Genomic DNA, 60,429 nt, shown 5'->3' on the forward strand with positions numbered 1-60,429 from the left:
TTTCCTTTCCTGTATTTCTTTAGTCAGTCTGGTCAATGGTTTATCAATTTTGTTAATGTTTTCAAAGAACCGGCTTTTGGCTTTGTTAATTCTTTCAATTGTTTTTCTGTTCTCTAATTCATTTAGTTCAGCTCTAATTTTTATTATCTGTTTTCTTCTGGTGCCTGATGGATTCTTTTGTTGCTCACTTTCTATTTGTTCAAGTTGTAGGGACAGTTCTCTGATTTTGGCTCTTTCTTCTTTTTGTATGTGTGCATTTATCGATATAAATTGACTTCTGAGCACTGCTTTTGCTGTGTCCCAGAGGTTTTGATAGGAAGTATTTTCATTCTCGTTGCGTTCTATGAATTTCCTTATTCCCTCCTTAAAGTCTTCTATAACCCAGTCTTTTTTGAGCAGGGTATTGTTCAGTTTCCAAGTATTTGATTTCTTTTCCTAATTTTTCTGCTATTGATTTCCACTTTTATGGCCTTGTGGTTTGAGAAGATGCTTTGTAATATTTCGATATTTTGGATTCTGCAAAAGTTTGTTTTATGACCTAATATGTGGTCTATTCTAGAGAATGTTCCATGTGTGCTAGAAAAAAAAGTATACTTTGCAGCAGTTGGGTGGAGAGTTTTGTATAAGTCAATGAGGTCAAGTTGGTTGATTGTTGTGATTAGGCCTTCCGTGTCTCTATTGAGCTTCTTACTGGAAGTCCTGTCCTTCTCCGAAAGTGGTGTGTTGAAGTCTCCTACTATAATTGTGGAGGTGTCTATCTCACTTTTCAGTTCTGTTAAAATTTGATTTATGTGTCTTGCAGCCCTGTCATTGGGTGCATAAATATTTAATATGGTTATATTTCCTGGTCAATTATCCCTTTTATCATTGTGTAGTGTCCTTCTTTATCCTTTGTGGTGGATTTAAGTTTAAAGTCTATTTTGTCAGAAATTAATATTGCTACTCCTCTTCTTTTTTGCTTATTGTTTGCTTGATATATTTTTTCCATCCTTTGAGTTTTAGTTTGTGTCTCTAAGTCTAAGGTGTGTCTTTTGTAGGCAGCATATAGATGGATCGTGTTTCTTTATCCAGTCTGAGACTCTCTGTCTCTTTTTTGGTGAATTTAGTCCATTTACATTCAGCGTAATTATAGATAAGTATGTGGGTTTTTTTTTATGTGTTATATGTTGTCATTTTGATGCCTTTTTGTGTGTGTTTTTGACAATTTCAATTTTGCACTTACTTTTTTGTGCTGAGACGTTTTCTTTGTAAATTGTGTGATCCTCATTTTCATAGTAGTTGACTTTATGTTTGCTGAGTCATTACGTTTTTCTTGGTTTTTATTTTGAGTTAAGGAATTATTATACCTCTTTGTGGTTACCTTAATATTGACCCCTATTTTTCTAAGTAAAAACCTAACTTGTATTGTCCTGTATCGCCTTGTATCCCTCTCCATATGGCTGTTCTATGCCACCTGTATTTAGTCCCTCTTTTTGATTATTGTGATCTTTTACATATTGACTTCAATGATTCCCTGTTTTGAGCAGTTTTTTTAATTGATCTTAATTTGTTTTTGTGATTTCCCTATTTGAGTTGATATCAGGATGTTCTGTTCTGTGACCTTGTGTTGTGCTGGTATCTGATATTATTGGTTTTCTGACCAAACAATTTCCTTTAGTATTTCTTGTAGCTTTGGTTTGATTTTTGCAAATTCTCTAAGCTTGTGTTTATCTGTAAATATCTTAATTTCGCTTTCATATTTCAGAGAGAGTTTTGCTGGATATATGATCCTTGGCTGGCAGTTTTTCTCCTTCAGTGCTCTGTAGATGAAATCCCATTGCCTTCTTGCCTGCATGGTTTCTGCTGAGTAGTCTGAATTTATTCTTATTGATTCTTCTTTGTAGGAGACCTTTCTTTTATCCCTGGTTGCTTTTAAAATTTTCTCTTTATCTTTGGTTTTGGCAAGTTTGATGAGAATATGTCTTGGTGTTTTCCTTTTTGGATCAATCTTAAATGGGGTTCGATGAGCATCTTGGATAGACATCCTTTTGTCTTTCATGATGTCAGGAAAGTTTTCTGTCAGCCGATCTTCAACTATTCTTTCTGTGTTTTCTGTCCTCCATCCCTGTTCTGGGACTCCAATCACACACAAGTTATCCTTCTTGATAGAGTCCCACATGATTCTTAGGGTTTTTTCATTTTTTAAAATTCTTTATGTGATTTTTTTTCAGCTATGTTGGTGTTAATTCCCTGGTCCTCCAGATTTCCCACTCTGCATTCCAGTTGCTCGGTTCTGCTCCTCTGACTTCCTATTGTGTTGTCTAATTCTGTAATTTTATTGTTAATCTTTTGGATTTCTGAATGCTGTCTCTCTATGGATTCTTGGAACTTATTAATTTTTCCACTATGTTCTTGAATAATCTTTTTGAGTTCTTCAACTGTTTTATCAGTGTGTTCCTTGGCTTTTTCTGCAGATTGCCTTATTTCATTTCTGAAGTCATCCCTGATGTCTTGAAGCATTCTGTAAATTAGTTTTTTTATATTCTGTATCTGATAATTCCAGGATTGTATCTTCATTTGGGAAAGATTTTGATTCTTTAGTTTGGGGGGTTGTAGAAGCAGTCATGGTCTGTTTCTTTATGTAGTTTGATATCCACTGCTGTCTCCGAGCCATCACTAAGATATTGTAGTGATTTGTTGTATATTTGGTCGCTGAGTCTCATCTTGTTTTGTTTTCTTTCAATATACATGGATTGGCTACTAGATTGTGCTGTCTTGATTGTTGTAGCCCTTGACTTACTTATGACCTATTACCAGCTGGTTTGGGCTGTTAACAGATATATATGCCTGAGTCCATTCACTATTCTTGAGTAGAATCTGATTTTGGGTCATCAAGTGTGTGATGCACCCTATCACCTATCCACCTTGATAAGTAGTGGTGATAGTTGTGTGCACCAGATTGTAGTAGCAGCAGGGGCTCACACTCCAGGGGGGTCAGGAAGCTGACAGGCTTCCCCCAAGTGTCAGTGAGGTAGGTGTGTCTCTATTCCTAAAGCACCTTGTGGGTGGGCTCTGCAGCTATACCTTAGGCCTCCAATGCAAGTACCTGTACAGATTGGTAGGTGTCACCCTCCTTAGACCCCTAAGGCAGGCGGCTAGGTGGTCTGGCGGGAGCTTCAGCCCTCAGTTCCCTGTTGTGGGTCAGTGAGTGCTCTGTTGAATACGCAGAGATAACAGACCTGGGAAACTTCTCTTTCCAGTAAATCCGCTAAAAAAAAATGCAGTCAGATCCTTATCAGGAATACCTTTGCATTATAATAGCCACCTTGTTCCCTGTAGGATTGAAAGCTGGAGACTGTGGATCACATATGCTTGGCTTGAGCTGGTTCTGTGTTTTTAGTCCCATTAGGGAAGGATTTTTGGTTTCTGGATTTTTTGTGGTTGCTTCTCTCAGGCCAGAAGAATGGGTTAGGAAAAGATCAAAAAAAAAAAAAAGGGGGAAAAAAAAACTGCGGAGCAGTTCTCCCTCTGGCTCAGGAAATTCCAATGTTAATGAAGCCGCCTGGGAAGGGGAGGGGAGGGTTCAGAAAAACAGGAGAGAGTAGCACCCCGGAATATAGACAAAGTTACTTATCTTGCTTGGGATGACTATTTTATCTGAGATTCCCGAGGGGCGTGGGATGACTGTTTTATCTGAGATTCCCAAGGGGTGCGTCAACTGTGTGCGCTGGCTGGGTAGAGATAGTCCCCGAGTGTCAGGCCTTTGTCCCGTGCTTGTGCTGTCTCGGAAGCCGTGGTCAGTTCCTCTGTTCCCAGTCCAAAGCCCAGCGCCAAGGTTCCCTGGCTGGGATGCCGCACTCCAGGCTCCAAAACCAGTCGCTGCCTCCCGGTGACTTCTCCTGTCAGCTGCATCGCTGCACTGCCTCTGTGCACTGGCTGGCTTCCCCCGAGGCCACTTCTGGGGGCTAGGGCTGCATCCCGTGTTTGCACCGTCTCAGGATGCCGTGCTCAGCTCCCCTGTGCCCAATCAAAGCCCAGTGCCAAGGTTTCCTGACTGGGATACTGACTCTAGGCTCCGAAAACAGTTGCAGCTTCCCCGTGGTTGTTCGTTCTTGGCCTCTGTCACTCAGGTCAACTCTTTAGATCTGTGTTTGATGGTCAGGGTTTGTAGATTGTCATGTATGTGATCGAGTCACTAGTTTTTCTGAGTCTTTGTTGCAAGAGGGATCCGAGGTAGCTTCTACCTAGTCAGCTATCTTGGCCCCCGATCTTATTTCTAGCTTTTTAAGGAAGCGCCAAATCGATTTCCGAAGTGGTTGTACCATTTGACATTCCCACCAGCAGAGGATAGGTGTTCCAATCTTTCCACAGCCTCTCCAACATTTATTGTTTTGTGTTTTTTGGATTAATGCCAACCTTGTTGGAGTGAGATGAAATCTCATTGTAGTTTTGATCTGCATTTCTCTAATGGCTAATGATCGTGAGCATTTCCTCATGTATCTGTTAGCTACTTAAATGTCTTTTTTAGTGAAGTGTCTATTCATATCTTTTGCCCATTTTTTAATAGGGTTGTTTGTCTTTTTGTAGTTGAGTTTTTGCAGTATCATGTAGATTTTAGAGATCAGACGCTGATTGGAAATATCATAGGTAAAAACTTTTTCCCAGTCTGTAGGTATTCTTTTTACTCTTTTGGTGAAGTCTTTGGATGACCATAGGTGTTTGATTTTTAGGAGATCCCAGTTATCTAATTTTTCTTCTGCGTTCTTAATAATGTTTTTATATCGTTTATGCCATGTATTACAGCTCCTAACATTGTCCCTATTTTTAGTTCCATGATCTTTATAATTTTAGATTTTATATTTGGGTCTTTGACCCATTTTGAGTTAGTTTTTGTGCATGGAGTGAGGTATGAGTCTTGTTTCATGTTTTTGCAGATGGATATCCAGTTATGGCAGCACCACTTGTTAAAAAGACTGTCTTTTTCCCCATTTAACTGTTTTGGGGCCTTTGTCAAATATCAACTGCTCATATGTGGATGGATTTATATAAGTCTGGATTCTCAATTCTGTTTCATTGGTCTATATGTATGTTGTTGTACCAGTACCAGGCTGTTTTGACTACTGTGGCAGTAGATAGAGTAAGGCCTTCCACTTTGTTCTTTTTCAGTAATTCTTTGTTTATCCTGGGCCTCTTTTCCTTCCATATGAAGTTGGTGATTTGTTTCTCCATCTCATTAAAGAATGTTGTTGGGATTTGGATCAGAATTGCATTAAACGTATAGATCGCTTTTGGTAGAATAGAGAGTTTTATAATGTGAAGTCTTCCTATCCATGAGTGAGGTACGTTTTTCCACTTATGTAAGTCTCTTTTGGTTTCTTGCTGAAGTGTACTGTAGTTTCCTTTGTATAAGTCTTTTACATCTCTGGTAAGATTTATTCTTAAGTATTTTATCTTCTTGGGGGCTACTGTAAATGGTATTGATTTGGTGATTTCCTCTTCGATGTTCTTTTTCTTGGTGTAGAGGAATCCAACTGATTTTTGTATGTTTATCTTGTATCCGCATACTCTGCTCAACGCTTCTATTAGTTTCAGTAGTTTTCTGGAGGATTCCTTAGGGTTTTCTGTGTATAAGATCATGGCATCTGCAAATAGAGACACTTTTACTTCTTCCTTGCCAGTCTGGATTCCCCTTATTTCTTTATGTAGCCTAATTGCTCTGGCTAGGGCCTCCTCCAAGACAATGTTGAATAAGAGCAGTAATAAAGGGAATCTTTGTCTGGTTCCCCATCTCATTGGGAATGCTTTCAGGCTTTCTCCATTTAGAGTGATGTTGGCTGTTGGCTTTGTATAAATGCCCTTTATTATGTTGAGGAATTTTCCTTGTATTCCTATTTTGCTGAGAGTTTTTATCATGAATGGGTGTTGAACTTTTGCAAATGCCTTTTCTGCATCAATTGATAAGATCATGTGATTCTTTTATTTATGTGGTGGATTACATGAATTGTTTTTCTAATGTTGAACCTTCCCTGCATACCTGGTATGAATCCCACTTGGCCATGGTGATTTATCTTTTTGATATGTTGTTGAATTCTGTTGGCTAGAATTTTGTTGAGGATTTTTGCATCTACTTTCATGAGGGATATAGGTCTATAATTTTCTTTTCTTGTGGTGTCTTTACCTGGTTTTGGTATGGTATCAGGGATATGGTGGTTTCATAGAATGAGTTTGGTAGTGTTCCATCCTTTTCTATGCTCTGAAATACCTTTAGTAGTAGTGGTGGTAATTCTTCTCTGAAAGTTTGGTAGAATTCTGCAGTGAAGCCGTCCGGACCGGGACTTTTTTTTGTTGGGAATTTTTTGATTACCTTTTCAATCTCTTCTTTTGTTATGGGTCTATTTAGTTGTTCTTCATCAGTTTGTGTTAGTTTAGGTAGGTAGTGTGTTTCTAGGAATTCATCCATTTCTTCTAGTTTTTCAAATTTGTTAAAGTATAATTTTTCTTAGTAATCTGATATGATTCTTTTAATTTCAGTTGGGTCTCTTGTAATATCGCCCATCTCATTTCTTATTTGGGTTATTTGCTTACTCTCCTGTTTTTCATTTGTCAGTTTGGACAATGGTTTATCAATTTTGTTGATTTTTTCAAAAAGCCAGCTTTTGGTCTTATTAATTCTTTCAATTGTTTTTCTATTTTCTATTTCATTTAGTTCAGCTCTAATTTTCATTATTTGTTGTCTTCTGATGCCTGAGGGTTTCTTTCGTTGCTCTCTTTCAATTTGTTCAAGTTGTAGGCATAATTCTTTGATTTTGACCCTTTCTTCTTCTTGGATGTGTGCGTTTATTGATTTAAATTGATCTCTGAGCACTGCTTTTGCTGTGTCCCAAAGTTTCTGATAGGAAGTGTTTTCATTCTCATTGGTTTCTATGGATTTCTTTATTCCATGCTTAATGTCTTCTATAATCCAGTCGTTTTTGAGCAGGGTATTGTTCAGTTTCCAAGTGTTTGATTTCTTTTCCCTGCTTTTCCTGTTATTGATTTCTACTTCTATGGCCTTACAGTCAGAGAAGATGGTTTATAATATTTCAATGTTTTGGATTCTGCTACGGCTTGCTTTATGACCTCATATGTGTCTATTCTAGAGAATGTTCCATGTCTACTACAAAAGAAAGCATATTTGGTTGCTGTTGGGTGGAATGTTCTGTATATGTCTATGAGGTCAAGCTGGTTGATTGTGGCATTTAGATCTTCCTTGTCTTTTTTTGTCTTTATTGAGCTTCTTTCTGGATGTCCTGTCCTTCACCAAAAGTGGTGTTTTGAATTTTCCTACTATTATTGTGGAGTTGTCTATCTTACTTTTCAATGCTGATAGAGTTTGTTTTATGTATCTTGCAGCCCTGTCATTGGGTGGAAAAATATTTAATCTAGTTATATCTTCTTGATGTATTTTCCTTTAATCATTACATAGTGTCCTTCCTTATTCTTTCTGATGGATTTAACTTTAAAGTCTATTTTTTTAGAAATTAATATTGCCACTGCTGCTCTTTTTTGATTGTTATTTGCTTGATATATTTTTTTCCATCCTTTGAGTTTTAGTTTGTTTGTGTCTGTAAGCCTAAGGTGTGTCTCTTGTAGGCAGCATATAGATGGATCTTGTTTTTTAATCCATTCTGCCACTCTCTGTCTCTTTATTGGTGCTTTTAGTCCATTTACATTCAGGGTAATTATGGGTAGGTATGTTTTTTTTTTATGAATTTGGTGCTATCATTTTGATGTCTTTTTTTGTCTGTTGTTGACAGTTTCTTTTTCCAACTTGATTTTATATGCCAAGTAGATTTTCTTCATATATTGTCCTTTCCTCATATTTGTTGTTGTGAATTTTGTTTCTGCTGAGTCCATATTTTTCCCTCGTATTTTATTTTGTTGAGTAGGATAGTTTTTCTCCTTTGTGTTTACCTTATTATTTTCCCCTATTTTTCTAAAATTGAAACTAACTTATTTCTTTGTGTCACCGTATCATCCTCTTCATATGGAAGGTGTATGATTACATTTCTTAGTCCCTCTTTACTATTTCAGTGTTGTCTTCTTTTATATAACAACATTGCTGTTACCCTGTTTTGGGCTTTTTTTTTTTTTATATAATGTTGCTTTGTTTTTTTTGATTTCCCTGTCTGGGTTGACTTCTGGTTGCTCTGCCCAGTGTTCTAGTCTTGGGGTGATACCTGATATTATTGATTTTCTAACCAAAGAACTCCCTTTAGTATTTCTTGTAGTTTTGTTTTGGTTTTTATGAATTCCCTAAACTTCTGTTTATCTGGAAATGACTTAATTTCACCTTCATATTTAAGGGACAGTTTTGCTGGGTATATGATTCTTGGCAGGCAATTTTTTTCCTTGAATTTTTTAAATATGTCATCCCACTGCCTTCTTGCCTGCATGGTTTCTGCTGAGTAGTCCAAGTTTATTCTCATTGGCTCTCCTTTGTAGGTGACTTTTCATTTATCCCTCACTGCTCTTATAATTCTCTATTTATCTTTCATTTTGGCAAGTTTGATTATAATATGTCTTGGTGACTTTCTTTTAACATCTGTCTTATGTGGAGTTCAATGAGCATCTTGGATAGGTATCTTCTCATCTTTCATGATATCAGTGAAGTTTTCTGCCAACAAATCTTCAACAATTCTCCCTGTGTTTTCTGTTATCCCTCCCTGTTCTGGTACTCCAATCACTCATAGGTTATTTCTCTTGATAGAGTCCCACATGATTCTTAAGGTTTCTTCATTTTTTAAAATTCTTTCATCTGATTTTTCTTCAAATATAGTAGTGCCAAGTGATTTATGTTCGAGTTCCAAAATTCTAGCTTCTACTTGCTCAAGTCTGCTCCTCTGACTTTCTATTGAGTTGCCGTCTTTTGTAATTTTATTGTTAATCTTCTGAATTTCTGATTGCTGTCTGTCTATGGGTTTTTCCAGCTTATTAAACTTTTCATTATGTTCCTGAATAATCTTTCTAATTTCTTCAATTGCTTTATCTGTGTGTTCCTTGGCTTTTCCTGTGGCTTTTCTCATTTCCTTCCTGATGTCTTGAAGGGTTCTGTATATTAAACTTTTGTATTCTGCATCTGGTAATTCCAGGAATGCACTTTCATCTAGAAGATCCCTGGATTCTTTGTTTTGAGAGCCTGTTGAGGTGATTATGGTCTGTTTCTTTATGTGACTTGAGATTGACTGCTGTCTCTGAGCCATCTATAAGTTATTGTATTAGTTTTTGCTTGCTGACTGTGTCATAGCTTCTTGCTTTGTTTTGTTTTGGTATACCCCTATGGGTTGCTTGAGTGAGCTAGCTTGATTATTTTTGCCTTTGGCTCTCTCATGTCCTGTCCCCAGATGGCTAGAGCTGTTATCATTTATATCAGTCTAGGAGCCCAGTCAGTTTTCTTGTATGTATTCGACTCAGGTTTCCAGGTAGCTGATCAACAAGTGTGTGGTACAGGCTCTGTCCTACAGTCTTAGAGGAGCAGGGGTGATTGGTGTATATACTGGTATCTGATTGCAGCAGGGGGTCACTCTCTGAACAAGGCAGGGGGCTAAGAACTGACCCCTGAGTGTCTCTGAGGAAAATGCATCCCTGTTCCCTAGTCCATGCAGGTGGGTGGGTTTTGCAGATGGACCATGGGGACCCAAAGTTTTTGTTGTAAGGACTGGGAGGTATCAGTTATCTTTGGACCCCTGTTGCAGGTGGCTGGGTGACCTGAGTTAAGCTTGAGTCCTTAGGTCCATGATGTGGGTAGGTGGGGACCTTGTTTAATAAGCAAAGCAGTGTCAAACATCAAACACCCACCTCTCCACTGCACAGCTGAAATGGTTCGTCTGCCAACAATGGCCTGTTCTCCTGAAATAAGCCCACACAGGTCCATGCAGAAGTGAAAGGTGCTCAAATTCCACGGATGGTTCATGCCTGGACAGGAGCTGCTTCTGTCCTGAGCTTCCCCGGTTAGTCAAGCTAGAAAATTATCTTTTCCCCCAAGTGCAAATTTTTCCTTCTCCAAGGCCGGGAGGATGGCTCTAGGTGCTCAACAGGTCCTATCTCAGGACCAGGGAATTCAGTTGCTGAAGCTGGTTTGTGGGTGGGGGGGGGAGTGAGTTAAAATATATGTAAGTACTTAGCTTTTGCCGAGAGCACTGTTCTCCTCAGGTTATGGAGGTGTGAGTGGGCTGTGTGGCTGGCTGCTTCTCCCTGAGGAAACTGTGGCTGAACGCTAGCACCAGCCCGCCGCTGCCGCCACCACTCTGGGAATGGCGCCTGAGGGTTCCATGCGATTCAGTTCCGGTAACTCCTCTCTGCTTCTGAACTGTCTCTTCCACCCCCTGCCCCTCAGTTTGGTTTCTAAGCTCCCAGCTTGTCACAAATATACTCATTTCACTTATTTTTTTGGGTCTTTGTTGTAAAGAGGGCTCGCCGGAAGAGTCTGTCTATTCCGCCATCTTGGCTCCGCCCATGTAATTGGTTTATGTGTCCATTCTCGGCTTCCACCAGAAGGTAACTTCCAGAGGGTGTGGTGAGGCTCCTGTTCCAGTGCTGGAGTTGGAGCGGTGTCAAGGCAAAGGCTGTGTGTGCCCGGGCAAGGAGGCTAGAATGCGCTCCTGAATATGAACTTCTTGAAGGCATGGATTTTATATTAACTACAACCTTGTCTGCCCAGTTCCTTGTACAGTAACTGGCATGAAACAGGTCAAATGTTTGTCTTATGAATGACCTTGCCTATGATTAGACAGCAGTAAGTGAGGAAGCTGCTTCCTGATGCTAATGTTTGTTGTGCAAAACAACTTGCCATCCATCATCAGGTCCAGAATCTGGCTATCTGGCCCAATTCTCTGAGGAGACAGTCCCAATAACCTTCAGAGTTTGAAGAGATTCCAAATTAAAGTCATCTTTCTCTGTGAATGTCAACTTCATCTACCTAGTAGCCAAGCCATACACTTGGGAGTCATCTTCACCACTCTTTTTCTAATCATACCTGTCACTAACTCCTGTAGATTTACTGACTTAAAGTTTCTCAGTCACATCCCTTCTTTATTTCCATGGCTTTACTCTTTCTTCTTTGGATTGGTGCAAGAACTTCAAGTCTAGGTGTTCCCAGTCCATTCTTCTTCTGCTGCCAGGCTGACCCAAATTAAATTAGATAATATGTGAAACATTTAGAACAGTGTCTGGCATATGGTGAGCACTATTGAAATGTTGATTATCATTTTCACTAACATCATCCTCTTTCTAAAACTTGAATCTCGTCAGATGATATCCTAGAGTATAAATCCTTCAACAGATCCTAACAGATTTGAAAGTAAATTTTAACTCAGTAAGTTAAAATTTCTTGCCAAAAGTACTTTCTGTTCCAAATCGTGACACATTGTTTCATGTCTCCTTACCTTTATATTTATTATTTCATATTTTCTTGCAAATTACTTAGAGGCTTTCCTGATATAACACATTTCATGACAGAAACTAGGAACTAAAATAGATGTTTTTGGAATGAATCAATACATAAATGTTGTCTCTGGTTCTTGCACATGTATGCTCCCACACTATTTTCCATCCCCCAGATATTCTCTTTGCTGCTGTCACTGCTGGATCTACAAGAACCTGCAAGTCTGTTGGTCTACCATTTCTCAAAGCTTACTCCTCCCCTTGAAATGGAGGCTAGCACTGGAAGAGCATAAAACCAAAACCCTGATGCCATAGAGTCTATTCCAACTCCCAGCGACTCTATAGGACAGAGTAGAACTATCCCACAAGGTTTCCAGGGGGAGGCTAGCGGATTCAAACTGTTGAACTTTTTGTTAGTAGCCAAGCTCTTAACCACTGCACCACCAAGTGCCTTCAACCAAAGTGTGAATAAACAAGGACTGTAGGAAGGGACTTTTGGGAGGAAGGGGTGCTACTGGATATTTTCTGCTGAGAGTGACCCATAGCCTCCAGATTTCTAATGTGTCACTTCTTTAGGGATTCTAAAATAGGAAACCAAATAATTCTTTGAGTCTATCTCATGGGTTCATCTCTTTGGCAAGAGAGCCTTGAGGTCCATTTTCCCCTTGGATCACAATTATTCATTGAGGGGGGTGGGGGCAGGATCTGTGTTAGGAGCAATGTGATAATGGCTCCCTAGGGTGCTGGGTAGCAAAATTACCAAGCAGGGTATTGAAATTGTAATGCTAACGACCAGAATATAGCCTATTATTATCACTCAAAAGGGTCATAGCTGTGTCAGGCTATGCAGAAGAGCCATAATGGACACTGTTCTAGGAAGTGAGGTGGTGAGTCTTGTGCTGCTGGTTTAAAAAAAAATAGGAGAATGGAAGGAAGGCTTTAACACATACTGGGAGTGGTGATAATTATGGAGAATCACTTGGACATTTATGTAAGACCTTGGATTGTGTGTCCATGGGCAAATAGTGTAGCTCATTTGAACTTCACTGCTGTGATTCAGAGACAGGACAACTGCATTCAACTCTTCCCTACACTCAAATTTTGAGCAACTTGAAATTCTTTTGCATTGGGAACTTGTTCTTATTTCATAAATGGCTTAAAAATTACTCCTTAAATTATCTCAAATCTAAAGCGCATCTGTGTCATCTCAAAAATCAGAACTAGTCATGCCTTTTACGTTGTGTTCAATTCAGAAATTGTGGAGATTTTAGTACTGTGGTCTATGTATCCATGATAAGGAAGGATTGGGAGAGACAATAGGAAAGGTAGTTGGATGGAGAGACAAGATAGTAGTGCTCAGAGTGGGGTCTTAATGTTAGGAAAAAAATATTAGAGATATCATAGAATGGCCATAGGCTATATCTATAGCACCAATTCAAGGACAGAATAAAGGAAATGTTTCTTTAGGGCTTATTATGTGTGATTCTGGCTTACATTTTTTCCTCACACTGTCCATTAATCCCCATAATTTTCCAATTTCAGAGGAGAAAACTAAGATTCAAGACGACTAAATGATTTACTCAAAGAAAATACTGAAATAAAGAATGTGGACTCAGACTTTTTTACACTTTATCTTGTGCTTTTTTTTCACAACACATCTTTCTCTAGCTTTTTTGCTCATTGGATGTACCTTCAGCATCTACATGACAAATACCTACAAATAGTTTTCATGATTTATGTATATGTTAATTTGTTTCATAAATGATTTGCTCGCATAGATTTTGAAGATTTGTTCTTTGTTAGGAACGTTGATGCTGAGTTACAGATATGCATGAGAAGGCATGGTGCCTGGCACAGAACTTTTGTTAAATGATCTCTGCCTTGAGATCTCAGAGCTCAAATTGTCCTGGCAAGAAGGAAATGATAATAGATTGTTGTCTAGAATGTGAGAAGTTCTAAAATGTAAGTTTCATAAGGTCAGGGTCTTTGTTTTGTTTGCTGATGTATCCCAGGAACCAAATAGAGTAACTGGGACTTAGTATGTGCTCAGTAAGTTTGTGTTGATTTGAAAGAAGAGCTAACAGAACCTGACTTGGGAGTGAATTGTTTGTTTTTGTTCTTTTTCCTGAGATATCAGAGGATCTGCTCAAACACAGGCAAAGGCATAAAATTTGGTATAAAATTTTGGAACTGGAAGAGATGAATTTGTAGTAAGAAATCAGGTTATCCATAGCATTTTCATCTTTTTCTTGAAGAGCTTAGAATTTTATAGAGTTTTGAGTAAGAAGATATTTTTAAGTTGTAAATTTTGATATCCCTGGGTCTTGAAATGTACCACTTTTTCCCATTTGAACTGTTCATTTTCCAACAAGGTTGCTGCTGAGTCAGGTGGTCAGTCCATGTAAAAATGGCGTGGGGGTGGTGTCTGACCTCCTCTAACTTCACAATTGGGGAAGGAGGCCATGGCAAGAAAGGCCACACGGAAGTGGGCTATCACACTACAGGCCATCGTGTTATATATTCTTTATTCATAGCTCCTCCGGCAAGACAGAGTAAGAAATATATTTTACATACTTAGCATGCACAGATACAAACACAAAATGAAAGAAAACATTCACTTTAAATAAAAGTTACACTAATACTCTGTGTAATTTTCCTTTATCTATCTGCTATTTGACTTTTAAAGCTGCTGATTGTTGACCGTAAAATTGATTCTATAACCCTGTGAATAAGCATATAATTTTAAAATCACTGTCTTAGAATGGCAGATTTGTTTAGGGAGGGCAGAGCCGGGTTAGAAAAATAAGAGTAAAAGAAAATCATAGCACTAAGAGAATGCTCAGGTTTTAGGTTTTCTATGTAGCAGGCACAGTTTTAAGAAATTTGCATATGCTAATATATTTAATTCTCCCAACAGCCCATTTTTCAAGTGAGAAAACTAACACAGAGAGGTTAAGTAACTTGTTGAAGGTCACTCAATCACCAAATGGAAGAAGTGGGACCCAAACCCAAGTTATTGGGCCCCAGATTCTGTAGTCTCAGCCACTACTCATTATTGGCTTTCTTACATCTAATACTATGACTTCCAGATTTTCCTTGTTATAAGTACGTATTTATACATAAACCTTTTATAGTAGGGTAGACTTTCAGAAATGGAACTACTGGAACAAATTGAATGACTGTATTTAAGAGTCTTGATATATTTTGGTGCGTTTCTTTGTATAAATTTATAACCAATTTAGAATCCCATTAAAAAATATTTTTGTTGCTTATCATATAAACCAGATCTCCAGTAATTTCATAAGTGTAAAGGGTTTTTCAGTTCAATTTTAATTTTCAGTACATTTAAATAAAGCAAAACTAATTTTTAAATGTTTGATGCATTTTATTTCTTATTTTATGAATTGTATGCTTATATTCTTTTTATCCATTATCTACTTTAGAATTTTTGTTATTCTCTCAATTGGTTTGTAATATTTATTAGTATTAACATTTGACAGATATATTTTTCAATTTGTTTTTTGTTTTCTAATATTTCTGATTAGGTTTTTGATATACACAAACATTTCATGTAGTCAAATTTTTGGTTATTTACTATTTTCTGATTACTCTTCATTATCCTTAAGCTTAGCTTTTCAAATTTTCCATTCAGAGATACATTTTTTTCTGATCCTTTAAATTTTTTTTGCATTTTATAACATATTCGTAAGAATTTATTTTTGGATTTTATGTGAGTTATAGTTTGAAACTGATTTTGTCTATGTATTAAAGAAGCATTTATTCAGTAACTAATATGTATCAGGAACAGTTTATATGGCTTTGGCATCATCTTGTGGATAAAGGTTTATTGAACTTCTTTATGAAACAATATGGGTGTGGTGTCTTTTTTGAGGGATTGCTCTTTGATAATATTCTGTACTTTTTCTACGGAAGTTAGTCTATGTAACTATTTTTATTTCTATTGAGGTCATGTCTATGAATTATCTTCTACAAAACTATTGATTGCATCTAGCTTTTTAAATTTCTTTCAAAAATTTGTGTGAAAGATTCTATTATGATGTTTGAACATGTCTTTGAAATGTTTATTCCCTTTGTTATTTTGTACAATGTATATTTGTGCTTTCTCTTAATTTTTTTAGAATAAAATAGTAGTAGATTGTTTCCTTTGTCTACATTTTTCAAAGATCAATGTAGGTGCATATAAACGTATGAGTGTATGTATGTATCTGTGTTTGCATGTATATATTCTAGTGTTTTCTGTATTATCATTTTAATTGTATTGTTTAATTCATTTTAATTTTTAAATTTGTTATTTTGTAACTTTCTGATGTTTTATTTGTTATTATTTTTTTTCATTTTTATTGGTAAAAATATTTAAGGATAGGAACTTTCCTCTGATCTCTGCTTTAATTTTAGCTTATACATATATTCTAATATATAGCGTATAACTGATATTATTTTCTAAACTTATTTCATTTTACTTTGTATTTATACTTTGACCTAGTAATTGCTTATGAAAATGAAATTGTTCATGAAAATGAAAGAGCATTTTTACTTTATTGGTCATTGGTAATTTTAATAAATTGGGATCAGTGAGGGTTGTTTATATCATTTCCACATTGTGACATTGTTTGAAGTTTTCTTTGTGGCATAATCCACAGTCAACATTCATGAATACTTCATGTACCTTGAAAAAAAAGTATATATACTTCTTTGTTAGGATGCAAAGTTCAATACATACCCATAAAATATACTTCACTGATTTTGAACTCTTCAAGTCTCCCAAATCCTTACTTATATATATATTTTTTACTCTTCTGAACAGAGTGCTGTGTTTGTTTCCCATTATTAGTGTGTCTGCCTGGTTCTCCTTGTAAATATTTTATAATCTCTGTCTTACGAAGGTTGCACCTGTGTTTTTTAGGACATGAACTCATGTTTATTATAATTTTATTGTGAATTGTAGCTGTTAGCATTAAAAACATATATATATATTTTCATATAATGCTACTGAATTTTAAATTTACAGATATAAATATCATAACCCTTACTTTTAAGGTTTCTGTTATATTGGTATAATTTGCTCATGTCTTTATTTTTGCCTTTCTGAATCAATTGGTAATAAATGTGTCTCTTATCTAATGCATATAGTTAAGGTTTGCCTTTCAGAATCTATCCCATGGCTTTTTTTCTTTAGTCCCTTTTTCTAAACAAACAAACAAAACCCATTACATTCAAGTAGATTCCAACTTACAGCGACCCCATAGGATAGAGTAGAACTGCCTCACAAGATTTCTAAGGCCTGTAATCTTTATGGATCGATGGCACTGTTTTTTTTTTTTTTTAATCTTTATGGAAGCAGAATGCCACATCTTTCTGCCTTGGAGCAGCAGTGGGTTTGATCACTGACCTTTCAGTTAGCAGCCGAGCACTTAACCACTGCACCATCAGGGCTCCTTTGCTTTTTCTAAGGTATTCATTATTTGGTTTATCAGTGTTAAATGACAGCCATTGAGTCTCATCTATTTTATTCAGCAATAAGTAAGCTTTCTCTACTTCACCATTTCTCTTTTCCATTTCTTATTTTTTAAAATGTGCTATTTTTAATTTTTTAGGCATATAACTTTTATATGCTATGCTTCTACCCTTATTCTCACACGTTTGGGTCTTGGATTTACGGTTAGATATCTTTACTCAGTGTCCACAAGTAGTCCTTCCGTGCAAGGACCCATGAATTCCTGTGAATGGAGCTCTTCATGTAGTGACTTCACCAAGAAAAGCTAGTCATTTTGAATATTCCTGGAGTGTAAGCAGGTTTAAAATTATTTTTATATAGCTCTGCCAGTGAAAATTCTTGGTCAAACTTGAATTTCTTGAGAACATCAACATTCTTTCATTGTGCATTTTATATTTCTGTGAAGAAATTTGATTCCAATATGATTTTTTTATTGCTAGTGACCTATTTGTTCAAAGGCATTGACACTTTTTCCTTATATTTAAATGTTAACAATTTTACTAGGATATGTCTCAGAGTTGACTGTTTGATCCATTTTCCCAAATAAATGATGTATCTTTCAATATATAGATGTAGGTCTTCTTTTATTTCAGGAAAACTTTCTTTAATAATAGTTTTAAATAATCAGTTTGCTTTACTGGGACTGCAATAATATTTATGTTGCATCTGCTTTGTCTTTCCTTGTCTATACTTTCTCTCTAATCCTTTTAAAGTATTTCTCTATTTCATTTAATTTCTTAATATCTGTAGTTTTGCTAGTTTTCTTCTGTTGTTCTTTTTGTTTTTGTTCATTTGTTTTGTTTTTGAGTTGTCATTTACTGAACTGTATTAGATATTTTCATGATTTGCTTCTTTTCCTACCCTTTATGTTTATTCTCCCTTTTTTATGTTCCAGAATGTTTTATCTCATATTGTGTTAGGGTTTTTCTTTTTGCTAATCCTTGATTACAGGTAAATTTGTAATCCTTGATTAAAGATAAATTTGTCCCAGACTAGTATTTAAGAAGTTAAGTAAATAAATAATTAAAATTAAAAAAAAAATTTCTACTTGTTAGAAATCAGGTAGTAAATAGAATAAATTTGAACTAAAATATACACCACTAAAAAGTATTCTTCTTTTCCGAATTATCAAGTTTTAAGACTCTCACTAAAAACACAAAACTAAACCCACTGCTGTCAAGTCAATTCCAACTCCTAGCAATCTTGCAGGACAGAGCGGAACAGTCCCACAGGGTTTCTAAGGCTGTGATCTTTACGAAGGAACCCTCATGGCACAGTGGTTAAGAGCTCAGACTGCTAACCAAAAAGTTGGCAGTTTGAATCCACCAGTCGAAACCCTATGGGGAAGTTCTATAGGGTCATTATGAGTCAGAGTCTACTTGATGGCAACATGTTTGGTTAATCTTTACCAACGCAGACTGCCACAATCGCCCTGGAGCAGCTGGTGGGTTTGAACTACCAACCTTGTGGGCAGCAGAGCCCTTAACCACGGTGCCACTAGGCTCCATAAAAACTCACACTGGGGAATTAAAAGTAGTGTATGTTTCTTTACTTTTATTCTATAGAGAAGATTACTGAAAAATCCTGACCCCAAAATACTTATAAGTCTCTTCATGCCTCCATAACCCACGTACCCATTACCCACTGCCGTTGAGTCGATTCCGACTCATAGCGACCCTATAGGACAGAGTAGAACCGCCCCGTAGAGTTTCCAAGGAGTGCCTGGCGGATTCAAACTGCCGACCTCTTGGTTAGGAGCTGTAGTACTTAACCTCTAGCCACCAGGGTTTCCATAACCCACATACAATGTTTTTTTTTTAAAGTAGTTTATCTCTGAAAATTCAATGACTCTACAGCAGACCATGTTGTGTTCTAGGCTGGTGAATTCCAAAGGGAGCTATGAAAAACACAGGTGGCGATGAGTAAGGGAAGTGGAGGAGAAAGGTGGTAAGGATAACCCTGATCACTTAGGAAATAGTCTACATTTAGATAGAGACAATGTATCAAAATCAGTTTGCTTAATTTTTTTTTAATGTTTATATGGTAGTCCAAAGAGGAACATAAGTGAATTATCATCACTCTTAAACTAACTCTGTCTGTATTGAATTCCATAGACCCCAACCCCAATCTGTTGTTCATGGGCATAATCTTCTCTTCTGTTTGTGTATATTTATGTCATGGCTCTGTTTATTGGCTGTTGGAGATAAAATTGAGCACTAATAGCATGATAAACTCTAGCTTCACAGACTTAAAATGCAAACAATTTATAATTATTTTATAACAATTTTTGATGATCTGTGATGTGTTCCAAAAACACGTAGAGATCCTAAAGGACATCTAAGTTGATGAATATTAAATGAGTCTTAATGCCTCAATGGCCTCTATATAGTGATTAAAACAGACACATATACAAAAAGTTAAATCACTAAAACGATACCTATGGATGCCATCGAGTCAACTCCGACTGCTGTCGGGTCAATTCTAACTCACAGCAACCCACTAGGACAGAGTAGAACAATCCCACTGGGTTTCCAAGGCTGTAATCCTTACAGAAGCGGCCTGCCACATCTTCTCCAGGTGGGTTTGAACCACCAACCTTTCAGTTAGCAGCTGAGCGCTTAACTACTGCACCACCAGGGCTCTTTATGGATGCGCTATCCCCCTCTAAATAGCTCAATGGTTTTATTTTTAAAACAGCTTTGTTGAGGTAAACATTGCATGCCATAAAAATCATCCATTTTGAATGTACAATTCAGGGATATTTAGAAAATTCATAGAGTTGTGCAACCGTCACCACCATCCAGTGTTAGAAGTGTCCACACAGAGAGTAGAAGTGTGGAGGAGGCTAGCCCAGCTGCTCTCTCCATGGCTTTAGTTCCACTTTCTTTCTCAGATACAAGACTACAGTGGGTATGACACCGATTCTATTTTTTAGTCCTTAGCTCTGGGAACAATCATTTCTAGTAGTCTTAGAAACACCAAGTCAGGAAAACACAGGAAGAAACAGGAGTTAATTGAGTGCAGTAGTGATCTTAGTAGCCAGATAAAATTAAATGCATGGTAAATCTGAAAGACTGCCAAAACCAACAGAGAAAGCCAAAGTATCCAAAAAAATCATGCAGAGTTGAAAAGAGAGAAATAATCCTGTTCAGCCGAACTAAGATCCTACTACTCTGTGTTCCACCTCTATTCTCCTTTTCAGTTTAGGAGGAGAAATATCCTAACCTCTTATATCTGTGTACCTGAATATGGTTTATTTTATCTCTCCTCTCTGTAGGTCATGGCAGAAAACCTCACAATGGTCACTGAGTTCCTGTTAATAGGTTTTTCAAGCCTTGGTGAAATTCAGCTTGCCCTCTTTGTGGTTTTTCTCTTTCTGTATCTAGTCATTCTGAGTGGCAACGTCACCATCATCAGTATCATCCGCCTGGATCGAAACCTCCATACACCAATGTACTTCTTCCTTGGCATTCTCTCCACCTCTGAGACTTTCTACACCTTTGTGATTTTACCTAAGATGCTCATCAATCTACTTTCTGTGGCCAGGACAATGTCCTACACCTGCTGTGTCATTCAAATGTTCTTTTTCCTTGGCTTTGCTATTACCAACTGCCTGCTATTAGGTGTGATGGGTTATGATCGCTATGCTGCCATTTGTCACCCTCTGCATTACCCAATCCTTATGAGTTGGCAGATGTGTGGAAAACTGGCAGCTGCCTGTGGGTTTGGAGGTTTCTTGGCCTCCCTTATGGTAGTAAATTTAGTTTTTAGCCTTCCTTTCTGTAATGCAAACAAGGTCAACCATTACTTCTGTGACATCTCACCAGTCATTCGTCTGGCTTGCACCAATACCGATGTTCACGAATTTGTCATCTTCATCTGTGGAGTTCTCGTACTTGTGGTGCCTTTCTTCTTTGTGTGTACTTCTTATCTCTGCATCTTGAGGACTATCCTGAAGATTCCCTCAGTTGAGGGGCGGAAGAAATCCTTTTCCACATGTTCCTCTCACCTCACTGTTGTCATTATTCACTATGGTTGTGCTTCCTTCATCTACCTAAGGCCTACAGCAAGCTATGTGTCCAATAAGGACAGGCTAGTGACAGTGATATACACCATTGTCACTCCATTACTAAATCCCATGGTATACAGCCTCAGAAACAAGGATGTCCAGTTTGCTCTCAGAAGAGTGTTAGGAAAGAAAGTAACTTTAAAATCATGTAAATGAAATATTATTTTAGATGCTATAATAAGTAATGCCTTTTTTATCACATGTGCACTATAACTGTAACTAATTCTTGAAAAACATAACTATATAAGATGCACACCATAAAATGTATTTTGTTCTCACTCTCCTTTTAAATTCAATCTATGGGCTAATACTTTTCAGCTTTTTGAGTGGAATCTCAGGGAGGTTGAGGCATAATTTCCCAACTCACTGTAAAAACTAAAAGTCTAAATTTCATTTCATGTTAAACTTTTTTCCCTTCTTCTGTAAGTCAGGAAGTCTACAGTGGAACCAAGTTGGCGGGGGTGGGGAAAAGATTCCATTTTCTATATTAGCTATATCAGCTCTGTAAACAACCACTTCTCTGTTTACTAACTTCAGTGACTGACCCTTCATAAATTATAGTTAGGGAGGGAGAAGAATTAGGTGGAGAACTTTTCTTAGTTGACTGTCACTCTCATGCTCTGGTAATGGTGCTCTCAGGTCTTAGCTGATGTTGCACACTGAGTCTTTCTTGTGTGAGGAGATTTCATGGGCTTCTGGAAGACTGCCTTACTGGGAACTTTTACCACATTTCTTGTGACATGGGTGAGGCCAGCTGCAGTTGGGAGCTTGTGAATTTGTCTTTTAATTCTGAGAGTCCACCACTTATCTGGATCCTGTCTCTTCTGGAGATCTTCTTGCGAAAAACCCCTTTAAACTATTTCAGAATGTTTTTTTCTCCCAACGGGCACATACCAGCCCAAAACGAAAACTCATGCAGCTTGCCTCCACAGTGAATTGCCGTGCAGACATCTTTCTCTCTGCTCTGGCACTTCAGGTCAATGGCCACAGAATCCTACAGTTAGAAATCTTAGGATGAATCAGATACATATCCACTGTGTTTCTTTGTCTCCAAGGCACACAAAGCAAAGTCTGAAAATGGTTCCCTCCTTCTGAAGGAGGTAAAATATCAAGAACTCCAGTAGTTTCTCCTGAGAAAATATTCTTCTCCTTTTTTACTCCACACTTTTATTCTATGAGAGTAGTTGACACATTTTCTTACCTCAGCTTTTGTGCTTCAACTGAAACTAAGAAAAGCTTCCTTTTTTTTTTAAACAGGATATTACACTACTGCCTGTTTTTCCTCTAGAATAAGATATTATGGTAGTATTTATTGGTGCATGTTGAGTACAGAAAGTTATTATTTGCATAAAGAATGAAGTAGTTGGCTAACCGGTAGTGTTCTCCTGGATGATCTAATCACTTTGGGCTGTGTATACAGGACACGGTTCTTTGAGAATCTTTTGAAAACTATGCATCCAATAAATTAAATTGTCCTCATGCACATAAAAAAAAAAAAAAATTATGGGGGGGAAAAAAGAACTTGTTTACAATTTAAGGAGTTCACAGGTTTTCTAAAGCTCGCCTGTGGACCTGATTTGTGAAGGTCTTTGCTCCTGGCCAAACTCATCGGAACCATTTAGTGCTATTCTTATCATTTTATATTATCATTTTACTTTTAACATTTTTTTGTAACAAATTTTTCTTTTTTCTTGCTTGAGAGATAACTTATATCCTCATGTCACAGTACGTACATATTTTATAATTTAATTATAATGTCAGGAGAAATTAATTAGTATTCATGCAGCTACCTTATAGATCTCCTTAATAAATTTAATTTGCCTTTCAATGTTCAATTTTAGAAAAAAAGTCTCACTATGGGGTAAATGGGAAAGATATCCTTGTGAAGATAGAGAATACAATTTCTTAGACTAATGTTTATTATGTCATATTTGTTGCGAAAAAAATAGAAATACTGTGTAGCCTAGAATTTAAGATTTTTGAATATAGAGTATGTAGACATTAAAAACTAAAATTTATACTAGAGGAAGAAGGGGTAATTAATGGGAAGCTCCAGATATAGACTTTATATTTAATACTTTGATTAACTTTCATAACCTGTTGTCGAGTTAGGAATAATTTTTACAGCAATGAAATAATTTTGAAAACAACAAAATAATTTCTACAACAGTGTGATTTTTAAATTTTTATCTACCTCATGGGTTAATTCTCTCTCTCCTTTTTTGGCGTGTGTGTCTCTTGAGTCTTTTTTTGTTAGTATAAATATGCTGAAGTTGAAGTTATTCTTTAAAACTGATGAAAATGATAATCACGTGTTTCCACAGAAAAATACCTTGCAGTGATAGAATGACCACATGGGTCCCACCTCATCATACTACAGCCATCGTTACATAAGAGGATGGTAAAAGATGAGCCTGAATTCACCTCACTGGATAGCTGACTCCTCCAATTAATGCTTGTAAGTGAGATCCTTATGTGTTGGCCTAGAAAACAGAGTTTCTCAACTGAGAAGACCATTGCCTCCTTTCATCGAATGTATAATCCTATCCCTCATCAAAGTGTTCCTCCATTTTCACTTCTTTCATGATATATTTCCATATTTCCATTCTTCAGATCATCATTGCAGTTAAGGTCTCACTTATGCCTCTTACTGACTCTGATTTTTTCAGGCAATTGTGCCCATATCTTATCTCCTCTATGAAACTGTCAGTAATGTAAAAGGAAGTACTTTGTCATACTTACTAATTTGCCCCTCCTGTTGTAATCTATATGCCTGACACAGTAAGTAGCATGCAGTGGGCGACTAATAAATATCTCTTAACTTTAACTGAATAAAGGACTGCTCTGCTTAGCTAAAGAGAGCAAATAAGAGTACACATGAAAGTATAGCAATATTGATGCTCCCCAAGTGGTTTAAAGCCACAACAATCATTTATTTTGCTCATACATCTGCAGTTTGGGAGAGGGCTTTATGAGGATGGTTTGTCTTTGCTCCGTGCAATGTCCTCTGGGCAACTTGACTGGTGCTGAAGGATCAGCTTCCAAAATGGAAACGTGTTTCTGGAGGATAGCCAGGAGCTGAGGCAGGGCTGTGGACTGGGAGCTTCAGGTCTCCATGTAAGCCTCTCCATGGAGTGGTCTGGACTTCTACACAGCATGGTGGCTGAGTGCAAATCCTGAATATTCTAAGATGCAGGTAGCAGAGGCTGCTGTTCTTTTAAGGCATAGCACCACTACATTCTATTCTTTTGGTCAAAGTAGTCATATGGTCCCACACAGATTCAAGGGGAGGGGACATAGACCCTAAATCTCAATGAAAAGTGCTCAAAGTATTTGTGATTATCTCTAATTTTATATAATCTGCCCTTTGGCTGGAAACCCTGGTCCCTGGTGGTGTAGTGGTTAAGAGCTAAGGCTGCTAACCAAAAGGTCGGCAGTTTGAATCTACCAGGTGCTCCTTGGAAACTCTATGGGGCAGTTCTATTCTGTCTTATAGGATCACTATGTGTCAGAATTGACTCTATGGCAATGGGACAGATGGACTGCCCTTTGGCTGGAAGTTATTTACATTCTTGCCAAGTGCAATACATAAGAATCGTCCCCCATGACATTCCAAAGTCACGTTCAATTATATCATCCAGTTGCCTTAGACCCAAGGTCCACAATCTGTCATCTAAATCAAGTCCAGGTAGTGATGAGCCTCTTTAAATGTAGTTCTTTTAATCCGAAATCTTGTAAACTAAAGATGCTGGTTATCTGTCCCTGACACAGTTAACATAGGCATAGGATAACTGCTATAGACACTCCTTTTCAAAAAAATGGGAAAGTAGGTATAAAGCATTGATTGATCTATAAACAGATCTGAAACCCATCTGGGCACTTGTTTCCAGCCCTTTGATTAGAGCCTGTTCCTACTTCCAGGAAGGATTCTTCATAGCTCTTGGCACTAACCGCTGGGCTCTTTTTCCCACCTTAGAGTTGTCCGCTCGTTTCCTTAAGAAATAGCCAGTATTTGCAGATGAGTAGTTTTCTCAACTTCCATGTAAGAACTTTGTGGATTCAAAGGTCTGTTTTCATTTTTACTGTCTCTGTCCCCTTTAGCACGTTAGTATAATTCTTTAAAAAAAAAAAATTGTGTGTGGATTTCCTATATATCAATTTATAATTAGTTTCTTTAGACAAAAGTCATGCCCAGACTTCTTACTTTATCATGGCCTTCCTGTTAGGCTGCTGTATGACAACACTCTTAAGTATCTTAAAAGTTCTAGTGTTTAACTCAGAGGGTTTATGGGACGTGCTCTTAAGATATTTAGAAGCCTTATTAGGCTTGATGGCCTAAACTCTTTCTGAGTTCTGACAATAGGCCTTACATCCATGTTCTTGAGATCTTTACCCTGAGTCAATGGCTTCTTGATAGCACTTTGGACTGGATCTTATCCCAGAAGCTATTCATTATTTTGATAATTTTTGTTAGGGGAGGCTAGGAAGGAGAGACAGCTTTCATTTCAAACACAGCAAATCCTGGACTGTTTATATTTCCTCTCAATTTTTCTCAAAAATTTATCACCTTCTTTTATTTATCTCTCTCTTCTTGTATTTTATCATAGGTTTGAACTTTGTGTATTTTTTTTAGAAATCTCCTCAGGCAGACTCGTCAGTTTTTATATACCCTTCTTATTCTCAATACTACAAGCACGGCCAAACTTCCCAACAATGCAGATAAAACTCCCTTTTTTACCAAACTCTAATAACATTTTCTCTCTGTTCTTCAAGATTTACCCATAATCTCCTTAAAAGCCTTTTCAGTTTTCAATAATAGACATCTCAACCTTATAGGTTCTGTCAAAGAGAGAAATTAATAGCAGCTATCTTGCTTTGATTTTTGGGGTTTTCTTGCCCACTAATTTTAAAGAAATCCCTGACAAAAATTAATCTGTTAGCAGCTTTTCTTTCACCTGAAATTGAAGTTGCAAATCCTTTCTTTCTTGTTTGAAGTCAGGCTTACTAAATTTGAATTTCCCAAGATATGACTGGGTGGGGTCATGTTAAGATTAGCCAATGGTTGATCTTCTGTATTTCTCCATCCTCTTTATAAGCTCCACTGCATCTAGCTTCTTTGAGCCATTTACTTTTTCTGGAATCAAAATAGTCTCCCTATATGCGTTACAATAACTGCTCAGAAAAAGACACCATGTTCAAATTTTGGTGAGTTTTGAGTGTTTTTAACAATTCTTTCTATCATCAAATCTCAAAATCAATGCCACATATTTTCAGTTTTGCTTACAACAGCACACTGATTTTAGATACAAAATTAGGTTTGGTTATTTATTGCCACATTACAAATGAGCACAAAAGAGAGTTGCTTAAAATGATCACACTCATTTATTTTGTACATGAATCAACAATTTGTTCAACGCTTAGTGGAGACAGCCTGTATATGCTCCATATAGGGTGATTTAGGAGTTAAAATTGGAGCCATTATTCCCTGTCCTCCAGTATAAGGGATGTGATCCAGTTGGAGCTGGACTTACAAAAGCTCACAAGGACACGTCATTTGGGCCCTGAGGTATGAAAACAATTGCTAGGACATTCTTGGAAAACATCTTTTAGGGAATCTTTCATATAAACATATCAGACACAGAGCACAAAAGACCCATATATTTTCCACTCTTGTCTTTTTCTATTAGTATTTCATAAATAGTAAGATTTGCTGGATCAATGAAGTTTCTCCTGACCTTGGTCACTGAAATTTATACCAATGGTGATTAAGAAAGACAATTCAAAATGTAGTATCACAGTGATTCAGCAGCTTTTAGCCAACCAGTGAAAACATGAAGCTTTCAATGATTTTACCTATTTGTAATGTTAATATACACTGATGATACTGTAACATTCTTTAGACTTAGACAGACACAGCCCTGGCAGCCCGCTTGTCCATTTCCCACTTTTCCATTTCCCACTTTTCCTATTCTGTGACATTCCCTGGACTCAGGCAGACATGGCTCTGGAAGCATGCTTGTCCATTTCCCACTTTTGCCTCTTTGCACATATGTAGAATAAAATTTTTATTTTTGCTTTGCATCATGTTTGTGGTGATTTTATCCTAAGACGGGGGTCAGATAGGAATGCGCGACTGGAGCTGTAGGATCCACCTCCAACATTGCTCAGCTTTGTGGCCGGTAAGTTGACTGTTGGCCGTGTGCTCAGCTGAGGCTGATGGGTTAATAGGCTTCATTTTTTGGAGATGTTTTAAGTGTATAGAAAAACTGAGCAGAGTGTATTGAGATTTCCCTTGTACAGCCTTTCCTCTTGTATACAGTTTCCCATATTATTCATGAGACCTGCAACCTGCCCGCCATCTCGAATAAGCAAAGGGCTGTACCTGTCATCTTCTATGATATTGGAACTAACTCCCTGTTTATAAGCTATCTCCTTATTTAGGTATGCTTCCTGTTTCTGGCCAAGTTCAGGAAAACAAGCCACTGGGGTCGCAGGACTAGTTGAAACTGGCAAGAACTAGATCTGGTCTGCCTGACATGTGCAGAATCATCGACCCTACCCTCTGGGAATCCAAGAACTCTTCTGCCACCAGACGGAACCAAACTTTAGTGGCCCAAGATTGGGGGAAGGCTTTCAGAAGTGAGGGGTCAGAGACTAAGATCTGGTTTGAGAGACGCCCCCCACTTTTTAGACTGAGCAAGTGCAGAAAGCCCTGACTGGCCCAAGAATGCCTTTTCAGGCTAGACCAATCAGCAAGCTGGTCCCACCTCAAGGCGTTCCTGAAGACCCCCGACCCGGTTTACTTCACCCATAGGAACCCCTTGGGCTATTGTTCTGGAAGCCGTCTTGATGACACGAGTCTCGGTGTGCTTCTTTGCTTGGCCAACCAAATAAAGCTTTTCTGTCACTTTCACCCATTTTGTGTCTCTATGGCAGCACCGAACATGCCTGGAACAATCTGGTTACATTTTTGACAAGCCAGCCAGAAGATTTCTCCAGAGGGCCATTGGCTCCCGCCCCCTAGGCAGATCTGCCTGGGACCCAACCGCGGTCCTCAGAAAGTGAGAGAAGAACCTTGGCAACTGGGGTAGGTAATTTATTTGTGGCTTGATTAGTTTGTTTGGGACTTCGTTTGTAATTGAATCTCACATTATTGTTGTTAGGTGCCCTCAGGTCGGCTCTTACTATAGTGACCCTATACACAACAGAATGAAACACTGCCTGGTCCTGCATGTTACCTGATTAGGGTCCGTGCCCTGGTTCAGTCAAGCCAATGAAAAGTACTGCAAGTCAGAAAGAGAGAGAAAATTTACGTAGGAGCTGGCACCAATGGAAGTCTGATAGCAACACAGGCTGTCTTTATGGAGTCCTGAAAGGCATTTTACATTTGAGCTTATATATGATCTTTACAAGGGTTGGAAGTGTCTTTTTTGGAACATGGCCCACAGATGGCCGGATGAGTTACACATTACACGATAACGACAAGAGACTCCTAATCATGCTAAAGAGACACACGCTGGACATCTCTTTATCAGGCTAAAGATTTGTAGACCAGACTTCTGGGGTCTAATTTTTATGTGGGGGTTCGTAATTCACAGGTGGCCAGACAGAACAAAACAAAACCATTAACAAAAGTATGTGGAAAGAAGACAGGCTGAGAAAAAAAAAAAAAAAAAAAACTTACGGGATCAGCATAGCAATAGTTATGTGAAGCTATCAATCGCCCATTTTTTAAAAAAATTTCATTGTACCTTAAGTGAAAGTTTACAAATCAAGTCTGACTCTCATACAAAAATTTATCAACATCTTTCTATATACTCCTAATTGTTCTCCCCCTAATGAGACAGCACACTCCTTCCCTCCACTCTCTCTTTTTGTGTTCATTCGGCCAGCTTCTGACCCCCTCTCCCCTCTCATCTCCCCTTCAGACAGGAGTTGCAACATAGTCTCGTGTGTCTACTTGATCCAAGGAGCTCATTCTTCACCAGTATCATTGTCTATCCCACAGTCCAGTCCAATCCCCGTCTGAAGAGTTGGCTTTGGGTGTGTTTCTTGTCTTGGGCTAACAGAAGGTCTGGGGACCATGACCTCTGGGGTCATTCTAGTCTCAGTCAAACCATTAAGTCTAGTTTTTTTACTAGAATTTGCGGTCTGCATCCCACTGCTCTCCTTCTCCCTCAGAGGTGCTCTGTTGTGTTCCCTGTCAGGGCAATCATCAGTTGTAGCCGGAGCACCATCTAGTTTTTCTGGTCTCAGGCTAATGCGGTCTCTGCTTTATGCGGCCCTTTCTGCGTCCTGGGCTCCTAATTACCTTGTGTCTTTGGTTTTCTTCATTCTCCTTTGCTCCAGGTGGGTTGAGCCCAATGGAGACCAATAGATGCATCTTAGATGACTGCTTGCTAGCTTTTAAGACCCCAGAGGCCACTCTCCAAAGTGGGATGAAGAAAGTTTTCTTATGCCAATTGACTCAGATGTCCCCTGAAACCATGGTCCCAGAACTGCCACCCCTGCTATGCTGGCCTTCGAAGCGTTCAGTTTATTCAGGAAACTGCTTTGGTTTAGTCCAGTTGTGTTGACCTCTCTCATATTGTGTGTTGTCTTTTCCTTCACCTAAAGTAGTTCTTATCTACTATCTAGTGAAAACTCCTCTCCCTCCCACCTTCCCCCATCTCGTAGCCATCAAAGAATATTCTCTTCTCTGTTTAATCTATTTCTCGAGTTCTTATAATAGTGGTCTTATACAATATTTGTCCTTTTGCAGCTGACTAATCTCAATTAGCATAATGTCTTCCAGAATCTCCCATGTTACGAAATGTTTCACGGATTCATCATTGTTCTTTATCAATGTGTAATATTTCATTATGTAAATATACCATAATTTATTCATCCATTCATGTATATTTATATATATATATATACACATATATGGCTCTTATTTCTCTAGGATATATTCCAAGGACTGGGATTGTATGGTAGTTCTATTTCTAGCTTTTTAAGGAAGTCCCAAATAGATTTCCAAAGTGGGTGTACCATTTTACATTCCCACCAACAGTGTATAAGTATTCCAGTGTCTACACAACCTCTCCAGCATTTATTATTTTGTGTTTTTTGGATTAATGTCAGCCTTGATGGAATGAGACGGAATCTCATTGTAGTTTTGTTTTTCATTTCTCTAATGGCTAGTGATTGTGAGCATTTCCTCACGTATCTGTTAGCTACCTGAATGTCTTCTTTAGTGAAGTGTCTGTTCATATCCTTTGCCCATTTTTTAATTGGGTTATTTGTCTTTTTGTGGTTGAGCTTTTGCAGTATCACGCAGATTTTAGAGATCAGATGCTAATCAGAAATGTTATCGCTAAAAACTTTTTCCCAGTGTGTAGGTAATCTTTTTACTCTTTTGGTGAAGTCTGGATGAGCATAGATGTTTGACTTTTAGAAGTTCCCAGTTATCTGGTTTCTTTTCTGCACTGTTAGTAATGTTTCATATACTGTTTATGCCATGTATTAGTACTCCTAGTGTTGTCCCTATTTTTTCTTCAATGATCTTCATGGTTTTAGATTTTCTGTTTAGGTCTTTGATCCATTTTGAGTTCGTTTTTGTGCATGGTGTGAGGTATGGGTCTTGTTTCATTTTTTGGCAGATGGATATTCAGTTATGCCAGCACCATTTGTTAAAGAGACTGTCTTCTCCCCGTTTAACTGCTTTGGGGCCTTTGTTCAATATCACCTGCTCATATGTGGATGGATTTATGTCTGGAGTCTCAATTCTGTTCCACTGGTCTATGTATCTGTTGTTGTAACAGTACCAGGCTGTTTTGACTACTGTGGCGGTATAATGGGTTCTAAAATCAGGTACAGTGAGGTCTCTCACTTTGTTCTTTTATTAAATAATGCTTTACTTTTCTGGGCCCTCTTTCCCTTCCATATGAAGTTGGTGATTTATTTCTCCATCTCATTAAAAAATGTTGTTGGAATTTGGACCAGGATTGCACTGTTTCTATAGATTGCTTTTGGTAGAACAGACATTTTTACAGTGTTAACCCTTCCTATCCATGAGCAAGGTATGTTTTTCTACTTATGTAGGTCTCTATTGGTTTCTTGCAGTAGTGTCTTGTAGTTTTCTATGTATAGGTCTTTTACATCTCTGGTAAGATTTATTCCTAAGTATTTTATCTTCTTGGGGGCTACTGTAAATGGTTTTGATTTGGTTGCTTCCTCTTCGATGTTCTTTTTGTTGGTGTAGAGGAATCCAACTGATTTTTGTATGTTTATCTTGTATCCCCATACTCTGCTAAACTTTTCTATTAGTTTCAGTAGTTTTCTTGAGGATTATTTAGGGTTTTCTGTGTATAAGATCATGTCATCTGCAAATAGAGATGCTTTTATTTCTTTCTTACCAATCTGGATGCTCTTTATTTCTTTATCTAGCCTAATTGCTCTGGCGAGCACCTCCAGCACAATGTTGAATAAGAGTGGTGATAAAGGGCGTACTTGTCTGGTTCCCGATCTCAATTGGAATGCTTTCAGACTTTTTCCATTTAGGATGATATTGGCTGTTGGCTTTGTATAAATACTGTTTATTATGTTGGGGAATTTTCCTTCTATTCTTATTTTTCGGAAGGTTTTTATCGTGAATGGGTGTTGAACTTCGTCAAATGCCTTTTCTGCATCGATCGATAAAATTATGTGGTTCTTGTCTTTTGTTTTATTTATATAGTAGATTACCTTAATTGTTTTTCTAATGTTGAACCATTCCTGCATACCTGGTATGAATCCCACTTGGTCATAGTGAATTATTTTTTTGATGTGTTGTTGAATCCTATTGGCTAGAATTTTGTTGAGGATTTTTGCATCTAAGTTCATGAGGGACATAAGTTTGTAATTTTCTTTTTTTGTGGTGTCTTTACCTGGTTTTGGTATCAGAGATATGCTGTGTTCATAGAAGGAGCTTGGGAGTATTCTGTCCTTTTCTATGCTCTGACATACCTTCAGTAGTAGTGGTGTTAACTCTTCTCTGAGAGTTTGGTAGAACTCTCCAGTAAATCTATCTGGGTCAAAGCTTTTTTTTTTTTATTGGGAGTTTTTAAATTCCTTTCAATCTCTTCTTTTGTTATGGTTTTATTTACTTGTTCTACCTCTGTTTGTGTTAGTTTAGGTAGGTAGTGTGTTTCTAGGAATTCATCCATTTCTTCTAGGTTTGCAAATTTGTTAGAGTACAATTTTTCTTAGTAATCTGATATGATTCTTTTAATTTCGGTTGGGTCTGTTGTGATATCACCATCTCATTTCTTATTTGGGTTATTTGTTTCCTCTCCTGTTTTTATTTTTTCAGTTTGGCCAGTGGCTTATCAATTTTGTTAATTTTTTCAGAGAAACAGCTTTTGGTCTTGTTAACTTTTTCAACTGTTTTTCTGTCTTCTATTTCATTTAAATGTGCTGTAATTTTAATTATTTTCTTTCTTCTGGTGCCTGAGGGTTTCTTTTGTTGCTTTCTTTCTGTTTGTTCAAGTTGTAGGGATAATTCTTTGACTTTGGCCCTTTTTTGTTTTTGGATGAGTGCATTTATTGATAAAAATTGACCTCTGAGCATTCCTTTAGCTGTGTCCCAAAGGTTCTGAAAGGAAGTGTTTTCATTCTCGTTGGATTCTGTGATTCTCAATTCAATCCTTAAAGTCTTCTAGAACACAGTCATTTTTGAGCAGGGTATTGTTCAGTTTCCAAGTGTTTGATTTCTTTTCCCTGCTTTTTCTGTTATTGATTTCTACTTTTATGGCCTTATGGTCAGAGAAAATGCTTTGTGATATTTCAATGTTTTAGATTTTGCTAAGTCTTTCTTTATGACCTATTATGTGGTCTATTCTAAAGAATGTTCCATGTGTGCTAGCAAAGAAAGTGTACTTGGCTGCTGTTGGGTGGAGTGTTCTGTATATGTCTATGAGATCAAATTAGTTGATTGTGGCATTTAGATCTTTCGTGTCTTTATTGGGCTTCTTTCTGGATGTTCTTTCCTTCACCGAAGGTGGTGTGCTGAAGTATCGTACTATAATTGTGGAGCTATTTCACATTTCAGCACTGTTAGAGTTTGTTTTATGTATCTTGCAGCCCAGTTTTTGGGTGCATAAATATTTAATATGGTTATATAATGGTTATATATTCCTGGTATATTGTCCCTTTAATCATTACCTAGTGTCCTTCTTTATCCTTTGTGGTGGATTAACTTTAAAGTACATTTTGTCAGAAATTAATATTGCCACTCCTGCTCTTTTTTGATTGTTGTTTGCTTGATATATTTTTTTCCATCCTTGTGAGTTTTAATTTGTTTGTGTCTCTGAGTCCAAGGCGTGTTTCTTGTAGGCAGCATATAGATGGATCATGTTTTTTATCCATTCTGCCACTCTATGTCTCTTTATTGGTGCATTCAGTCCTTTTACAGTCAGCATAATTATGGACAGGTATGAGTTTAGTGCTATCATTTTGATGTCTTTTTTTTGTGTGGTGTTGAGAGTTTCTTCTTCCCACTTAATTTTTTTTTTGTTCTGAGCAGTTTATATGTTGCCTTTTCCTTTTATTCTTTGTCTTTGATTTTGTTTCTGCTGAGTCTCTTTTTTTTTCTTATATTGTATTTTCATGAGTAAGATTGCTAGTCTCCTTTGTTGTTACCTTAATATTTACCTTTGTTTTTCTAAGTTTAAACCTAACTTTTATTGCTTTTTATCACCTTGACTTCCTCTCCATATGGAAGATCTATGACTACATTTCTTAGCCCCTCTTTATTGTTTTAATGTTGTCTTCTTTTACATAATAACATCACTTTTTCCCTGTTTTGATCGTGTTTTTCTCTTGATTTCTTTTTATGATTTCGCTATCTGGGTTGACCTCTGATTGCTCTGCCCAGTGTTCTAGTATTGGGCTGATATCTGATATAACTGGTTTTCCAACCAGAGAACTCCCTTTAGTATTTCTTGTAGTTTTGGTTTTGGTTTTTACAAATTCCCTAAACTTCCGTTTATCTGGAAATGTCCTAATATCGTCTTCATATCTGAGAGACAGTTTTGCTGGATATATGATTCTTGGCTGGCAATTTTTTCCTTCAAAGCTTTCTGTAAGTCATCCCATTGCCTTCTTGCCTGCATGGTTTCTGCCGAGTAGTCCAAGCTTATTCTTATTGACTCTCCTTTGTAGGTGACTTTTTGTTTATCCCTACTGCTCTTAAAATTCTCTCTTTATCTTTGGTTTTGCAAGTTTGATTGTCTTCGTGACTTTCTTTTAAGATCTACCTTATGTGGAGTTTGATGAGCATCTTGGATAGATATCTTCTCATCTTTCACAATATCAGGGAAGTTTTTTGCCAACAAATCTTCAATAATTCTGTCTGTCTTTTTTGTTATCCCTCCCTGTTCTGGTACTCCAATCACTTGTAGGTTATTTTTCTTGATAGGGTCCCACATGATTCTTAAGGTTTCTTCATTTTTTTAATTCTTTTATCTGATTTTTTTTCAAATATATTTATGCCTAGTGCTTTATCTTCAGTCTCTCAGATTTTGCCTTCCACTTGTTCAGTTCCGCTCCTCTGACTTTCTACTGAGTTGTCTAATTCTGTAATATTATTGTTAATCTTCTGAATTTCTGATTGCTGTCTCTCTTTGGATTCTTGCCGTTTTTTTAATTTTTCATTGTTCTTGAATAACCTTTTTAATTTCTTCAACAGCTTATCTGTGCACTCCTTGGCTTGTTCTGAATATTGCCTGATCTCCTTCCTGATCTCCTTCCTGATGTCTTGAAGAATTCTGTAGATTAATCTTTTGTATTCTGCATCCTGAAATTCCAGGAAGGCAACTTCTTCCAGAAGATCCCTTGATTCTTGGTTTTGAGAGCTTGTTGAAGCGATCACGGTCTGTTTCTGTATGTGTTTTGATATTGACTGTTGTCTCCGAGCCATCTATAAGTTACTGCATTAGTTTATTTTATGTTTGCTTACCGTAACCTAGCTTCTTGCTTTGTTTTGTTTTGATATGCCTAGATAGGTTGCTTGAGTGAGCTAACTTGATTATTTTCACCTTTGACGCTCTAACATCTTGTCACCAGGTGGCTAGAGCTGTTATCATGTATCTCAGGCTAGAAGTCCATTCACTTTTCTAGTATGGATTCATCTCAGGTGTCCAGATAGTTGGTCATGAAGTGTGTGGTACGGGCTCTCTCCTAGAGTCTTAGAGGGGCAGAGGTGATTGGTGTAGGTACTGGTATCTGGTTGCAGCAGGGGGTCATGCTCTGAACAATGCAGGGGGCTGACAACAGACTCCTGAGTGTCTCTGAGGAAAGCACGTCCTTGTTCCTTAGAGTACACAGGTGGGTGGGTTCTGTAGATGGACCATGGGTACTGAGTGCTTTTGGTTGTAAGACGGGGAGGTACCAGTTATCCTTGGACCCCTGTCGTGGGTGGCTGGGTGACCTGAGTGAAGCCAGCAGTCCTTAGGCCCCTCTTATGGGTAGGTGAGGACCCTATTTAATAGGCAAAGTGATGTCAAACATCAAACACCCACCATTCCACCGCACAGCTGAAACAGTTGCAGTCTGCCAACAAGGGCTTATTCTCCTGACATAGGCCCACACAAGTGCATGCAGGGGGTAAAGATATTCAAAGTCCATGGACCATTTGTGCCTAGGCAGAAGCTGCTTCTTGTCCTGGGCTCCCCAGGTTACTGGAGCTTGCAGATTATCTTTTCCCCCAATTTTGAATTCATTCCTTCTCTATGTCGCAGAGAATGGCTCAGAGTGCTCAGCAGAACCTGTCTCAGGCCCAGAGAAATCAAAAGCCAGTGAAGCCAGCTTAGAGGCTGGGGCACAGTAAAATATACACAACTACTTAGCTTTTGCTGAAAGCGCCATGCTTCTCTGCTTCCAGAGGTCCTAGTAGGCTGTGAGGATGGCTGTTTCTTCCTGAGGAAACTGCGGCCAAACTGCAATAGTTGCTCCTGGGAATGGTGCCTGAGGGGTCCCAGAGATTCAAGTCCAGCAACTCCTCTCTGCTTCTGAACCATCTTTCCCTTTGCCTGCTGCTCAGTCTGTTTTTTAACTTTGCCTTTGATGTTCAAGGCTCCTAGCTTGTAATAAATATAATTGTTTCACTTGTTTTTCCAGTCTTTGTTGTAAGAGAGATGAGCAGATGCATCTGACTACTCCACCGTCTTGTCTCTGCCCCCCAGGCTACCCCCTTTGGAGTAATGGGGTACATAGAGAAATCTAAGTTCGCCGGTATTATTTACTGAAAAATCATGATTACCTCCCTAATTTGAGAGGGCACTTCTGTCCTAGACCAAGCTTCCATACATGCATACGTCAATTTCTGAGTTTTCTGTTCTGTCCCATTATGTTGTTGTTAGTTGCCATCTAGTCAGCTCCAATTCCTGGTGACTCCACGTATAACAGATTGAAATCACTTCATACTGCATCATCTTCACATTGTTGGTATCATTGTTATGCCAGTTTTGTCAGTCCATCTCATTGAAGATTTTTCTTACCTTTCCTAGAGCTCCAGTTTACCAAACATGATTTCTCCAGTGATTGGTGTCTCCTGATGATGTGTCCAAAAGGAGTCAAAATCTTGGACACTATTTTGTGATTTACAGGGTTTTCATTGGCTAACTTTCAGAAGTAGATAACCAGGCCCTTCTTCCTAGTCTCTTTTAGTCTGGAAGCTCTGGTGCAACCTGTTCACCATGGGTGACTGTGCTGGATTTGAAATATTGGTGTCATAGCTTCCATCATCATAGCAACATGTGGTGTCCCAATATACTATTTATCTTTTCCTGCATCATTAGCATGCTGTTTTTATTACTAAGCTACCTTACACCTAGCAAGAGTGAGTCCCTATATTACCGGTCATTTTTCAAAATTCTTCCTTGTAAATTTTAGAAATCCATTTGTCAGGCTGTGGATTAGCTTGGATGAAACAAACTTTATAATATTTAGTCATTCTGGTAAAAGACATTCACAAGATAACAAGCAATTTAATGATAGAGGTGAAGGAGATTTGAGAACTTCTTAAAAATTTAGACTCTTTCAGTCTATTCCTGTTAAATTATAATTTCTGGGGATGAGGGTCTGGGAATAAGAGTTTGTAATCAAACCCTCTATTGATTCTTTCAAACACATTGTATCTTAATAGTGGTGGATTCTACTTCAAAATCCAATCAATAAGGAAGATGGACTCAGCATCCAATTCAGACATAGGGTAATTATGCTCATGGCTTCTATTCCCTGGGCTTCTCAACTAAGGCCACCTTGGAGAAACTGGTAACATTAATTTTTCATTATAAAGTTGACTGCTAATTAACCCCAAGGCAATGTCTCCAAGGCAGTAGCTCTCACCTCGGGGGTCCAGTGATCACAGTACAGGTTTCTGATAACTACAGCCCATGTTGGTCACCAGAACTTCTAAAGATAGTGACTTAGGCTAGAGGAGCTGAGAGTCCTGATGGATAGAGGAAGCTAGTTTTATTGATGCAAATGAGGACTCTGTCTTAAGGCAGATTTCTTCTCTTGTGCTGTTGATTCCTTAGGCTTTACTTACCAGGGAAGCCCACAGACCAATAACTGCTTGTCTCTGAGTTGGAGAACAATGTAGGTACTTAATTAAGCAGCAGGAACACTTATCTAGCCTGGGGCTTTGTGGGGCCTGGATCCTGAGTGATGTGTAGTACTTGAGAACATTTCCTCCACACCTCCATGGAGATCAGTGATGGTAGCTCAGGTAAGTGGCAGCAATAAGAAGAATTAGGAGTAACTTTTAATGCAGGTACTAAGGGTAATTAGGAATTTCTTGGCGGTGAAAATGGTAAATACGTTCCATTGTTAACAAAAGATTAGAGGTTTGAATGCACTCAGAGGTGCCTCAGAAGAGAGGTCTGGAGATCTACTTTGAAAAATCAATATTGAAAACCTTCTGGAGTACACTTCTACTCTGACAAACACGAGGTCACCATCGACAGCAACTCGTGGTAAGAAAGATTGGGCATTATCTATAGTTCTTCGATTTTTTCTTGATGGTCAGACTGAGTCATTTTAGCCCTTATCTCGATTTTCTTTTCTTTCATATTTTTTTTTAGATTGGCTGACACATGACTTAAATGAAACATACACTTATCAAACCTCTTCCTTGTCTGCTGTGTATTCCGATTGTACGTTTTTAGCTATAAGTGAAATCAGATGCTCAAATTCCAGTTTAATGAGGCAATTTGGGGAAATTTAGTATCTTCATGTGTACCTAAGAAGATAAAAAGTCCACTTCTTTATTTTCTGAGGCTGTCTATGTAATTTTCTCCACTGATTGATAGGGGATTTCCCTAAATGTTCGAATTTCTCAAAAGTTTTGATATGAAAATTCCATGAAATGTCCCCTTTTTAAGGAACCCAGATCCTCACATATTCAGTTGCTATTTCAATCTAGATTGCATAAAGTCCTGGTGGAGCATATGATGAGATAGAAAAATTGGACGCATAAGTGTTCTCTCCAGGGATCACAACGTGAGTCCCATCTATATGTTCTAGAATATCAGAATAAGGGAGATTTCCAGGATCATCAAACTAGAGAATCTTGAACTCTCTGTGTTGGAAGAACTCTTAGGTGTCATAATATTCCACTGCTAGCATAAGTCAGACCACTTCTGCTACATATTGTTCAGACAATCAAGGAGCCTCTGCTTTAGTAAATTCTTTGTGTCCTAACGGTTTATTACTGTTATTTTTTTACCCTAACCCCTTCAATTTTTAAATATGGAGACAATATTCAAGTTAACTACCTTGTCCAAAGTCACATAAAGCTAGACATAAAACCTAGGTCTTCTCACTCTCTAGGGAGGAATCTTCCTCCTTATTTTATTGGGCAGAGGATCATTTTTTGTTTTTCTGTTCTATATTTTCCTAATATACTGATGATAGTATACTGTGGTGGTTTCTGTTTTCTTCCTGAGCAGGTGGGGGCTGCCTTCTCAGGTGAACTGAGGAGCTTGGGTCTCCACACATCATGAGAAGAGCAAATATATCAATCTCATAATTCATTGAGGCTGTGGGGTTATGTTAATGCTCTATTAAAAAAATTCTCTTAACTGACATAAGCTATCCTCAAGAATGTGAGTGTAACAATCTAAACATAACTTTCTTTGGTATTGGGTAGATTCAGGCAATGCTTCAGAATCAGAGAATCCCAGATTTCATGGTCTATTCTATATGCCATACTCAGTGGAGTTAGAGCATAGTGGGGGTTAGAGGTGGACTAGTTAAAAGGAGATCCAGTTGAAAGTCTTTGGGGCTTCAGGTGAAAGTGTTTGGGAAAAGTGATGAGGCAAGGAGAAACAAGAGCCATAAATTTAGATTTCTCTCAGTGTGTTGCATAGGCAGAAATCCTTCCGGCCAGAAGGAGTTATTAAAGTAGGGAAAGCTTTCTATTTCTTGACGCTACCAGATATATAGAAAATATATAACTAGTTCATAATAAATGAGGAGATACATGGTATATAATTCTTTTATATTTACCTTAGTACTAACCTCTTTAAGTCACCTGAGTGGTGCAAGTGGTTTGTAATTGGCTGTTAACGGAAAGGTTGGCAGTTCATTCTCACCCAGTGGCTCCACTGGCTGTAAATATTACAGCCAAGAAACCCCTGTGGAGAATTTCTTCTCTGTAACACATGGCTTCCTCATGAGTTGGAGGGCTGGCTTGAAGGCAGCCGATGAAAATAACAACAACAGTAATCTGTTTATACTTACAGAGTGAAAAAATTCCTATTATTTATGGTAAATGATTTTTAAACCAAAGCCTGTGAGCATATTAGTACTAACTTCAGGAAAATGAATGCTTACACCCAGTAAATTTAGAGTCAGTTTCTAATAAGTAATAAAAAGCAAAGGATATTATCTCTAAATTCTAGGGACAGAAGCAATGAAGTTCAGAATCACTCAGTGATTTAACTCAGGATCTAGAAAGCAGACAGTTACTATGAGGAAGAGAAATGCAAAAACAAAATTCCTGGTAGAAGATGCAAATAATTCCTCCACACAAAATGATGTAAAAGCCTGAGATGTATATAAATAAAGAGTGGATGTGCCCAATGCGTGCTAGATGACTTCATACCCAGATAATACTTTCTTTAGGTATTAGGTTGCACAGTTAAAAAATGCACCCATGTCCATGGAGGTCATGGTCCCTGGACTCTCTGTTAACCCCAGACTGGAACCATTCCCAAAGCTACCTCTTCAGACAAGAATTGGACTGGACTATAAGACAGGAAATGATACTGGTGAGGAGTGAGAATCTTGGCTGAAGTAGACACATGAGACTATGTGGGCAGCTCCTGTCTGGAGGTGAAATGAGAAGGCAACGGGGGACAGGAGTTGTTTGAATGGACACAGAGAACACAGGGTGGAGAGGAAGAGCGTGCTGTCTCCTTAGGGGGAGAGCAGCTAGGAGTACATAAAAAGTTGTGTATAAATTTTTGTATGAGAGACTGACTTGATTTGTAAACATTCACTTAAAGCACAACAATTTTAAAAAAGAAACGTACCCATGAAAAAATTACCTTTTTTTAGGCCTAAAAAAGAGTTAGGAAATAATCTCTTCTGACGGGTTGCGAACACACCTAGCAGCTCCGTGGGAGAAAGACCTGACAATCCCCTTCTCTAAAGATTACAGCCAAGAAACCCTATGGATTAGTTTTTCTTTCACATGGGGTCAGGATGGCACCGAATAACAATGACATAAAATAGCAATGGTTTGCAGACTATGCTTTTGAGCAGAATGTTGAAAAGAAATCTTTTAGGTTTAACAGTATACAAAATATTTAAAGACTAAAGTTATGGCAGGAAAGTGGGACCTGGTCAACTTCCTATTGTCTGTTCTTTCTCACTCTCTGTCGCAAGATCTAGGCCATTTTTTAGGAACTCTACTTCTCTGAGCTTCTTCGAGGCACCTCAAAATTAAAAAAATAAAGCATGTTGCAAAATGCCACAAAGTAAATAAGTCTCTTCTTACCAGTCTAGCAACTATTCTCTCCCTGAAAAGAACTGCCTCTTTAAACTAATGTTCTATACTCTTCCGCCCTTGACTCAGTGCTCTTGTTTGTGGAACCTCCTCTAATATTCCTAATTGATCTGTTGTTGTCAGTCCGTCAGAAATATAACTGAAGATTGTTTTTATTATTGTTCTGAGTCCTTATATAGGATTATTGTAAGGAATGGTTGAGACAAATATATTATAAGCTTACCATATATATTAGCGCATAATAGGTCATCAGTAAATACTACCCTTCTCACACCTTTGCTCAGAGGTCATCTAGTTTTTCCCCTCCCTTCTCATTTTATAGTTGGATAAATTAAGGTTCACATATTTCTGTCTGAACACAGCTCTTTCTTCTATTCTGTGTTTTGATTACTGGCAGATATGTGAAATTAAGCCCATTTTTCACCTTTTGAGGGCTGTTTCCTTGGGCTTGTAGTCACCAAGAAAAACACAATAAGCCACAAATAAGAGATAAGGGGGAACTATTAGGCAATTCCCCAGTCCTTGGCTAGAGAGGTAACTTGTTCTCATTCTTAGAGAAAGCCTTATGATTGGCTCTCAATTATTCTGCTGCATAAATAGCCTTAATTCTTCTTTTGAAAGACATTTTTGAGAGGGAATGAAGGAGTTACACCAGACGTCTGGAAATGTCTGCACCCTGCAGACTTTGTGCTGAATTATCCATACATTTCTACTTTTCCTTATGGTCTGCCCCTGACTCTCTTCTATAGCAGCACTCTCCATGGAGCGGGCCAATGAGACAGTGGTGAAAGAGTTTGTCTTCCTGGGCTTCTCATCTCTGGCCGGGCTGCAGAGGCTGCTCTTCATTGGCTTCCTGCTCCTCTACCTCTTCACTCTGGGCACCAATGCCGTCATCATTTCCACCATTGTGCTGGACAGCGCCCTTCACACCCCCATGTACTTCTTCCTCGCTGTCCTCTCCTGCTCTGAGACCTGCTACACTTTCGTCATTGTACCCAAGATGCTGATTGACCTGCTGGCCCAGAAGAAGACCATTTCCTTCCTGGGCTGTGTCATCCAGATGTTTGCTTTTCTGTTCCTTGTCTGCTCTCACTCCTTCCTGCTGGCAGCCATGGGTTATGATCGCTATGTGGCCATCTGTAACCCACTGCACTACACAGTGCTCATGGGACATGCAGTATGCATGGGACTAGTGGCTACTGCCTGTGCTTCTGGCTTCACTGTCTCCCTGGTGACCACTTCCCTGGTATTTCATCTGCCCTTCCACTCCTCTAACCAACTTCATCACTTCTTCTGTGACATCTCTCCTGTCCTCAAGCTGGCATCTCACCACTCCCGCCTGAGTCAAATGATCATATTCACCCTTGGTGTGTTTGTCCTGGTTATTCCACTGCTACTTATCCTGGTCTCCTACATCCACATCATCTCTGCCATCCTGAAAATCCCATCCTCTGTGGGAAGACACAAGGCCTTCTCCACTTGTGCCTCCCATCTCATTGTGATAACTGTTCACTATGGTTGTGCCTCTTTCATCTACTTAAGGCCCAAGTCCAATTACTCTTCAAGCCGAGACTCTCTGATATCTGTGTCTTATACCATCCTCACTCCATTGTTCAATCCGATGATATACAGTCTAAGAAATAAGGAGTTCAAATCAGCCCTTCGAAGAGCAATGGGCCAGATGTTATTTCCTGCTAATTAAAGAGCCAGTTTTAACTATTCAGTTAATTGTGTGCTTTATGTGCCAATCAAAATGTGTGCTGTCACATATTTTCTCATTTAAGGTCCAATTACACTGTAACACAAGGACATTTTACATAGGAAGTCATTAAGACTCAGAAAAGTTTAGACATTCTGGCTTTCAGCTGTCGGTAGTAAGGTCTCTAACACGGCTACGCAGATGTGAGAAGGGATTACTCAGTTGCAGAACAAATTTCCTTATAACTCACTGCTCTAAATATCGGTAATTCAAAACTAATACGTCAACTGATGAAAGCAAAGATATCTTCAAGCTGCCTAGTTCCAAGGAACAGAAGCAGAAAATCTATACATCTGTACCCTTCCCTATTTTCAGTTCTCCTTTTCCTGAAGATGACGGGCAACCTTGGCCCCACCCATTCTGCAGCAAACCTTGATGTCCTTTTTGAGTCTCTGATGCACGCCCTCAATCTACTTATTGAAATGTCCTTGTCCATTTGACCACTTGGGATTGTGTTGTCTTTCCTTTGCCTAAGACTGGAACCTCTTCCCTGGAGTCTCTTTCCTATAAAACTCTCTCCGGTACCATCCTACTTATTAATTATCTTTAAGACAACTGGTAACATTGCATAATTGCTGAAATATCTCAGGTAACTTTAAGCAAAAGGAATTGAGTAAATATTGATAGTGTAGAAATCTAGAATCCTGGAAATCTAAAAATTCCTTGAAAAAACCTTTCAGTGACTCTCCTTGCTATACAGGATGAAGTCCGGAGTCCTTGGCTAGCATGATTTTATCATGTAGTCTCTGCCTACCTACCCAGCATTATAACCTTCTGTTCCCCATATGACCCTTGCTATGTACTCTGAAGGAGTCCCTGGGTTGTGCATACAGTGTACTTGGCTGCTAGCAGAAAGGTTGGCAGTTGGAGTGCACCCAGAGATGCCTAAGAAAATAGTCATGGTGATCTACTTCTGAAAAATCAGCCATTGGAAACCCCATGGAGCGCAGTTGTACTCTGACACACACGGAGCCGTTATAAGTCAGAATCGATTTCACAGCAACTGGTGCACTGTGAACATAAACTATTTGCTGTTTCCAAAATTGTGATCTTCTTATTCACCATGTTTTCTCATGTGCAATTTCTTCCCTTTGGAATAGTTCCTCTTCTTTATTTAACTTACATATCTCTTCTCATATGTCAAGGTAATTTCAGCCATCTCGTTCCCTCCAAAGTCTCCGTTGTTTCCTTGCCTCACCCTGCTGGTGAGATTAGGCTCTATCTTCTTTGTTTTCTCATAGCATTCAGGGCTTTTTTTTTTTTTTTTTTAATTATATCTCTTATCATTTCAACAAATATTTATTCAATACTTAATATGTACCAGAGACTATTTTAGTTACTGGAAATCAATAATAAACAAATATTTGCAGTCTCTGCCCTCATAGACCTTATGGGTTTGGTTTGAGAGAGTCCCAGTAAACATAAACTCAGGGACAAATACTTCACAAAAAATTGGACTATGTGCTTTGAGGGAAAAAGGACAGGTACTAGGGGAAGGAACACTAAAAGAAATCTAATTTGGAATAGATGGTGTGGAGGTGGCCTCTCTGAGGAACTGACATTTAACTTGCAAACTGAAGGATGAATGAATCACCAGGTAAGGAAGACTACTTGGAGGAAGGGAGGGGAGAGGGTGGATCCTTTTAGACAGGAGGAGCAGAATGTGTGTACAAAAGTCCTGATGCAATAAGGAGATGGATGAATCTGAGGAAAGCAAAGAAAGCCAATATAACTTTTTTTTTTCCTTGACTGTCTCTAATGAGTATGAACTTCTTGAAGGCATGGATTTTATATTAACTACAACTTTGTCTACCCAGTTCCTTGTATAGTGCTTGACATGAAAGAGGTCAAATGTTTGTCTTACGAATGACCTTGGCTATGATTAGACAGCAGTAAGCAGGGAAGCTGCTTTCTGACTCTATGTGCTTTAAACCAACTTGCCATCCATCATCAGGTCCAGACTCTGGCTCTCTGGTCCAACTCTTTGAGAAGATAGTCCTGCTAACCTTCAGAGGTTGAAGTGATTCCAAATTAAAGTCACCCTATCTCGGTGAATGTCGATTTCATCTACCCAGTAGCCAAACTATACACTTGGGAGTCATCTTCACCACTCTTTTTCTAATCACACAACTCATTTAGTCAGCCACTAAGTCCTGTAGGTCTACTGACTTAAAGTTTCTCAATCACATCCCTTCTTTATTTCCATGGCTTCTTCCTTTCTTCTTTGGATTGCCACAAGAAATTGAAGTCTAGGTATCCCCAGTCTGTTCTCACTGCTGCCAGGGTGATCTAAATTATGTTAAATTAGATAATATATCAAATACTTGGAACAGTGGCTGGCATATGGTGAGCACAATTTAAAATGTTGATTATCATTTTCACTAGCATCATCCTCTTTCTAAAACTTGAATCTCATCAGATGATGTCCCAAAGTAAAAATCCTTGGGCAGATCCTAATAGATTTGAAGGTAAATTTTATCTCCATAAGTTAAACTTCCTTGCTAAAAGTACTTGCTGTTTTAAATATTGACATATTTTTTCATGTCTTCTTATTTTTATATTTATTATTTTGTATTTTCTTGCAATTTAGGTAGAGGCTCACCTGTCATTTCATGACAGAAACTAGGAACTTTATGTATGTTTTTGGAATGAATCAATAGATAAATGGTGTCTCTGGTTCTTGTACCTGCATTCTCCCACACTATTTTCCATCCCCCAGATGTTCTCTTTGCTGCTTTCACTGCTGGATCTACAGTACCTGCAAGTCCATTACTCTACCATTTCTCAAAACTTACTCCTCCCCTTGAAATGGAGGCTGGGACTGGAAGAGCATAAAACCAAAACCCTGATGCCGTAGAGACTATTCCAACCCCTAGTAACTCTATAGGAAAGAGTAGAACTACCCCACAAGGTTTCCAGGGGGAGGCTAGTGGATTCAAACTGTTGACCTTTTGGTTAGCAGCCAAGCTCTTAACCACTGCACCACCAAGTGCCTTCAACCAAAGTGTGAAAAAAACAAGAACTGTAGGAAGAGGCTTTTGGGAGGAAGGGGTGCTACTGGATATTTTCTGCTGAGAGTGGCCCATAGCCTCCAGATTTCTAATGTGTCACTTCACTAGGGATTCTAAAATAGGAAACCAAATAATTCTTTGAGCCTATCTCATGGGTTCATCTATTTGGCAAGATAGCCTTGAGATCCATTTTCCTCTTGGATTATAGTTGTTCATTGAGGGAGGGTAAGACCTGTGTTAGGAGCAATGTGGTAATGGCTCCCTAGGGTGCTGGGTAGCAAAATTACCAAGCAGGGTATCGAAATTGTAAGGCTAAAGACCACAATATAGCCTATTATTATCACTCAAAAGGGTCATAGCTGTGTCAGGCTATGCAGAAGAGCCATAATGGACACTGTTCTAGGAAGTGAGATGGTGAGTCTTGTGTTGCTGGTTAAAAAAAAATAAAAAGAATGGAAGGAAGGCTGTAACACATACTGGGAGTGGTGATAATTATGGCAGATCACTTGAACATTTCTGTAAGACCTTGGATATGTGTCCATGGGCAAGTAGTGTAGCTCATTTGAACTTCACACCTGTGATTCAGGCTCACATTTTGAGCAACTTGAAATTCTTTTGCATTGGAAACTTGTTCTTATTTCATAAATGGCTTAAAAATTACTCCTTAAATTATCTCAAATCTAGAGCACATTTATGTCATTTTTTTTTCATATATGTGAAGTAGTCATGCCTTTTATGTTGTGTTCAATTTAGAAACTGTAGAGGTCTTAGTACTATGGTCTATGTATCCATGATAAGGAAGGATTGGGAGAGATAGCAGGAAAGGTAAATGGATGGAGAGACAAGATAGTAGTGCTCAGAGTGAGGTCTTAATGTTAGGAAAAAAAATACTAGAGATATCATGGAATGACCATCAGAAACCGAAAAAAACCCACGGCCATCAGGTCGATTCTGACTCATAGCGACCGTATAGGACAGAGCAGAACTGTCCCATAGAGTTTCCAAGGGTTGCCTCTAGGATTCGAACTGCCGATCTCTTGGTTAGCAGCTGTGGTACTTAACTGCTACACCACCAGGGTTTCCAAAATGGCCATAGGATATATCTACAGCACCAATTTAAGGTGAGAATAAAGGAAATATTTCTTTAGGGCTTACTATGTGCAATTCTGGCTTACATTTATTCCTTACACTGTCCATTAATCCCCATAATTTCCCCAATTCAGAAAAGAAAACCAAGATTCAGGATGACTAAATGATTTACTCAAAGAAAATACTGAAATAAGAATGTGAGCTCAGATTTTCTTACTCTTTATCTTGTGTTTTTTTTTCACAGCAAATCTTTCTCTAGCCACTGCTCATTGGATGTACCTTCACCATCTACATGACAAATACCTACAAATAGTTTCGATGATTTATTTATATGTTAACTTGTTTCATAAATGATCTACTCACATAGATGTTGAATGTTTGCTCTTTGTTAGGAACGCTCTTGCTGACTGGGGTTACAGATTTGCATGAGAAGGCATGGTGCCTGGTACATAACTTTTGTTAAATGAACACCAACATGGTCTCTGCCTTCTCAGAGCTTAAATTGTTCTGGCAAGAGAGAAATGATAACAGATGGTTATATTGAATATGTGAAGTTCTAAAATGTAAGTTTCATAAGGTCAGGAGTCATTGTGTTGTTTGCTGATGTATCCCATGAACCAAATAGAGTGACTGGGACTTAGTGTGTGCTCAATAAATACGTGTTGATTTGAAAGAAGCACTATCAGAACCTGACTCACGAGTGAATTGTTTGTTTTTGTTTTTTCCTGAGAGACCAGAGGGTCTGTTCAAACAAACACAGGCAAAGGCATAAAATTTGGTATAAAATTTTGGAGCTGGAAGAGATGAATTTGTAGTAAGAAAGGAGATTATCAATAGCATTTTCATCTTTTTCCTAAAGAGCTTAGAATTTTATAAAGTTTTGGGTAAGAAGATATTTTGTAAGTTGTAAATTTTGATATCCCTGGGTCTTGAAATGTACCACTTTTTCCCATTTGAACTGTTCATTTTCCAACAAGGTTGCTGCTGAGTCAGGTGGTCAGTCCATGTAAAAATGGCATGGGGGTGGTGTCTGACCTCCTCCAACTTCACAATTGGGGGAGGAGACCATGGCAAGAAAGGCCACACAAAAGTGGGCCATCGTACCGCAGCCTATCGTGTTATATATTCTTTATTCATAGCTCTTCCGGCAAGACAAAGTAAGAAATATATTTTACATACTTAGCATGCACAGATACAAAAACAAAGTGAAAGAAAACATTCACTTTAAATAAAGGTTACTAATACTCTGTGTGCTTTTCCTTCATCTACCGTCTATCTGACTTTTAAAGCTGCTGATTGTTGACCATAAATTGATTCTATAACCCAGTGAATAAGTATATAATTTTAAAATCACTATCTTAGAATGGCAGATTTGTTTAGGGAGGACAGAGCCGGGTTAGAAAAATAGTAAAAGCAAATCATAGCACTAAGAGAATGCTCAGGTTTTAGGTTTTCTATGTAGCAGGCACTGTTTTGAGAAATTTGCATATGCTAATGCATTTAATTCTCCCACAGCCCATTTTTCAGGTGAGAAAACTAGCACAGAGAGGTTAAATAACTTGTCGAAGGTCACTCAATCACCAAATGGAAGAAGTGGAACCCAAACCCAAGTTATTTGGCCCCAGATTCCGTAGTCTCAGCCACTACACATTATTGGCTTTCTTACATCTAATACTATGAGTTTTTATTATGACTTCCAAATTTTCCTTATAAGTACATATTTATGCATAAATCTTTTATAGTCGGGTAGACTTTCAGAAATGGAACTACTGGAACAAATTGAATGACTGTATTTAAGAGCCTTGATATATTTTGATGCATTTCTTTGCATAAATTTATAACCAATTTAGAATCCCATTAACAAATATTTTTGTTGCTTATCATATAAATCAGATCTCCACTACTTTGATAAGTGTAAAGGGTCTCTCAGTTTAATTTTAATTTTCGGTACATTTTTAATCAAGCAAAAGTAATTTTTCTATGTTTGTTGCATTTTATTTCTTATTTTATAAATTATATGCTTGTATCTGTTATCTACTTTAGAATTTTAGTTATTCTCTCCATCTGTTTGTAGTAAGTTATTGATTAATATTAACATTTTGACAGAGAGATTTTTGGTAATTTTTCCATTTGTTGTTTGCTTTCTAACATTTCTGATTATGTTTTTGATGTACATAAACAGTTCATATAATCAAATTGTTGGTTATTTACTACTTTCTGATTACCCCTCATTATCTTTAAGCTTAGCTTTTCAAGTTTTCCATTCAGAGATACATTGTTTTCTGATCATTTAATTTTTTTGTGTTTTATAATATACCTGTAAGAATTTATTTTTGGACATTGCGTGAGTTCAAGATTGAAACCGATTTTGTCTGTGTGTTAAAGAAGCATTTATTCAGTTACTAATATGTATGAGAAACAGTTTCTATGGCATTGGAATCACCTTGTATATGAAGGTTCGTGGAACGTCTTTATGAAACAATATGGGTGTGGTGTCTTTTTTGATGGGTAGCTCTTTGATAATATTCTGTACTTTTAAGGAAATTAGTCTCTAAAACTATTTTTATTTCTATTGAGGTCATGTCTATGAATTATTTTCAACAAAAGTATTGATTTCATCTAGACTTTTAAATTTCTCTCTAAGATTTGTGCAAAACATTCTTTTATGACATTTGAAAACGTCTTTCAAATGGTTATTCTCTTTGTTATTTTGTACTGTGTGTATTTGTGTCTCTCTTATTTTTTTCTGGATAGAATAGTAGTAGGTTGTTTCTTTTGTCTGCATTTTTCAAAGAACCAATCTATGTGAGTATGAATGTATATGTGTGTTTGCGTGTATATATTCTAGTGTTTTCTGTATTATCATTTTAATTGTATCATTTAATTCCTTTTTATTTTTAAATTTGTTCTTTGTAACTTGCTGATGTTTTTATTTTTTTCATTTTTATTGATATAAATATTGAAGTATAGGAACTTTCCTCTGATCACTGCTTTAATCTTAGCTCATATGTATATTCTAATATGGGTCGCTATGAGTTGGAATCGACTGGATGGCACTGGGTTTAATATATAGAGTATAACTAAAATTATTTTCTAAGCTTATTTCATTTCACTTTGCATTTTTCCTTTGACCTAGTAATTGTTTAAAAGTATTTTTAAATTCTCAGGTGAAAGAGGCTTTTTACTTTATTGGCCTTTGGTAATTTTAGTAAATTGAGATCAAGGAATGTTGCTTATATCGTTTCCACATTGTGACATTGTTTGAAGTTTTCTTTGCAGCATAATGCACAGTCAACATTCATGAATACTTTACGTACCTTGAAAAGAAGGTGTATGCACTTCTTTATTAGAATACAAAGTTCAATATATACCCATGAAATATACTTCATTGATTTTGAACTCTTTAGGTCTCCCAAAACGTTACTTATACATTTTTTTTCTTTACTATTCTGAACAGAGAGTGCTGTGTTTAAGTTTCCTATCATTAGTGTTTCTGCCTGGTTCTCCTTGTAAATATTTTATAATCTCTGTCTTATTGAAGATTGCACCTATGTTTTTTTAGGACATATATTCACATTTATTATAATTTTATTGTTAATTGTAGCTGTTAGCCTTAAAAATATATTTTGTTTTGTTGTTAGTTTAATGCTTCTGGCCTGAATTTTAAATTTACAAATCTAAACATCTTAACCCTTTGTTTTAAGGTTTCTGTGGTATTGGTATAATTTCCTCATGTCTTTATTTTTGCCTTTCTGAATCAATTGGTAATAAATGTGTCTCTTATCTACCGCATACAGTTAAGTTTTACTTTCTGAATCTATCTGATGATTTTTTATCTTTAGTCCCTTTTTCTAAACAAACAAACAAACAAACAAACAAACAAACCCCATTACAGTCAAGTAGATTCCAAGTTACCGTGACCCTATAGGACAGAGTAGAACTGCCACATAGGATTTCCAAGGCTGTAATCTTCTGGAAGCAGAATGCAACATCTTTCTGCCCTGGAGCAAGTGGTGGGTTTTATTACTGACCTTTCAGTTAGCAGCCGAGCACTTAACCACTGCACCATCAGGGCTCCTTTGCTTTTTCTAAAGTATTTGTTATTTAGTTTATCAGTGTTAAATGACAGCTATTGAGTCTCATCTATTTTATTCAGCAATAGGTAAGCTTTCTCTACTTCACCATTTCTCTTTTCCCTTATTTTTTGAAGTGTGCCATTTTTTTATTTTTCAAGTACATAACATTTATATACTATACTTCTACCCTTATTCTCACTTGTTTTGGTCTTGGATCTATAATCAGTTATCTTTACTCAGTGTCCATAACTAGTCCTTCTGCCCAAGGACCCATCAACTCTTGGTGAATGGAGCTCTTCATCTAGTGGCTTCATCAAGAAAAGCTAGTGGTTTTGGATATTCCTGGGGTCTTAGCATGTTTAAAATTATTTTTATATAGCTCTGTGTATTAAAATTCTTGTTCAAACTTGAATTTCTTGAAAACATCAACACTTTTTCATTGTTCATTTTAGATTTCTGTGTAGAAATTTGATTCCAATATGATTTTTTTTTTATTGTTAGTGACCTTCTTGTTCAAAGGCATAGATTTTTTTCCTTATACTTAAATAGTAATAGTTTTACTAGGATATGTCTTAGAGTTGACTGATCAATTTTCCCAAATAAATGATGTACCTTTCAGTATATAGATGGAGGTCTTTTATTTCAGGAAAACTTTCTTTAATAGTAGTTTTAAATAATGAATTTGCTTTACAGGGACTCCAATAATGTTTATGTTGCTTCTTTTTCTTTTTTGTCTATAATTTCTCTCTAGTCCTTTTAAAAGTATTTCGCTATTTCATTTAATTACAGTTAATTAATCCCTGTAGTTTTGCTAGAGTTTTCGTCTGTTTTTTGTTTTTGTTTTTGTTCACTTGTCACAGAGTCAACGTTTGCTGAACTTTGATAGATATTTTCGTGGTTTGCTTCTTTTCTGACACTTCAGGTTTATTCTCCTTTTTTTTTATGGTCTACAATGTTTAATCTCCTATTGTGTTAGGGTTCTTCTTTTTGCTACTCCTTAATTAAAAATAAATTTGTCCCAGACTAATATTTGTTAACACATAAAGTAAATAAAAAATTGAATTTTTTAAAATTTCTGTTTATTAGAAATAAGGGGTGGTTAATATATTAAATTTGAACTAAGATATACACCACTAAAAACTATTCTTAATTTCCTTAATTATTAAGTTTTGAAACTCTCACTAAAAATACAAAACCAAATCCACTGCCATCGAGTCAATTCTGACTACTAGTGATCCTGTAGGATAGAGCAGAACTGTCCCATAGGGTTTCCAAGACTGTGAACTTTATGGAGGAGCCCTGGTGGCACGGTGGTTAAAAGCTCAGGCTGCTAAGCAAAAGGTAGGCAGTTCAAATCTACCAGATGTTCCTTGCAAACACTACGGGACAGTTCTACTCTGTTCTATAGTGTAGCTACGAGTCAGAGTTGACTCAGTGGCAACGGGTTTGTTAAATCTTTATGGAAGCAGGCTGCCACATTACCCCTGGAGTGGTTGGTGGGTTTGAAATACCAACCTTGTGGTTTGCATCAGAGCCCTGAACCATGGCACCACCAGCCTCCTTAAAAACCATCACTGGAGAATTAAAAGTTGTGTTATGTTTCTTTGCTTTTATACTACAAAGAAGATTTTTGCAAAGCCCTGACCCCAAATTACTGGTGTCTTCATGCCTTCACAACCCACATACAATGTTTTTTTAGAAGCAGTTTATGTCTGAAAATTCAATGACTCTACAGTAGACCATGTTGTGTTCTATGTTGGTGAATTCCAAAGGGGAGTATAAAAAATAGAGGTGGTGATGAGTAAGGGAAATGGAGGAAAAGGCAGTAGGGATAACCCTGGTCACTTAGGAAATAGCCTACATTTAGATAGAGACAATGTGTCAAAATCAGTTCGCTTGCTTTTTTTTTTTTTTTAAAGTTTACATTCTTGTCTAAAGAGGAACATAAGTGAAACAATCATGACATTTAAACTAACTCAACCTATCTATATTGAATTCCATAGACCCCAATCTATTGTTCATGGGCATAATTTTCTCTTCTGTTTGTGTATATTTATGTCATGGCTCTTTTCATTGGATGTTGGAGATAAAATTGAGCACTAATAGCATGATAAACTCTAGCTTCACAGACGTAAAATGCAAATAATTTATAATTTTTTATAATAATTTTTGATGATCTGTAATGTGTTCCAAGAACATTTAGAGATCCTAAAGGACATCTAAATTGATGGATATTAAAAGAATTTTAATGCCCCAAAGGACTTATTTAGTGATTAAAACAGACACATATACAAAAAGTTAAATCACTAAAATGGTACCTACGGATGCCATCTAATCAATTTTGACTGCTGTCGAGTCAATTGCGACTCATAGCAACCCTCTGGGACAGAGTAGGACAATCCCACTGGGTTTCCAAGGCTGTAATCCTTACAGAAGCGGACTGCCACATTTTCTCCTGGTGGGTTCGAACTACCAACCTTTCAGTTAGCAGCTGAGTGCTTGACACTGCACAAGCAGGGCTCATTATGGATGCTCTATCCCCCTCTAAATCCCCCTCTAAACAGCTCAATGGTTTTATTTTTAAAAATAGCTTTGTTGAGGTAAACATGGCATGCCATAAAAATCATCCATTTTGAATGTACAATTCAGGGATATTTAGAAAATTGATAAGAGTTGTGCAGCCATCACCACCATCCACACAGAGAGTAGAAGTGTGGAGGAGGCTAGCCCAGCTGCTCTCTCCATGGCTTTAGCTCCACTTTCTTTCTCAGATACAAGGCTACAGTGGGTATGACACCCATTCTATTTTTTAGTCCTTAGCTCTGGGAACAGTCATTTCTAGTAGTCTTAGAAACACCAAGTCAGGAAAACACAGGAAGATACAGGAGCTAACTTAGTGCAGTAGTGATCTTAGTAGCCAAATAAAATTAAATGCATGGTAAATCTGAAAGACTGCCAAAACCAATAGAGAAAGCCAAAGTACCAAAAAAATCATGCAGAGTTGAAAAGAGAGAAATAATCATGTTCAGCCGAACTAAGATCCTACTACTCTGTGTTCCACCTCTATTCTCCTTTTCAATTTAGGAGGAGAAATATCCTAGCCTCTTATATCCATGTACCTGAATATGGTTTATTTTTTCTCTCCTGTCTGTAGGTCATGGCAGAAAACCTCACAATGGCCGCTGAGTTCCTGTTAATAGGTTTTTCAAGCCTTGGTGAAATTCAGCTTGCCCTCTTTGTGGTTTTTCTCTTTCTGTATCTAGTCATTCTGAGTGGCAATGTCACCAACATCAGTATCACCTGCCTGGGTCAGAGCCTCCACACACCAATGTACATCTTTCCTTGGCATTCTCTCCACCTCTGAGACTTTCTACACCTTTGTGATTTTATCTAAGATGCTCATCAATCTACTTTCTGTGGCCAGGACAATATCCTTCACCTGCGGTGTCACTCAAATGTTCTTTTTCCTTGGCTTTGCTATTACCAACTGCCTGCTATTAGGTGTGATGGGTTATGATTGCTATGCTGCCATTTGTCACCCTCTGCATTACCCAATCCTTATGAGTTGGCAGATGTGTGGAAAACTGGCAGCTGCCTGTGGGTTTGGAGGTTTCTTGGCCTCCCCTGTGGTAGTAAATTTAGTTTTTAGCCTTCCTTTCTGTAATGCAAACAAGGTCAACCATTACTTCTGTGACATCTCACCAGTCATTCGTCTGGCTTGCACCAATACCGATGTTCATGAATTTGTCATCTTCATCTGTGGAGTTCTCGTACTTGTGGTGCCTTTCTTCTTCGTGTGTACTTCTTATTTCTGCATCTTGAGGACTATCCTGAAGATTCCCTCAGTTGAGGGGCAGAAGAAATCCTTTTCCACATGTTCCTCTCACCTCGCTGTTGTCATTGTTCATTACGGTTGTGCTTCCTTCATCTACCTAAGGCCTACAGCAAGCTATGTGTCCAGCAAGGACAGGCTAGTGATGGTGATATACACCCTTGTCACTCCATTACTAAATCCCATGGTATACAGCCTCAGAAACAAGGATGTCCAGTTTGCTCTCAGAAGAGTGTTAGGAAAGAAAGTAACTTTAAAATCATGTAAATGAAGTATTTTATTTTAGTTCCTATAATAAGGAATTCCCTTTTTATCACATGTACATTATAACAGTAACTAATTCTTTAAAAAACGTAACTATGTAAGATAAAAAAACTATGTAAGATGCACACCATAAAATGTATTTTGTTCTCACTCTCCTTTTAAATTCAATCTATGGGCTAATAATTTTCAGCTTTTGAAGGGAATCTCAGGGAGGTTGAGATATAATTTCCCAACCCACTGTAAAAACTAAAAATCTAAATTTCATTTCATGTTAAACTTTTTTCCCTTCTTCTGTAAGTCAGGAAGTCTACAGTGGAACCAAGTTGGCGGGGGTGGGGAAAAGATTCCATTTTCTATATTAGCTATATCAGCTCTGTAAACAACCGCTTCTCTGTTTACTAACTTCAGTGACTGACCCTTCATAAATTATAGTTAGGGAGGGAGAAGAATTAGGTGGAGAACATTTCTTAGTTGACTGTCACTCTCATGCTCTGGTAATGGTGCTCTCAGGTCTTAGCTGATGTTGCACACTGAGTCTTTCTTGTGTGAGGAGATTTCATGGGCTTCTGGAAGACTGCCTTACTGGGAACTTTTACCACATTTCTTTTGACATGGGTGAGGCCAGCTGTGGTTGGCAGCTTGTGAATTTGTCTCTTAATTCTGAGAGTCCACCACTTATCTGGATCCTGTCTCTTCTGGAGATCTTCTTGGGAAAAACCCCTTTAAATCATTTCAGAATTTTTTTTTTTTTCTCCCAACTGGCACATACCAGCCCAAAACGAAAACTCATGCAGCTTGCCTCCACAGTGAATTGCCATGCAGACATCTTTCTCTCTGCTCTGGCACTTCAGGTCAATGGCCACAAAATCCTACAGTTAGAAATCTCAGGATGAATCAGATATATATCCACTGTGTTTCTTTGCCTCCAAGGCACACAAAGCAAAGTCTGAAAATGGTCCCCTCCTTCTGAAGGAGGTAAAACATTAAGAACTCCAGTAGTGTCCTCCTAAGAACATGTTCTTCTCCTTTTTTACCCCAGACTTTTATTCTTTGAAAGTAGTTGACACATTTTCTTACCTCAGCTTTTGTGCTTCAACTGAAACTAAGAAAAGCTTCCTTTGTTTTTTTTTTTTTTTAAACAGGATATTACACTACTGCCTGTTTTTCCTCTAGAACAAGATGTTATGGCAGTTATTTATCGGTACATGTTGAGTACAGAAGGTTATTATTTGCATTAAGAATGAAGTAGTTGGCCTAACCAGTTGTGTTTTCCTGGATAATCTAATCACTCCGGGCTGCGTAGAACAGCACACGGTTCTTTGAGAATCTTTTGAAAACTATGCATCCAATAAACTGTCCTCGTGTACATACGGGGCAGTGGGGGACTGGTTTACAATTTAAGGAGTTCACAGATTTTCTAAAGCCTGCCTGTGGACCTGATTTGTGAGGGTCTTTGTTCCTGGCCAAACTCATCTAAACCGTTTAGTGGTATTCTTATTGTTTTATGTTATCATTTTACTTTTAACATTTTATCGTAACTAGCTATGAGTCGGAATCGATTCGACAGCACTGGGTCTGGGTTTAGTGTTTCTTTCGACCTGCTTGAGAGAAGAGGGGTGCCCTCATGTCACAGTATGCACATACTTTATATTTTAATTATAATGTCAGGAGAAATTAATTAGCATTCATACAGCTATCTTACAGGTCTGCTTGATACATTTAACTTGCCATTCAATGTCAAATTTCAGAAAAAAAGTCTCACTATGGGATAAGTGGGGAAGATATCTTTGTGAAGAAAGAGCACACAGTTTCTTAGAGTAATGTTTTATTATGTCATATTCATTGGGAAAAAAATAGGAGACACTGTGTAGTCTAGAATTTAAGGATTCTGAATATAGACTATGTAGACATTAGGAAACGATTTAAAATTTATACTACGGGAAGTAATTAATGGGAAGCTCCAAAAATGGACTTTATATTTAATACTTCGATTAACTTTCATAACCTGTGGCCTGCTTAGTGTCCAACACAAGGTAATGGAATAATTTCTGCAACAACGAAGTAATTTCTACAAGAATGTGATTTTTTAATTTTTGTCACGCTCATGGGATGATTATGCCCCTCCTTTTTTGGCGTGTTTGTCTCTTGAGTCTTTTTTTGTTAGTATAAACATGCTGAAGTTGAAATTATTTTTTAAATCTGATGATAATGATTATCACATGTTTCCACAGAAAAATACCTTGGAGTGATAGAATCACCACATGGGACCCACCTCATCATACTACAGCCATAGTTACATAAAAGGACAGTAAAAGATAAGCCTGAATTCACCTCACTGGATAGCTGACTCCTCCAACTAGGGCTTGCAAGTGAGATCCTTATGTGTTGGCTTAGAAAACAGAGTTTCTCAACTGAAAGGACCATCGTCTCCTTTCGTCGAATATATAATCCTATCCCTCATCAAAGAACTCCTCCATTTTCACTTCTTTCATGATATATTTCCAGATTTCCATTTTTCAAAAACATCACGGCAATTTAGGTCTCTCTTATGCCTCTTACTGACTCTGATTTTTTCAGGCAATTGTGCCCATATCTTATCTCCTCTATGAAACTGTCAGTAATGTAAAAGGAAGTACTTTGTCATACCTACTAATTTACCCCTCAATCAATATGCCTGACACAGTGAGTAGCATGCAGTGGGCAACTAATAAATGTCTCTTAACTTTAACTCAATAAATGACTGCTCTGCTCTGAAGAGAGCAAATAAGAGTACACATCAAAGTGCAGCAATATTGACATTCCCCAAGTGGTTTAAAGCCACAACAATCATTTATTTTGCTCATACATCTGCAGTTTGGGAGAGGGCTTTGTGAGGATGGTTTGTCTTTGCTCCGTGCAATGTCCTCTGGGCAACTTGACTGGTGCTGAAGGATCAGCTTCCAAAATGGAAACATGTTTCTGGAGGATAGCCAGGAGCTGAGGCAGGGCTGTGGACTGGGAGCTTCAGGTCTCCATGTAAGCCTCTCCATGGAGTGGTTTGGACTCCTTCACAGCATGGTGGCTGAGTGCAAATCCTGAATATTCTAAGATGCAGGTAGCAGAGGCTGCTGTTCTTTTAAGGCATAGCACCACTACATTCTATTCTTTTGGTCAAAGTAGTCATATGGTCTCACACAGATTCAATGGGAGGGGACATAGAGCCCACATCTCAGTGGAAAGTGCTCAAAGTATTTGTGATTATCTCTAATTGCATATAGCCTGCCCTTTCCCTGGAAGCCCTGGTTGCGTAGCAGTTAAGAGCTATGGCTGCTAACCAAAAGGTGGGCAGTTCCAATCCACCAGGTGCTCCTTGGAAACTCTGTGGGGCAGCTCTATTCTGTCTTATAGGGTTGCTATGAGTTGGAATCATCTTGACGACAATGGGACAGATGGACTGCCCTTTGGCTGGAAGTTATTTATGTTTTTCCCAAGTGCAATATATAGGAATCCCCTCCCATGGCGTTCCAAAGTCACATCCAATTATATAATCTGGTTGCCTTAGACTCAAGGCCCACAATCTGTCATCTAAATCAAGTCCAGGTAGTGATGAGCCTCTTTAGGTGTAGTTTCTTTCAATCTGAAATTCTGTAAACTAAAGATGCTGGTTACCTGTCCCTGACACACCCAACGTAGGCATAGGGTAATTGCTATAGATATTCCCTTTCAAAAAAGGGGGAAAGTAGATACAAAGCATTCATTGATCTATAAACAGGTCTGAAACCCATCTGGGCACTTGTTTCCAGCCCTTTGATTAGAGCCTGTTCCTACTTCTAGGAAGGATTCTTCATAGCTCTTGGCACTAACCGCTGGGCTCTTTCTCCCACCTTAGAATTTCCCTCTCTTTTTCAGAAGAAAGAGCCAATTTTTGCCGACAAGTAGTTTTCTCAGCTTCTATGTAAGAAGGTTGTGGGTTCAAGGGTCTGTTTTCATTTTTACTGTCTCTGTCCCCTTTAGCACGTTAGTATAATTCTTTAAAAAAAAAAATTGTGTGTGGATTTCCTATATATCAATTTATAATTAGTTTCTTTAGACAAAAGTCATGCCCAGACTTCTTACTTTATCATGGCCTTCCTGTTAGGCTGCTGTATGACAACACTCTTAAGTATCTTAAAAGTTCTAGTGTTTAACTCAGAGGGTTTATTTAGATGTGCTCTTAAGATACTTAGAAATATTATTAGGCTTGATGGCCTAAACTATTTCTGAGTTCTAACAATAGGTCTTACATCCATGTTCTCGAGATCTTTACCCTGAGGCACTGGCTTATTGATAGCAACTTAGATTTGATTTTTTCCCAGAAGCTATTCATTACTTTGATAATTTTTGTTACGAGAGGCTAGGAAGAAGAAACAGCTTTCTTTTCAAACTGGACTGTTTATATTTCCTCTCAATTTTTCTCAAAAATTTATCATCACCTTCTTTTATTTATCTCTCTCTCTTCTTATTTTATCACAGGTTTGAACTTTGTGTATTTTTTCTAGAAATCTCCTCAGGCAGACTTGTCCATTTTTATATACCCTTCTTATTCTTAATGCTACGGTGTGGTATGTGATAGCACAGCCAAATTTCCCATAAATGCAAATAAAACTCCCCCCCACTTTTTTTTTTTTTACCGAACTCTAATAACATTTTCTCTCTCTTCTTCAAGATTTACCCATAATCTCCTCAAAATCCTTTTCAGTTTTCAATAATAGACTCCTCATCCTTGTAGAATCTGTCAGAGAGAGAAATTAATAGCAGATATCTTGCTTTGATTTTGGGGTTTTCTTACCCATGATACCAAATATTCACTTTAAAGAAATCCCTGACAAAAATTAATCTGTCGGCACCTTTTCTTTCACCCAAAATTGAAGTTGCAAATGCTTTCTTTCTTGTCTGAAGTCAGGCTTACTAAATTTGAATTCCCAAAGATATGGCTGGGTGGGGTCATGTTAAGATTAGCCAATGGTTGATCCTCTATATTTCTCCACCCTCTTCTCTTTATAAGCTCCACTGCATCTAGCTTTTTGAGCCAAATGTTTTTTTTCTGGAAACAAAATAGTCTCCCTATATCCATTACAATAACTGCTCAGAAAAAAAACCTATGTTCAAATTTGGTGAGTTTTGATTATTTTTAACTGTTCTTTCTATCATCAAATCTCAAAATCAATGCCACAGATCTTAAGTTTTGCTTACAACAGCACACTGAGTTTAGATACAAAATTATGTTGTGGTTATTTATTGCCACATTACAAATGAGCACAAAAGTGAGTTGCTTAAAATGATCACACTCATTTATTTTTTACTTGAATCTGCAATTTGTTCACTGTTCAGGGGAGACAGCTTGTATGTGCTCCATATGGG

General features: G+C 37.8%; 2 protein-coding genes and 1 pseudogene across 2 annotated transcripts; all 3 read left to right on the top strand.

Annotated features, from left to right (window-relative positions):
- The first annotated feature begins 12,260 nt into the window (after positions 1–12,260).
- On the top strand, positions 12,261–21,140 carry LOC126071499 (olfactory receptor 10R2). Its single transcript, XM_049875687.1, has 2 exons — positions 12,261–12,287; positions 20,193–21,140. The coding sequence occupies exons 1-2, from the start codon at positions 12,261–12,263 to the stop codon at positions 21,138–21,140; spliced, it is 975 nt and encodes a 324-aa protein (XP_049731644.1).
- Positions 21,141–41,779: 20,639 nt separating this feature from the next.
- Positions 41,780–42,721, top strand: LOC126073812 (olfactory receptor 10K1-like). The gene has a single exon (XM_049880906.1). It carries the CDS (start codon positions 41,780–41,782, stop codon positions 42,719–42,721), a length of 942 nt encoding a protein of 313 aa, XP_049736863.1.
- Positions 42,722–46,875: 4,154 nt separating this feature from the next.
- LOC126071500 (olfactory receptor 10R2-like) lies at positions 46,876–55,057 on the top strand (annotated as a pseudogene).
- Positions 55,058–60,429: the final 5,372 nt, after the last annotated feature.

Source organism: Elephas maximus, chromosome 3 (genome assembly GCF_024166365.1).
Source record: "Elephas maximus indicus isolate mEleMax1 chromosome 3, mEleMax1 primary haplotype, whole genome shotgun sequence".
Taxonomy (NCBI): Eukaryota; Metazoa; Chordata; class Mammalia; order Proboscidea; family Elephantidae; genus Elephas; species Elephas maximus.

What these genes read in the sequence shown, in the direction of transcription:
- LOC126073812 (XM_049880906.1), top strand. Translation starts at nt 41,780, where the DNA reads ATGGAGCGGGCCAATGAGACAGTGGTGAAAGAGTTTGTCTTCCTGGGC.
- LOC126071499 (XM_049875687.1), top strand. Translation starts at nt 12,261, where the DNA reads ATGGACACTGTTCTAGGAAGTGAGGTG. An exon ending in CTGTTCTAGGAAGTGAGGTG is followed by an intron (nt 12,288 to 20,192) that starts GTGAGTCTTGTG and finishes TCCTCTCTGTAG; the next exon opens with GTCATGGCAGAAAACCTCAC.